Source organism: Seriola dumerili, unplaced genomic scaffold (genome assembly GCF_002260705.1).
Source record: "Seriola dumerili isolate Sdu_G_001 unplaced genomic scaffold, Sdu_1.0 BDQW01000050.1, whole genome shotgun sequence".
In the NCBI taxonomy this organism is placed as follows: domain Eukaryota; kingdom Metazoa; phylum Chordata; class Actinopteri; order Carangiformes; family Carangidae; genus Seriola; species Seriola dumerili.
This window is the reverse complement of record NW_019174305.1, coordinates 5,055,783-5,127,232: the sequence shown is the minus strand read 5'-3', so window position 1 is coordinate 5,127,232 and position 71,450 is coordinate 5,055,783. Positions and strand designations below refer to the sequence as shown.

At 42.4% G+C, this 71,450-nt stretch overlaps 4 protein-coding genes across 5 annotated transcripts in view; 1 reads left to right on the top strand and 3 right to left on the bottom strand.

Annotated features, from left to right (window-relative positions):
- The window catches only part of LOC111217903 (WD repeat-containing protein 17-like), a gene marked incomplete at its 3' end in the record, with an annotated part of 21,181 nt that extends 3,666 nt beyond the window's left edge, over positions 1-17,515 (bottom strand). Inside the window, exons 1-17 of the mRNA XM_022739926.1 lie at positions 17,393-17,515; positions 15,014-15,197; positions 14,694-14,924; positions 13,050-13,160; positions 12,755-12,895; positions 11,821-11,943; positions 11,455-11,642; positions 11,150-11,318; positions 7,973-8,064; positions 6,989-7,071; positions 6,818-6,904; positions 5,943-6,107; positions 3,660-3,775; positions 3,003-3,089; positions 2,424-2,573; positions 2,213-2,343; positions 1,007-1,132 (exon numbers count right to left, since the gene is read on the bottom strand). Of these exons, the coding sequence (XP_022595647.1) occupies positions 1,007-1,132; positions 2,213-2,343; positions 2,424-2,573; positions 3,003-3,089; positions 3,660-3,775; positions 5,943-6,107; positions 6,818-6,904; positions 6,989-7,071; positions 7,973-8,064; positions 11,150-11,318; positions 11,455-11,642; positions 11,821-11,943; positions 12,755-12,895; positions 13,050-13,160; positions 14,694-14,924; positions 15,014-15,197; positions 17,393-17,515 (2,307 nt within the window). The remainder of the gene's footprint in view (positions 1-1,006; positions 1,133-2,212; positions 2,344-2,423; positions 2,574-3,002; positions 3,090-3,659; positions 3,776-5,942; positions 6,108-6,817; positions 6,905-6,988; positions 7,072-7,972; positions 8,065-11,149; positions 11,319-11,454; positions 11,643-11,820; positions 11,944-12,754; positions 12,896-13,049; positions 13,161-14,693; positions 14,925-15,013; positions 15,198-17,392) is intronic.
- A 5,282-nt stretch (positions 17,516-22,797) lies between these two features.
- Positions 22,798-25,701, bottom strand: LOC111217910 (high mobility group protein B2-like). The gene is made up of 5 exons (XM_022739939.1): positions 25,595-25,701; positions 24,588-24,747; positions 24,077-24,225; positions 23,812-23,986; positions 22,798-23,495 (listed from the first exon to the last, which is right to left on the bottom strand). Exons 2-5 carry the CDS (start codon positions 24,732-24,734, stop codon positions 23,319-23,321), a joined length of 648 nt encoding a protein of 215 aa, XP_022595660.1. The 5' UTR covers positions 24,735-24,747; positions 25,595-25,701; the 3' UTR covers positions 22,798-23,318.
- A 3,713-nt stretch (positions 25,702-29,414) lies between these two features.
- On the top strand, positions 29,415-36,391 carry LOC111218004 (phosphomannomutase 2-like). Its single transcript, XM_022740089.1, has 8 exons — positions 29,415-29,642; positions 31,032-31,143; positions 31,231-31,307; positions 32,465-32,556; positions 32,684-32,783; positions 34,961-35,036; positions 35,190-35,305; positions 35,664-36,391. The coding sequence occupies exons 1-8, from the start codon at positions 29,568-29,570 to the stop codon at positions 35,766-35,768; spliced, it is 753 nt and encodes a 250-aa protein (XP_022595810.1). The 5' UTR covers positions 29,415-29,567; the 3' UTR covers positions 35,769-36,391.
- Positions 36,392-38,466: 2,075 nt separating this feature from the next.
- Positions 38,467-59,898, bottom strand: LOC111217920 (myotubularin-related protein 7-like). Of its 2 annotated transcripts, XM_022739955.1 has the most exons (15): positions 59,678-59,898; positions 58,734-58,859; positions 57,530-57,692; positions 57,113-57,270; positions 47,612-47,740; positions 47,384-47,518; positions 47,061-47,193; positions 46,795-46,904; positions 46,442-46,567; positions 46,139-46,188; positions 43,578-43,778; positions 41,890-42,024; positions 41,505-41,631; positions 39,648-40,026; positions 38,467-38,809 (listed from the first exon to the last, which is right to left on the bottom strand). In XM_022739955.1, the coding sequence occupies exons 1-14, from the start codon at positions 59,699-59,701 to the stop codon at positions 39,682-39,684; spliced, it is 1,962 nt and encodes a 653-aa protein (XP_022595676.1). In that variant the 5' UTR covers positions 59,702-59,898; the 3' UTR covers positions 38,467-38,809; positions 39,648-39,681. The 2 variants fall into 2 exon arrangements, with proteins under 2 accessions (XP_022595676.1, XP_022595675.1); XM_022739954.1 differs by having other exon boundaries at positions 38,467-40,026.
- Positions 59,899-71,450: the final 11,552 nt, after the last annotated feature.

The window sequence follows — 71,450 nt, the reverse complement described above, 5'->3', positions numbered from 1 at the left end:
GCTGCGCTGTGCGTCCTGCAGATTGCTTTGTGCTGCAAGCGATCACTTTATTAATTGATGCCTTTTTTGTTGACAAATATTGCGGCTTTCTAGTACCTTAGAAAGTCGCTTGTGAGGCAGAATAGGTCATGTATATTTGTATGACACGCTGCTGCTGTTTCAGAGAAGCACACTGAGTCCAGAGAAGTTTCGGAGGTTTTAATATTTCAATCGGATAATACAGCGGCTTTACACGCGCCCATTTGATGTTAAATGTGTACACTTGGCGTACGTGTATCCAAGCAAACGAAAGAACAAAAGCGATGGTAAAAGCGGTCAACAAAAATTACGGCTACCTAGACTCGCCTCACTCTCCCAGTGCAGGTGAAGCAGGTTATGATATAACCTACCGGCTGTCAACGACGGTGCTCACGTGACCCCAAACACTGCATATCCCCATGGCAACAAGACAAAACTAATCAAACACAAAATAAACGATCAGAACCAATATATGGCTCCTACATTAACATTGGTATTTCTCTCCACCTATGGAGACAGCAGCTGGTGAGTAAAGGACTGAAGTTTGATGGTGAACAGCTGTTAATGCTAACATTAGCTATGTAGCGGTTCGATGTATCCAATTGTTCAAGAGCTTTCTTGGATTAATGAAGTTTATCCAGATACATACAGTTTGAATGATAAAAGAAGATCTGGTGTCATGTAGGGAGAAACACAATTAACATTAAGATAATGGCTCTTTGTGATGGTGTCAGCTGTTCCTGTACCTGACTGTATAAACCATTAGCATTAGCATTAGCAGGCTACGCATTTTTCTTTTTTGCGGCTAACAGCATTGTTTCTAAGAATATTCAGAGGCAGAAACTGCTGTATGTGTTTACTTCTCCTTGAATTAAGTACACACCTCTGGGTCTGTCATCCAGCCATTTGATTGGCTGTTCTCATTTGGCAAAGGAGCTTGAAGACTTTTCTGTTGCTAATGGAGACTCTGGAAGTAAGAGGGACTTACTGTCTTAAACTTGAGCAGGTGCTTCATGTGCATCACTCCTTTGCTGTAGCTGGCTGGAAGCAGTGAGTCGTCCTGACCGTTAATGACTGACACCAGGTCCCACAGGTTACTGCTGCCTCCTGGAGGCTGGCACAGGACACAGGACAGCATGCTCACTCACAGAAAGAAAAAAATGTTCAGCCCTTTATGAATCAGTCTACAAAAATATGTGTTTGCAGGACCTGAAACAAAAGGTTGGACTGAATCTGAAAGGTGATACAGCTTGTTAAAAGCCGTTACATGCTTCTGTCAGTCTGATGTGTACATATATCATTACTACAAATGTGTTACTTGCATTTTTTCTGTGCTGTTGTTGTGGAGGCCGTGCTCCACATGCAGAGAGTGAAGAAAAACACTCTATATTTGAAGTGTTGATAAGATAGAAGATATATTTGTGGTCTTAAGAACCAAAAACCATCTCAATGTAGTTTCACATCTCCTCTCTCAAGGTTCTCTCTGGAGCTCTAGTAACAGATCTAGTTTTAAGGCTCAGTTTCTGAATACAGGCTGTGTGCATTTCTCTGTGGACTGATGCTTTGATACTTTCACAGTATTAATATAGAACCTCGACCTGCTTTATAATCAAACACATGGACATCTACCTTTATACTATGTGGACCTTTAAAATGTGTTTGTGTGTCAGTGTAACAGCACAGAGCTCTCCTCTCACTGACTTCAACCTCAACACAAATAAAAAGTGGAGCACTGTTCACATGAGAAGCTGCACTGAGGCCTTTTCTTGTCTAATCAGTGTTTGGTTTTCAGTCAGTACACATGAAGTGAAGGTGTGGAGCAGAGAGCTGTGGATGTTAGCTGGAACACACCTCTTCACTGTCCTGCAGCCTCTGATCCTTTTAATCAACTATAAATTTATATAAAACACATGTTGTCCCAGCAACAGTCAGAGACTTAACAAAGAAGAGTTTGAGTTTTATACTTTTGTAAACTGATTTCTTGATTTATAATCATGAATAATATGACACTGAACAGGACACATCAGCTGAGTAGTGACCATGGTAGATTTCCCTGCACCGGAGGAGGACGAGGAGATCTAGTCTGATCTTAAACTCAGAACTGTGACAGGCCAGTATAAAGTTATCACTGAATTAGGGGTCATGTTATGACACAACATCACCACTGGCCAATCAGCATTCAAAGTGTAGTTACCAAGAAGCACTCAGAGAACCAACGCAACTTCTTGGCCCTGATGTCTGAGCTCAGCTTGTCCAGCTCCTGTTTGACGTCTCGAGACACTTTACCACAGAGCAGTGGAGGAGAACCAGGAACCATAGCTGTGTCTGCAGACACACAACCACCACAGGTAGATTAGCACGTAGAACAACACACCGGAGAACAGAAGACATTAGTCTACTCTCACCTGTGTTTCCTATGATCTTCTCCCACGGCTGGTCGGTGAGGATGTTCAGCAGCAGGGGAGAGATGAGTGGAGTGAGAGACCACAGCCTCACCGTGCTGTCTCTGCTGCAGCTGGCCATGGTGAACGGACGATTGTGGTGACATGTCAAACCTGTAAACACACACACACACACACACACACACACAAGCATGTAGGACCTGAACATTTCGCACAGAGGGAGCAGCGGATAAGAGTATTTATTAATGCAGCCATGTGTTCATGCTCAACTGAATTCTGGGTAAAATATACAGAGATATATACAGTAGACTATATACAGTCTATATACTGTATACAGTAGAGTCAGCGGTGGTCTGAATGGCAGTTTCCATTAAGCTTGTGTTGTTCACAGTGACAAACCACATGTTCAGTGTAATGTCTGTCCTCTAAGCTAACTGATTGTGATCCAGTGTCTTTATGAGTTTACAGTGTGTATGTGATGTGAGTTGACATCATCTTTAATTCTCAGTGAAGAAGCTCTCTCTTCTCTCACTGTCCTCCACAGCATCATGTTTCTGCAGCAGGTCGTTCTGTGACTCTCACCATACACATCAGCTCCGTGGTCGTAGGCTGTGTCCAGACATGTGCCGTCTCTCGTGTCCCACACTCTGATTGTGTAATCCCAAGAACCTACAACATCACACAACATGTTACTTCAACACGACAACTGACAGCATCGTACACAGTCCAGTATATACATGTATTTGCCTCCTGTTGTGTGTGTGTGTGTATAAACTCTGCTTTAATCTGCAGTCTCAGGTCTTTTCTGAACAACTACATCAGCTGTAAATGATATAAAAATATAACTGACTGAGAGACACTGAGGGTTTCAGCGGAGACAAGTGTTTCCTGATGTTGTTGTAGTTTCTTACAGCTGCCACTAGATGCTCCTACAGAGCCATGTTTCATCATTTTCACCGTCAGCTGTCCCTGATGGCATCTGTAGGAGTCATGATGCTGTCATTTTACAATTCTCTGTCTAATTCATTTTACACAGATAACAGTCCCGAACTACACAGAGGTGTTTCACACCTGGACTCCTCATCAGCAGCGGATAGTGATGACGATCTCACTGACACTTCACATCCACCTGGTTCTCCTCCACACCTCCTCTGCTGTCTCTGCTTTGCAGCTTTGTAACAGACACTGACAACACACTGACCACGACACAGCTGATAGAAGGACAGTTTGTGGGCTTACCTGAGATGAGCAGGTAGGGAACCTCTGTGTTCCACATCAGGCCTCTGACCGGAGCTGTGTGACCACTCAGCACATTGATACATGCGTCCTGTGTGTAGTCCCATATACGAACAGTGCTGCAGACACAGAGATTCATTACAGTCCAGGCCTTGCAGGTATATTCACATGAAATAAATCATTATTATTGATGATCAACAGATGAGGGAATCTCTCTCTCTCTCTCTCTCTCTCTCTCTCTCTCTCTCTCTCTCTCTCTTGCTTTCTTGCTCACTCGCTCGATGAGTAGACGTGCGCGTGTGTGGGAAACCTAAAGGTAGCGGACAGACGGTTATGTGCGTACTATGAAATATAGCCCTGCCGGCAACACTGATGCAAACCAGGCTTGAACAAGCTTGCATTATTAGTGCACATGAACTATACAAGCAGACCAGAACAGTCGATTGTCGAAAAGAAAATCATGTCACAGAAAGAAGAGAAAACATGAGCCGTATTCTTCTCAGCAACGGAGCAAACCCTGTGCTATGCTTACCTTCCTCAGGTGGAATCATTATTACAGCGCTCCGGTAGCTCACCTGGCAGAGCGCATATGATCACTTTTTTCACTTAGGTTGTGCTTAACAGTGTGATTGATATAGATGGTTCAACCCTACAGCTGTTACGAAAGGAGTCATTAGATTTAGATTAGATTTGGGTCTTAAATACAAAAGGATAGAACTTTTTTTCCTCAGCTAGAAAAAAAAACACATTTTCTCTTTAAATGTGTAGCTGTATGTTTATGAGTCTTAACCCTCAGCTCCAAATCTAAGTGAATGGATGGAATATTAGCATGATCAATCTGCTGATTATTGCCTTGTTACCTACATTGGCTACTGTGTAATATAGGCTAATATAGACCATAATATAGGCTACAGTTGGCAATATACAATTAACTAAATCATTGCTTTTATTCTGATCTATTGCTCCAATCCACTTGTAGCTAAAACTGGTTGGGTTTTACTTGACATTACATTATTCACGCATCATACAGGACGCGTGGTAACCCTAATGCAGGATTTGCTCCGCTGCTGAGAAGAAGACGACTCTTGTTTTCCCTTCTTTCTGTGACATGATTTTCTTTTGACACTCGCCTGTCTGTTCTGCTCGTAAACTCCGTGTGCGCGCATAATGCAGCTTGTTCAAGACTGGTTTGCGTTAACGTTAACGACTAGACATGGCTAAATCCTGTTAATGGAACGGTTTGAGCTTAAGTGAAAGTCAGTGTTAATTCTAACAGGGCTTTTTCAAGTAAGCGCAAATTTCCTTCGCGACGTTGATGGAACACCCCCAGCCTGTCATCTTACTGATGGGAACAAACATTTAATCTGACATAACTCAATAATTTAGAGTTGATAGTTGTTTGGATCAACAGTCAATTCAAAGAGTGATCACAAGCTCTGATCCTGTCATTTCAATTTAGTTATTAGTAATCAGTAATTAGACACTTTGTTAATTAGATTATTATAACACATTATACAACAGTTGGTTGTAACCAAGACCAAGAAGTTAGCACCACAAAGATGAATGTATTTCCAAAAATAACGTTTGAATTAAATTATGTGTGGTCATCAGAAGAGGATGAAGGGAAGAAGCCTGGATACTTCTGAGGTACACCTGAGGTAACATGTAGACAAAGTAGCAAGCTAGTGTAGACCTGCCACCTCCTACCTGTGACCAAATCCCAGCCTTGCTGATATGCAGTACAACATCACTCCCTCTCATGTGATGTTGCTTAGATAAGACATTTTTTACATTACATTTACTCTGGGACTGAAACATTAATGTTAAAACAGTGTCATCTTATAATTCACACTCTTTAGACTAATTGTTTTAATTTGACTCATGTCTATGTTCTGAATCATTTGTTGCTGCAGTGAAACTGATTCATCTGACCCTCCTTGACTGTTTGTAGTGCTTCCTGTTTTATTTATTTATCTCTTTTCTGTTGTGTTGATAGTTGTTTTGCTTCTTGAACTCATGTGTTTTCCCTTTTTTATGTTCATCTCCCCCTCAGTAGAGTATTCAGTCTGTGTCTCTGTTCCTCCTCATGTCCCTCACTTTCTCCATGAGGTTCTACTACCTCAGTCTGGATCCCCTGTGTCTGGATCACCTTAGTCTGGTTCACCTGAGTCTCATTCACCTATGTCTGGTTCACCTGAGTCTGGGTCCCCTCTGAACTGTGTTGTCTGTGTGGGTGAACATTGTGAACAGTGTGTAGGACACTGAGGTCTGTGTGAAGGTCCTAACCCGTCGTCTGATCCAGAACACAGGATACCCTCTCTGAGTGGAGACCAGCGGACATGGAACACCTTAGCCAGGTGTCCGGTGAAGACCTTCAGTGGCTGGTCAGAGCTGGTAGCCAAGTAGTAGACCCGCACGTTTTTGTCCTCACAGCCTGTCGCTATCATGTCCCTACAGAGACAGGAGACAGGAGATAGGAGATGAGACAGGAACAACTCTCTTTGTCCTCCATGTGTCCTCACAGAGACAGATGTTAGACATAAACAAAAGACAGATGTTTTCTTGTGTCCTGCTTCACCTGAACCAGTCTCTATCTCTTTTAATGCTGCTTTATATAATTCTTTTTTAATCTGTGTATAAATGATCATTAATTAAAGCAGTAATTATGAGGTCCGTGACACAGCTGCAGTGTCAAGTGAGTGTGGTCAGATGACTGTGATCAGGTGAGTGTGGACAGGTGAGTGTTCAAGTGAGTGTGGTCAGATGACTGTGATCAGGTGACTGTGATCAGGTGACTGTGATCAGGTGAGTGTGGACAGGTGAGTGTGGTCAGGTGAGTGTGGACAGGTGAGTGTTCAGGTGAGTGTGGACAGGTGAGTGTGGACTGGTGAGTGTGGTCAGAGGACTGTGGACAGTTGAGTGTGGCCAAGGGACTGTGGTAAGGTGGCTGTGGTCGGGTGACTGGACAGGTGAGTGTGGTCAGATAACTGTGGAAAGGTGACTGTGATCAGGTGACTGGACAGGTGAGTGTGGTCAGATAACTGTGAACAGGTGACTGTGGTCAGATGAGTGTGGAGAGGTGACTGTGGTCAGGTGATTGTGGACGGGAGAGTGTGGACAGGAGTGTTTGGTCAGGTGACTGTGGATAGGTGAGATCTTACTTGTTGTTCTGGCTCCAGTCACAACCAAACACAGCAGCAGGATGTTTGTACTTGTGCAGGATTTTACCATCAATGGTCCGAATGATACTATGAAACAATAGAAAACAGGTAAGAGTGGCTGATAGGAACAAATTTGACAAGACTTTGATAAAAGAAGAAACTCCACCTCACCAGAACCCATCTCCACTACAGGTGGCAATCCTCTTCGAGTCTTTATGGCTCCAGGAAATACAGAAGATCCCATTCTTCCCGTGCTGAGGGAGGACAGAGAGGAGGCACTGAGACATCATCATACCATCCTGCAACTCTGTAAACAGCTGTTTACCAACAGGAGAGAATAATAATGATGATGAAGAGGAGACGGTTTTTGACAGCAGGGCCAACCCTATGATCTGCAATGTCCCTGACTGACTGATCATATTTCCATGTCACTGAGTTGGAGTTTCTGGATCAAACAGGTTCTTTTAGGGGGGTGTTTACAGCTGCAGTGTTGAAAACTTAGCTTACTGTCTCTAAATTAAGAGACTTTTTTTCAAACAGACTGGGTATAAACCTGGTTCATGTCTGGACTGTGTATAGATGCTGTGGAACTGCAGGGAAGAGGAGGAGCACTTCCAACACACTGAGCCTCGCCTCCATTACAGCAAATAAACTATTTTCATTACATGTATCATTATTACTAAAGGAGGAAGAGGAATAACTAAACATAAGACACACTGAGCAGAGAGAGCAGGAGAGAGGGAGGGAGAGAGAGAAGTCATTGGTAACGAGGCTTCATACTAACGACTATGACCAACTCTACATATCAAACAGAGGGAGTTAGACATAAAGACCAGCCTTTAATCAAAGTCCGTTACGTTCTGGAGTTGAAGTAAATAAAGACTAAACTATTGTGGCTCCCAGACGGAGGCTGTGAGCTGAGTGAGAGACACTGTGTCATCTAACTTTCTCTCTGAGTGATCATTGTACAATAAATACAGCTGAAATCACAGCTCAGTCTTTGTTTTTCATTTATGTGCTTGGTGATTTTGTCAGATGACGTCATGGTTATAAAATCAGGATTTGACCAGAGGTGGTCCAGACATATACAAGGTTTAGACACTGGTGATTCTCATAATGACTGATCCACAGCTTCAATCTAAACCCTTCAGTTACCTCATTGAAGCGAGTGATGATCTTTCCCTTCCTCACATCCCAGATGAACGCTCCGCTACGAGATGTAGCCCCGGCAATGCAGTTCAGGTCTCCTTCAAGAGAGACATACAGACACACACAGAGACATAAAGACACACACAGACAGAGACAGACACACAAAGACACACATACACACACAGAGACACACACAGAGACAGACACACACAGACACAGAGACACACACAGACACACATACACAAACAGAGACGCACACAGAGACACACACAGACACACAAACAGACAGAGACAGACATACGGAGACATACAGTCAGAGACAGACACACACACAGACAGACACAGAGACACACAGTCAGAGACAGACACACACATACAGAGAGACACACAGACACGCACAGAGACACACAGACACAGAGACAAACACAGAGATACACAAAGACACACAGAGACACACACAGAGACACAAAGACAAACACACAGATACACACAAACATACACAGACACAGAGACAAACACGCAGATACACAGAGACACACACAGACAGAGACACACACACAGACAGACACACAGAGACAGAGACACACAGTGACAGAAACACAGAGACACAAAGAAACACACAGAGACAGTGACACACAGTGACAGAAACACACAGAGACAGAAACACAGAGACACAAAGAAACACAGAGAGAGAAACACACACATACAGACACACACAGAGAGGTTAACAACCCACACATGAACAGATGACACACTTCATCTTGATAGGACTGTTGGTCCTTGATACCATTTACAGTGTTTTTCAATTGCTAACAAGCATCACTCAATACTGAAGCCCCCAGCATGCATTACCAACATGCATCTTGGCCAAACAGTTAATCTCACCTCCAAAACTGACTCAAACCACCAAAACACCTTATACATATCTCAAAATAAGCTCATTCAACCATAACATTGGCAACAATCCTCACTCAGAAAGCATCCACTGTCACTCATAACTCATTGACTTAAAAGCACTAGCAACAGGGAGCATCACATAAATTATTAACTTTCATCTTTGAAGTTTTAATCATTTTTCACATAAATCAGTATTTCATGTTGGGACTTACTATTCAAAATGGTAGACCACTTAAATAGCTAATTTTCCCACAATTCCTCACTGTTCACACCTGGGGACGACCCTCCCCCAGGGACCTTACTGACCAGTGAGTGTTGGTCAATGTGTGACATGTGACCCCACCAGGGTGTGACATGTGACCCCCCAGGGTGTCACCAGGCAAAACCCTCTGGGTTTCTCAGGGGTCAGGGCATTCCCAGACCCAGATCCCCAGGAACAGCACCTCTTCCCTCTTGGCTCTTCAAGTAGCCACAAGGCTCCCAGCCCAGACCAGCCCTGCTACCTAAAAAAACAGCTCTCTTGCCGCCCTACTCACAGCAGGCTAAACACTCTTCTCCTCAACAGCAGCGACCTGTTTAGGATTAACTGAGATTGAACCAAGTTTTATTTAGAATCAGCGGCTACAACACGATTTCCAAAGCAACAGGAGCCACAGCAGAGTTAGCAAGCAACAGCTAACTCTGTGAGAAGAACAAAGAGGAAACCAGCTAACCTCTCTGCAACACAAAAGTGACGCAGCCAGGCATGACTTCACTCCATCAGGAAGTAATAAAAACTCACTGGACTTTACTAGAACACTGAAAAGGACCCTCTCTTTGTTCCACTTCGACCACTTGACACAACATTGACTGACACTAACTCAACCTAGCACAGCAAAGCACTCCACAGCTAAGCACAGGACTCTTAATCTTTGTTAATGTACATGTACATGTTTGGTTAATGTATCCATTTAGTTTGATGATTGTAATGTTTGCTTAGGTTGTGGTTAGTCACACAGTTAATTTGGTACTTCAGACCACACGAACTAGGCTAACAAAGAAATTCACTCTCTCCCTCCCCCACTCACCGTGTGGTCTCAGTGGCCATTTTGAATAGTTTCTTTGTTTACCACCATCTTGTTTTTATGTTCAGGCCATGTGGTCACAGTGACCATTTTGAATCGGCCATATTGCCTTTGTCTCTGTCCCACACACACACACATACACACACACACACACACACACGCCTGTATATACTTTAGATTAGACATTGTGTGTTTATACTTTGTTACATTGTAAATAGATGTCTTTAAGTATAACTTCTGGTGTGTTTAATGTTGCACAAGTGTGAGTATTGCCAATCTCTTTGTTTATAGTTATTAAGTTAATTATCAATCAGTGTTCCAGATAACAGTTTTTTTTGACTGCTCACATGCATTGGACAAAACTGAAGTCACATTGTCAAAACCCTTCATTATTTTTGAAGTTATTTAATATTTTCAATATTCATATTTTCTTAATTTATAATAGAAACTGACGCCTCAACATAATGGTGCCCGCATATGAAGTTAAGTACCAAGGCCCAACATTCATTATAGAATAAGAATAACACCTTTTCACTTTATTGACTGTACTAAAGTATATGTAACAAGAATGAATCAGAAATATCCTTTTTTTTATGTATATAGAACTATATATGCATACAGTAATTTATTTTTCATTTTACAAAATGCATTCAAATTGAAATTGCAATCAGCTGTGTTTGGAATGATTATTATTTCATTTTATTGTAAATATTCAGGTAAGATTTTCTATATATTTCAATATGGTACCTGCAGAAATGCATGAAATTTGCCATCAACCTGTTCTGCATGTGTTTTTAACAATTTTGAAAACGGCGTGTTAGCATTTGAAAAATGCGCTGCAAATATAGTGTTTTGCTGGTGGTGGAGTATGAATGAGAAAAGAGTTCATGGATTTTGGAAAATGTGGTCACTGAATGCATTTTGTGTTACAGCAATGAAAAACGATTCACAGTTTGGTCGACATAGACTTTTAGAAGAGTTTTGACAATGTGACTTCAGTTTTGACAAATGCATGTTAGCAACTGAAAAAACTGTAACTGAGTATTGTGTGTGTGTGTGTGTGTGTGTGTGTGTGTGTGTGTGTGTGTGTGTGTGTGTGTGTGTCTGTGTGTGTGTAGCTGTCCTGTGTGTCTATGTTGTGTTCATGTCTCTGTGTGTTTGAGTAACCTACAGTGTGTGTTTATTGTCCACATCCTGGGAGAGTATGTATGTGTTATGGTACCTGGAGCCCAGGACAGGGAGTAGACCACCCCCTCGTTGCCAGGGGAGGTGTAAACAGCTGTGAGGGTGTTTGTGTCCCAGATCTTGATGGTTCCATCAAAACTTGCCGTGGCCAGAAGGTTAGGGTCATCTGGTTTAAACTTACAGTCAAAGATGGTCTCCACATGACCCTAGAACCGCAACAGAGACAGGTCATCAGGTCTGCAGTGGTCTTGTCTGGACCTGTGTCAGTGTGTGTGTGTGTGAGAGTGTGTGAGCAGGTTAGTGTGTGTGTTCAGACTGTTGAATCTACAAAGGATAAAATACCAAGTCCCGCAGGAAGTCCCACTTCTTGGCCCCCATGTCATAGAGCCCCACTCCTCCATCCATGAAGCAGCACACAGCGTGGCCGGGGGGCAGAGAGAAGGAGCGGTTCTGGGACAGGGTTGGGGGGGGTACTGCCTCACTGGTGGAACTGGTGTGCTGACTCTTACTGGGAGAACTGGAGCTGGGAGCTGTGGAGAGAGAGGAAGAACATCCTGACATCTCTGAACAAAGCTGCTGAGTCAGTCAGCTGAGAGAAGAGCTGCTGCTCAGCGTCTGATTGGCTGCTTCATCGCTGACACATGCAGCTGTCCTGAGCTCAGGTCTGACACAAACACAACACACACCACATCAGCTTGTGACGTTTACCCTTCTTGGAGAGAGGAGAGTTGAGGACATGTAAAGCATGAAATCCAGTCTTCTTCAGTTTGAAGCTGTCCAGAGGAGTAGACCGGGACACATTCCACACCCTCAACACCCCGACCTGAGAGTCTGACAGAGACAAACACAACCAGCTGGACTCACAAGTTCTGTCATAGAGAAGATGTGCTGAATGTTTGTGTCCTGAGCAGTACATCTACAGCAGTGGTCAGCAACTGGTGGCCCGCAACCCAAAACTGCCAGATATAATATCTGGCCCGCCAGATTATTTTGATATTATTTGAATATGATTTTGTTAAATAAAAAAAAAGAGCTCCTTTGCTAAAATAGATCTCTGTCTGAGCAGCAACATTTACCTGCAGAATCACTTCCTCTATAGTGATTTTGCCTAGAAAATAAAAGTGCGAGAATTTCCTTTTTTTATTTCAAGCTATTGTGAGCTTTATTCTGAAAAGTTCTCAAAGGAAGTTCCAAAGGTTCTTTTGCTTGCTTGACAAACCTCTGACGGAGCGGACATACAATGTGTGATATGAAAAAAGTAAATCAGTCAGTATAAAATGTGACTTCGGGTGGACGAGCTTACAAACGTTTGAAAAAAGCGTCAAAGCAGCGGAAAGATAGGAATCACAACTTCCAGTCAGGACTTTCACAATAAATCGATCGAATAAATAGATCGTGGATTGCGATTCTACCCTTATCTGTGACTGTGGCCACAATGCCACATATGTGAACAGCAACAAAGGACATTCCAGTTGCATTTTTATCAATATCTTAAATTAATGTAATTGATTATGTTCTGGCCCGCCGTCTAGCATGTGATACCCACCAACTGACTGACAAGTAAATCTGACCTGCAGTCATCAACACACTGAGGCAGAGGGGACCAGATCACACACACACACACACACACATACACATTTACCTCCAGTAATGAACATGCCCGGTGCAGAGGGGACCCAGGCCAGACACTGAACTGATGCAGCAGCTGAGGGGAAGCAGAAGGATGTAATGCAGTTCAAGGCCTCACTGTCCACCAGCCTGATCCCATTATGGAGGTTAGACACTGGGAGAGAGAGAACACGTCTACATATCAATATCTATATGTCAGTGTGTCAAACACTGGCAGTAACTGTATTCTAAACAGCTACATTGTTGTGTTTTTAAAATTCACATCTCTTAAGATAAGTCCTGGTCATGTGGTTAGTTTTGTGTCTGACCTAGTAAATAGTCAGTGGAGAGAGGATCCCACTCCAGAGCACTCACTGGGTCCTCTTCATCTGTCCCCTCCAGAGACTCTGGACGCAGCACATGCTTTTGGCTTTTACTCCCTGAACAGATGAGACAGAGGTTAATGAAGGTGTGTTTACAGGTACATGTTTACAGGTGTGTTTACAGGTACAGGGTTAAAGGTGTGTTTACAGGTACCGGACTCTGCTGAGGGAATGTGAGGAGGAGGTCGACAGGTTCAGCAGTTCCAGGAAATATTCAGACCCTTCACTTTATTCTGTTGTAGATTTAAATCTGAATGGATAAAACTGTAATTTTTCATCAGTCTTCACTCAATAATCCATCATGACATCATGATCCTTCAGAAACATTAGTTCTTTGTAGGACCCCCTTCAGCAGTAGTTCCAGCTTCAGTCTTGAGTTTCTACAGGCTCTGAACCTGGATCTGGTCAGTTTATCTCAGTCTTCCTGACTCAGACTCAGACTGGACAGGAAGTGTCTGTGAACAGTTCTCTTCAGGTCTCTTCACAGGTCTATGGGGTTCAGGTCTGGACTTTGGCTGGGACACTCAGGGACAGTCAGAGACTGGTCCTGAAGACTCTCCAGTGTTGTCTTGGCTGTGCTTCAGGTCACTGTGGAGCTGAGAGGTGAACCGTCACTCCAGTCTCAGGTCTCCTGGACTCTGGATCAGGTTTTCTTCAAGGACCTCTCTGCATTTGTCTCATTCAACCAGCATCAGGTCTGACCAGTCTCCCTGTCCCTGCTGCTGAGAAGCTCCCACAGCATGATGCTGTCCCCCATGCTTCACTGTAGGGATGGTGCTGTCCAGGTGCTGAGCAGGACCTGGTGTTTGGAGTCCAGGGAGTCTGGTTCCTCCTGGTCTCAGAGTCTTTAAGGTTTGCAGGTCAGACTGCAGCAGCTTCATATGTCTTTGACTCTCAGTGTCTGTCTCGTCTCTGTACCATAATAACCTGATTGATGCTCGTCTTTCCAGCAGCTTCTCCATCTCTGCAGGGACTTCTGAAGCTCCTCCCTGACCCAGGTCCCTCTGACCTGCTCCCTCAGTTTGTCTGAACACCAGCTCTAGAAGAGTCCTGGTTCCAGTTTTTGTTCCCACGGTTCTCCTGGGAACACTCAGACCTTTGTGTCCTGACCTCTGTCTCACCACAGTTTGATCACAGAGGTCTACAGAGACTTCACTGGACTTTATGGTCTCTGTCCTGACCTGCAGGTGAACTGTGGGACCTGATACACACAGGTGTGTGTCTTTCTGAACTCTGTCCAATCAGCTCAGTTCACCACAGGTGGACTTAAGTCCAGGTCTAGACTCATCTCAGTGATAACTAAAGTAAACAAGAAGCAGCTCATCACAATTTGGAGCTGCAGTGAAGAGTTTGAAGACTTTAGTTAATCAGAGATTCAGATTTTGACTTTTAATGAATTTCTAAATCATGTTTGTGTATTAGTGAGAGTAGACTGATGGACAAACATGTCACTTTTATCCATTTTAAATGAAATCTACATCTTAACAAAGTGAAGGGGTCTGAATACTTCCCATGTTACTATACATGTTATAGTTGGAGTGTGAGGTGATGACTGTGCTGTGGGTCACATTTGAGTGTGTCCATCTGTACCTGGCTGAAACACAGACAAACTTCCATCTGTGTGTCCAAACACCAGTTTGCCCTTCTTGGTGGGGTGCCATCTGAACAGACAGATGTCAGACAGGAAGGAGTGGGCTTCTTTGTGCACTGTGAGCCCAGGGTCAGGACCTCCATAGACCCAGATATACAACGGTCCACGCTGGGAGACAAACGCCACTCCGTCAGCTGAGTTCCAGCACCAGCTGACAGACGCAGGGACTCCTGGGAAAGCAGAGGAGACGCTGTGAAACCTCAGAGATGGGGGAACACTCCTCTGAGTCTGTATGACCTGGTGTAGATCATCCATCTACCTTTAGTGTTGTCCAGTCGTGCTACAGCCTTTTGTTCTGCTACATTCCACACGATGAGCAGGTTGTCAGCAGAGGCTGATGCAAACAGATCTGGGTTGTCAGGACACCAGCTGATGGCTGTTATGGTCTTCTTGTGCTCTGACATGATGGATCTCAGTTTAAATTCATTGTACTGCTGGTCCAACTACAACAAGAGAATGACAGACAATTAACAAAAAACAGCTCTGGCATTGTCCTGTAGTGTGTTCAAGGTCATAACATTTAGTAGAAATCAGACCTACGACTTCTATGGTCCAGAGGATTTCGTGTGGAGAACACAGAGCTGGACTTGTGGGTCAATTTCATGTCAATCACACTGACAGTGTGAGGGGTGTGACCTTTACAAAATTGTATGAAAGGACTGAGCCTCTCCAGAGGATCTTTAACTTAAGTCTACAAACAGGGAGGGTCCTGGTCCTGTGGAAAACATTATGTCTTGTTCCGGTACCTAAAGTAGGACGACCAGCTGAGATAAATGACTACAGACCGTTGGCCCTCACGTCACACATCATGAAGACCCTTCTCCACCTTCTGAGGCCACAGGTTGAATATGCACTAGACCCCCTACAGTTCACCTACAAAGAACATATTGGAGTGGATGATGCTGTCCTTTACATGCTCCACCGGCCAATTCCTACTTGGATGAGCCAGGTGGATACATGAGGATTATGTTCTTTGATTTCTCAAGTGCATTTAACGTCATCCGACCACCCATCCTTAAAGACAAGCTGGAAGGGATCCCTGCTTCACATCCTGGATTGTGGATTACCTGACAAGACGACCACAGTATGTCTGTAGTAGGGTAACTGTGTCTCAGGGACAGTGATGAGCAGCATTGGGGCTCCACAGGGAACTGTTCTGGCTCCGTTCCTGTTCACCCTGTATACGGCCGACTTTAAGTACAACTCTGAGTCCTGCCACATCCAGAAATACTCGGATGACACAGCTATTGTGGTGCGTAACAGGAACGGCAGGAAGAGGAGTACAGGGATCTGACGATGGCCTTCAGTGAATGGAGCAACAAGAACTGCCTCCTTCTGAACACCTCCAAGACCAAGGAGATGGTCATGGACTTTCAGAGGTCTAGGCCCACCCTTCAGCCAGTCAACATTTGAGGGAAGGATAGAGCTTTTCCTCAGGAAGCTCAGGTCCTTTGATGTCTGCAGTGAAATGCTGCACATGTTTTATCAGTCAGAAAGGAGATCCTTTGTTCCCACTGCCATCAGGCTATACAGCAACTCAGCCAAAGGAAGTGGACTAATTTATTAATTTTGTTTCTTTATTATCAACTCTTACTAATAATATTATTATTATTACCAATGAGCTACCGGAAACTTGAATTTCCCCTCGGGGATAAATAAAGTATCTATCTATCTAATCTATCTATCTATCTATCTATCTATCTATCTATCTATCTATCTATCTATCTATCTATCTATCTATCGTTAAGCAACATCGTAAGAACCATGAATAAGGTACTTAAAATGATATGAGAAGAAACGCTGATACCTGTCATCAACTTTGGTTATAGCCATGTCCAAAAGTGATGTCCAACAAGGTGAAATATAACAATATAATCACATGACTGGAATAAAAAAAAAATATTTCTATGTCTAAATATAATTTCTATTAAAGTCAGACTAAAGATATATTGTAAATAAGTGCATGAATTATCATTATGTTTCTTACTGAGTATTTTCGCTCTTCAGTCTGATGATGAACAAACTGTTATGAACATGTGATGCAGATAAAACAGTTAAAGTTAAAGTCAGACTGTTTCTGCTGCAGAGAGGAGAGAAAGAAAAGAGGAGAGGAGTAGTTGATGTCTGATGAGTCAGTCTGACTGAAATGTTTATATTTATAATCATGAAAATAATTAACACAGTGTGGCTAATTTTTCTACTAAAAGACATCAGAGGTTTGGTTTTTATTTCCAGTTGTGGTCACAGAGTCGGATCATGTTATTCTGAGCTGCAGTGATGAAGAAGAAGTAAGAGCTTCATCACTGTCAGTAATCCTGTCGGATTAAAGAATATTTGTTCAATTAAAATTAAGCTAAAATAGTTATTATACATTTATTCAGTGTGATAAACTCTCCGTAATGATCACTCCCCTCAGGATCCTGTAGGAATTATGACTCAGTTTTTCCAGAGATTTGATTGGTCAGTAGTTTGGCTGTTGACAGGTTTTGATCTGATCCTCTGAAATGAGCCTTCGATGGAGCAGGTTAGGAGTTCAGCATAAGTTACCATGGTGATTTACCCCCGTAATGAGTGAAGGGTGAAGGGAGGCCTCAGGTTCACCACCACTACTACACAAATGCTCACAAAGGTAATTTACCTGGTAGATGTATATAGCCAAAGTAGCACAGTAGGCAAAGCGGTCTCCACTAGCAGCACACACGTCTTTGTTCCAGGGCTGACAGCCTGCTGCCAGCAAGCCCACCTGCTTCACCTTGGCCATCCTTACCTGGAGACACAAACACAAACACACCTTTCACACCTTTCAGTTTTACTACATTCTGTTTAAATGTTAGTAAGTGGCTATGACATGTGACATAGTTTCCCTTTATACTCTACTGGGACGTGTTCTACACATGCTCAGTAGATCGTCATCTACAATAGACAAGCAAACACTGATCTCAGATTGACATGAATATGAAATTAATGGCAGAAATGGGAAATTTGCATTTTTACAAATGACTTACTAATTATCAGTATCTGTGATCACACATCTGTGATCACATCTGGCTCAAACATATCTCAAACAGTGTCTAAAGATTATCTGTCAGCTGTTTGTATTGTTCCCTCTGCCAAGGAGCTTATGTTTTCTCTTTGTTTGGATCAGTAAAAAGCAATGAACTGATCTGCACCAAACTTGGTGGAGGGACAGGACATGGACCAGGGAAGAACCCATTAAATACTGGGGCAGATACAGTTAGAAGGGCAGATCCAGAACATTTCCATCAGTTTCCACAACATTGCAAGACATTTTTAAACATTTTCATCAGTTTCTCAGGAAACAATCTTTGGATGTGGAACAACCCGCGACCCGGATCCGGATGAGCGTAGCGGGGCGACGACGACGACGACGACGACGACGACCACGACCACGACCACGACCACGATGACGACGACGACGGCGACGACGACCACAACCACGACCACGACCACGACCACGACCACAACCACGACAACTCAGACAAATGGTGTTGATTTGAGTTTGCTCAATTTGGTGCAGATCCAGACAATAACCCAGACATGTAGGATTGTTTGGCCATGGCGGAGGTATCCACTCATGTGCAGTCCATTATAACACCAAGCACACTACCTGAACATCACCTCTCTAACCAGTGTTTATTACAGAGCAGTTGTATTACACTTTATTAGTGTACAGTTGTACTACAACCAGGGTAACACTAGTAGCACTAATATACAGTAGATCCACAGGTTAGAGAGGATAAGGTGATTAAAGAGAGGATTGAATTAATCTGTGCTGTGATTGGCTGAGACTGGTGATTACCTACTGACTGATCACTGTTACTGTGAGGAAGTGACTGGAGCCCGAGCATGCAGCATGTCTGAGTGGTGTCCTCTCCCTGAAGCTCCCACTCATCCTCACACCAGGAGTCCTAAAGAGACCCTGAGGAAATGTCTTGTCTTTTATACTAGTTAGTTAGTTCTTACATTGTGCTGGTTAGTTAGTTCTAATCTTTTTACTGGTTAATTATCCTACTTTGTACTGGTTAGTGAGTTCTAATTTTGTACTAGTTAGTTAATTCTATGGTTTGTTTGTTCTTATTTTGTTCTGGTTAATTAGTTCTTACTTTGTACTGGTTAGTTCTTGTTTTGTGCTGGTTAATTCTTATTTTGTATTGGTTAGTTCTTATTTTGAATTAGTTCTTGTTTTGTACTGGTTAGTTCTTATTTTGTACTGGTTAGTTAGATTTTGTTTCATACTGGATAGTTAGTTCTTATCTTTTTGAACCAGAAACTCAGAATGATCTTCAGATAAGAATCATTAAATCAGTCCTGTGTATCTGCAGGGTGTTTCTGAAAAGTCTCTTCAGTAAAGATGCTGTGACAAATGATCATAGATTATATAGAGTATAGAGTAAACACAGCCATACAAACCTGAGAGCATATTAAGTCCATGAATCTGCAGAAAGTAGCTGTGTTTGAATCTTTTGGACTTTTATAATAAAGCATTTTTGAGGCATCATGAACAATTCTCTGTAAAGGTCCAGTTCACCTAAATCCCAGAGGAGATGGACCTGAAGGAGTGGACACAGGGACTGGGTTTCCTGTCAAAGGTAATCTTCAAACACCTGTTGATCAGTTACCCTGTCACCTCTTCCTGTAAGGTGCAAATTGGCTGATTTACATATAAATTTCTTTTTGATTACATAATGGTGAGATCGTGTGAACAGTAATGATGTGCAGCTGTCACAGTAATGACCAGCACTTTGATGGAGGAAGGTGTCATCCCATATTTACCTTTCATCTGTATTTGTTAATGAGTTCAAGTCTTTGAAACAAGATGAGGTTTGACATCTACGTGCTCTGAGGTTTCTTCTCTGCCAGAGAATTTATGATACCCAGATAAGGTTGATCTACTGACAGTGACAACACCAGCGCTAATACTGTTCCTGCTCATTACTTGACTTGAGGCTGAAGGGTAACGTGTGCATCAAACACTTTCGCTAGTATCTGTTACACATTTCTGTTACACAGTTGTACTTTGTGTTTAGAGCTAGTAAGCTAATGTTAGCATGCTAACATGTTAACCTAACCACAGTAAACAAAGTACTGGTGTGTTCACTGTTTCACAGCCACTAGCATGGCTGTAGACTCCTGTTAAAATACATACCAATATGTCTAACATATTCAAGTCTTAGACCCTAAACAGTAAAGAAATATTATTAAAAATCGTTATTAAATAAGATTTTTACTGAATGTACACAGTAAATTCAGTTTCAGGTGGTAGCTCAGCCTCAGCCTATCAGTTAAGGTGCCTCATAATGAATCCAGTAATGTGTCAATTACAGAGCCTGTTACACACACACACACACACACACAGCTGGTTGGCTCATTTAAGTTCACAGCAGATATCTTGACTTATCTTGGAAACACTAACATAAATGACAGCACCGTCCTGTGATCGAACATGTACAACACCCACCCTGCACCTTGCTCACCTGTGGCCTTCATCAATGCTGTGAATTACACCTGAGCATTTCCTGTTTTGACATGTCAATATTTCTGCCTATTTACACCTAATATAGTCCCAGGAGACCACACCAGACTTGTCAGCTTCCTCTAAGTAGGTTAGCTCACACTCTCCAGCAGGTAGAGTCATAACAGTGTCATTATACATTATGACAAGGTGTGAAAACTCGGTGTAAAGACAGTGTATGAGGACAGTTTCAAGAGAAGGCTGTACTGAATTAAAAAAAATCACCTCGCTGTGATGATTTTGTGATGTTCCTGTTTTCCAGATGTGTGTCTCGTCATCATCAGACTGACACAGGTCCTCTCCTCCTCAGGTGAATACACAGGATAGGTCGTTCTCATGTAAATGAGGAAATGTATTAATCTAAATTTGATGGGAAGGTTAAAGCTGCGTGGCCTGTCTGTTACCGTGGTCTCACCTGCATCTCTCTGATTTACCTGATCATAATACAGACGTGTTGTTCTATTGTAAACCCGCCAGAGAAACTAATGTAAACACAAAGGGTTGGTGTTTCACACATAACATTAATAAATAATAAACGATCAACCCTCCGTTAAATCAATAAGCTAACCGTGTTTATCACCTACTATCGCAGCAGTGAACCGGACCGGTCCTCCTTCTGTTTCCTATCGCAGATGTTCTACGGCTGAGCGGCACGCAGGTTCACTCTGCTTCATGTGTCATGGCTGTTGTTCTCTCTCTCTCACACACACACACACACACACACACACACACACACACACACACACACACACACACACACACACACACACACACACAGCTGATCTGTATCTGTGTTTTTTCTTACCGTCAGGTGTCAGCTGGCTCGTGCACGACGGACAGCTCCCAGGTGCTGAAATGCGCCCTGCTCACCGTCCTCCGCGTGAGGGTGCCCAAATCACATCGGTGATTGGTCCGTGGGAATGCTTATCGTGATCAGCCATTGGCTGCGCGGACTGTCAGACTGACAGGGATCTCACTGTAGATGGTTGGTGTTAGATCCCGAGGCTCAGGAAGAGGAGGCGGAGGAAGTCGAGTCTGTTTCTCCTCACCTCCACCTGAACCAAACCTCCACCTGAACCAAACCTCCACCTGAACCAAACTTCGACCTGACCCTAACCTTCTCCTGAACCAAATCTCCACCTGAACCTCACCTCCACCTGAACCTGACCCCACCAGTTATCTCTGCCTACATCTTTTTGCACAGTCCTGTGTGTCACTGTATACACATTACTGATCCACATGAGTTAATTAGATAGATTGGTCAATTACATAGATCAGCTCCATCTAATCACTAGGGAAAGTTGTACTGACATCCTGTCAGTCTGAGCCATAATACGAACACATTGCTTCTGGTAATTAGCAACTGTTCCACATTAAACTGATATTGTATTGTGACTAATAAAGGATAGACTTCAGTCAGGAGGCATGAGGGGAGGAGGTTTAAAGGTGGAGCCCCTGGTCACTATCATCACATGTAGCTTTCTACATACTCAACAAAGGCCCTGATACTGTGTCAGTGGTATTTCCAGTAGAACTAGGCAGTCATTGCCAGGATAGCTCCTCAGGTCACTAGACTTTAGGCTAGAAGTTTGAATCACCAGTTAAAGGTCAGACTGACTGCAAACACACCAGGTTTCACAGATGTAAATGTTTAATTAGATGATCACTGACATTCACAGTAAAATTTCTTTCATCCTGACCTCCTGATAATGGAAATCATAACTCAAGACTGCCATCATCCTTATTCTATTATTCTGCCGTACTGTTGGAACTACAAACACATCACATTCAAGTTAATAACCCTAACCAAACAACTGATCTCAATTAAAGTGGAAGGGAGCACGAGGTTCTACATGACTTCACAGTAACTGTTACAGCCTCAACCAATGACTTGACTGTTTACCCTCCAACAGCCTGCAGGCATGGACATATTATAAGATGGGCCCTTGTGACACCTTCAAGGCGAACATGTTACTTTTGGCCCTCAAATCTTCAACAAAGGATTTTAATGTCTCCTCAGAGGCTCTGGCTTTAGGGCCCGTGTTCAGTGATCCATTGATGCCTACAAGCCATAAATCCCCCACAAATCCCCCCTGGCATCAATATCTGAATGCTTTTCCAAGTCTAATGCATGACAGGACCTGATAAGAACTGTACAGTGAAATATATCAAATACTGTAAACATCACTTTTCTCACTGCTAGTGTTTCTAGTCTTCTGTCAGGATGCCTGCTAACCTTATTTATATTTAAAAAAAAAGAAAAAAAAAGAAAAAAAGGGAAAGCCATCATGAATAGAGCAGTCATCCTGGACAAGAAAATAAATCAGCTGATGCTTTATGAATAGTTTAGTCATTTGTTTTCTGAGGGTGGAGCAACAAGATGTTGAGCAGGAACCATCTGTTCCTACAGTTGAACACATTCATAGTTAACCTGAAACATGACTGTTTAATCATACTGGCCAAGCTCTGCTCAAGTTATATTACAAACACGTGAACAATACGGCCACACATCCATAATCAATATACAAAATTTTATTACAAAAAGAAAAATTCAATTCTACATGAAAGTTTTCATAGTTCCACATTAAAAATGGCTGCATTTAACATTTAAATCAAAACTAGATAGAACCCGGTAGTAAAATGACAGTGAAGAAACAGCACCACTAAACAGAACATATGCAGTGCTTCCAGGAACAATAACTTTAAAACTTTACTGATTTGCTGCTGTCCACTGCCTGTACAGGAGTCTCAGTCCATTATATTATCACAGGAAGTTTTTATCTGGCTGCTCGTTCTCATAGTAACGAGGACCTAACAATGTAACACACCCAAGTTCAGCAGGGGAAAAAAAAAATCATAATGGCGCTAAGTGAAAATATAAACTAAATCCCTGAATTAGAAAAGGAATACAGGTCTGGTATCCTACAGAGGCAGACCAACAGGGACAGCAGGCTATACTGATGGAATCATACACACAAAACAGTTAAGCTGAACAACGCATTGCAAACTTCACATCCTTAACATAAACTGCTTAGTCATCATCATCGTCATCATCATCGTCGTCTTCCTCCTCGTCCTCGTCATCATCATCATCATCATCATCGTCATCAGCTGGCTCTGCTTTCTTGGCAGCGGGCCTGCCCGGGCCACTCTTCTTACCAGCATCACTTTTCCCTGAACCTCCTCTGGCACGGTAGGCGGCAACATCCTGGAAACACAAGAAATCCTTAATGTCTCGCCACTCAGTATTCTCATGTAATAAAAATTGTGTTAGCACCTTTAAAGCAAAACTCTAATGGCACTGTAGTCTTTAGCAGATGATATGTATCATTAAGATTTATTAGATGCCGTTCCAGCCACATACTGGTGCCTTACTGAGCATTTACAATACCACATTTTGTCATTACGGGCAATTTGTCACTGGTTGGTGTCTTTGTTGAGTTTGTTTTCACAAAAACAAACTCCCAGCCTTTGTGGCTTTAACCTACTGGTAACTAAGCAAAGACTGCACAACAGGTGGATACCTTCTCATATTTTTCCTTCAGTTTGGCAGCCTTGGCCTCATAGGGAGCCTTGTCTTTGGAACTCTGTGTAGCCCACAACTCGCCAAGCTTCTTGGCAATATCACCAATGGAGATACCAGGGTTCTCCTCCTTGATCCTGGGGCGGTGGTCGGAGCAGAACACGAAGAAAGCAGAGCTGGGGAGAGAAAGGGATACAAGTGGGCACAGATTACATCCCTGCATATGGAAATAAATCCAGCACTGCATGGGGTAGTGTAGTACTTACGGTGGCCTCTTAGGGGCATTGGGGTCCTTCTTCTTCTTGCCCTTCTTGGCACCCTTAGGAGGAACGTACGATTTCATCTCTCGGTCATAGCGAACCTTGTCATTCTTCGCCAAATCCTCGAACTTCACCTTCTCCTTGGCAGACATGGTCTTTAAAAAAAAAAAAAAAAAAAAAAAAAAAAAAAGTCACAAAAATTGCAATTTGGAGTTCAGTCTCAAATGTCTAAATTTTTAAAGTTTATAAACTCCATGGACATATTAATGTTACGATTAATTATTAAATTACGATTTTCGTCTAAATTAAGGTCCTCCTGTGGAGTTGTCATTCCTTTCCCACTTTAGGGGTGGGGTTAATATGGGGGCAGGAACAGCAGCTGCACTAAAACAATATGGCTATTCAATAAACTCACTATTCACTTCACAACTCCATATACAAATAATCACGAGCCCACTCCTACGCTTCAAATGCAAATATTCTGATTTAAATCTTGTTAGAAACTGGCGTGACTTACCTTCCATCTTTCAGAGCATTTCTTGGAGAACTCTGCAAAGCTAACGCTGGTCCCTGGGTGTTTCTTTTTGTGTTCTTCACGGCAGGTCGCGACAAAGAAAGCATAGGAGGAGGTTTTTCCTCTAGGCTTGTTTGGGTCTTTTGTCATGGCTGCGTTTAATCTGTGAACAACCGCAGAAAACACCACATGAAACAGGCGCAACAAAACAACCTACTTAAGTGTCTGAGCGGGTAGTGTAATGTGAATTTACAGATCTGCTCGGGCTTATATCTGCACAAAACACATCCGTATATACGTTAATGCTAACTTTTAGTTTTGTCAATGTCGACTAAAGTAAATGTTCGCCCACTTCCCGTCTGTTGCAAATAACGTTACAATGGCACAAATGGGACAAACAGACGCCAAGGGCTGTTTTAAGGCTCTAATCGGATTTCTGCCTCTCTCGGACAAAAAGACGCGACTCCATTTTGTATCTTCCCGCCTAAACTAAACTGCGCCAAACAAAGTATTCAGCCTAACAAAGTATTCAGCCTGACAAAGTATTCAGCAACCACTTCACGGTCACACGGATGCTATTCTGTCTTTAACTGCCGAGCGACTGACCACAGAAGTAAGTCTGGACCCTAATTCAAACTTTAAATGGGGGAGCCGCCGTCATGTAGTAGGCTAAGCTACTAAACCAAATGGCGTTTGAACTGCATGCTGCGCACACAGCTACAGACTACACCGCCTATTTCAGTGTCGAAAAACACCCGAAACGTCACCGTTTTTCGTCTGAAATTACCGAATCCAACGATTTTGTTCACATGGAGAATACATGTATCGTTGTGATTAACGCCAACACACAAATCAGAAAAAAATAACTTATTTACTATTAGATTTTAGGCAGTAAACATCCTAAAAAACGAAACTCGGTCGACGTAGTCATAACACGAAATTACAAAAGAAATCGTGACTTTAAATAACAAAGGTAGCTAGACACAATTGTAGAAAACGGCGGATCTTACCGGTTTGCTGCAAGATAAGTTGTAAACGAGTGAATGAGGAAGAAAGCGCAACTGTTTTGTCACTGTCTGCGAGGCTCAACTAACTTGACCAGAACCACTTCAATAACTCCTCCCTGTCCTCAGCGGATTGGTCAGATTGGAGCATTTAAATTTGAACGTAGGACACAAGACACACCCGCCGTTGTGATTGGTTGTAGTGTGCGTGATTAAGAAATCAAGTTTGTGTGCGTCGACTGTACGCTGATTGGTTTAACTGGGCTTTTAAACATTCGGCGCGAAAACTCCTTTGTTAGCTTGGGGTCAGAGTGTCTGTTGATGTGTTGGTCCGTGTACGTTTCAACTGTTTGTTTCCTCTGTGTGAGACAAACAGCAGCATAAATAATTAAGGGCCCGTTTCTGTGGCGTCTCCTTCAACTCCTCGGTCGGTCAAAAACAAAACTGCTCACTTTGTTTTCAGGGCAGGTGACTGCTCAACTGGACAGAAAAGGAAAATTAGACTTCCGGATTTACCCCCCCTCCCCTTCACAAATATAAGTGACTGGTGTGGCGTTTGTGCTCTCTCCTCTAATAAACGAGTGGTCAAATTAACATTGTAAACTACTGAGGTGCATTGACCAAATATATATCTCAATATATATATATATATATTACTGGATGACTAATGTGTGTGCAGTCTTTGCAATATCAGATTGATGTGTATAGGTATATAAGATGTATGAAAACCCCCTTTATCAAACAACGGATAACTAAATCACAACAAAGTATGGAGGCAATGGGCACTTTGTTCTACATGGACCTACACAGGCGGGTGGTATATAATCTCCTTTTCTTCACGGGCAGGGAAATGCACAGTGTAAAAATAACAAAGGGAAGAGATTATTCATGTAGGCTTACACAACATCATGACAGCTCTTCATCAGTAAGATGCATAATGATATATCCATAATGTATAAACAATCCCAGGAGCAGGAAGTGTGTAAGTCGGGTAAAAACAAGTCACAAATGTCCAGACTTATTGTTCTTCCCAGTCCTCTGTCTTTGCTGCACACCATCAATCATCTCCAGAGTTTTAGGAGCTTGAGGTTTTCTTGTGTTTGTTTTGTTTTACACCTTGTAGATGATTAAATGAAGAGATCCTTGTTCATGGAGGAATTTCTCACTTCAGTTTATTCCTGGTGGTAAGCGATACTCGTATCTGTGCAGCTGAAAAGACTGCATCGGCAGTAAAATAAGCTCAATCTCATGTTAATGCCTTTAAAATATATTATTGTAAAGAACCACAGCTCACCAGTGAGGATGGAGGCGGAATGTAGACCTGTGCTGATCTACTTCTTGGATAAAATGTTTTGATATCACGGCAGTGATATTCTCTACAATCATCTGTTACATACATGCAGATATAGTTGCAGGACAATTTCAACTAAAATTACTAATAAAGAAAAGTAAATAGATGAACCGAGTGCATTATTCTGTCTCAGATCATCAGCTGGTCCACAGAAACGTCAAAGAAGAGTTTTAGAAGCAAAGATTAACTGGTCACAGGAACAGAAAGCAGAACAGATTGTGTTGATTGACTCCTTTGGGGTCTTCTCTAGAGCCTACAGGACCAGCTCCAAATCCCTGTTCATATGAAGCAACTGCACGGAGAGAGACGTGCACACATATTAATGCTACTACATGAAGACAAATGAGAAATGAAAACCCCAGTTTCCATAATAAGGGCACACAGTTGGAGTGCATGGAGGGTGATCAGACCTCAGACCCATTGTCTTCAAGTCAACCATGCATTAAATAGATGGGCTCTCTCTCTGAGGGCAGCCGGCAAATACATGTCAAAGGAAAACTTCAGCTAAATGTTCCTCCTTTTGTTGGACAAATGACTTGTTGAAAATCTACTCCCTGCTAAGTCTAACGACCTGAACAAAATAACAGTGGGCTGTCCTCATACAGCAACACGCTCTGTGGCTACCTTCACCTTTCTATAACATTTTTATTCCGGTTTTAATCCTACAGCATATACAGATAATATTGCTCCATTTTGCTTGGACTGGAGTGTTTCTAATATTTACATTTATAAACAAGAGGGTTTTAAATATTTGAGACAAATTTCAATATAATGTAGACCAGTACAACACCACCACTAACTAACACATCAGTAATAATTACATGTAATAAGCTTATAACTTCAGCAGTTGTTTTAGACTGCATCAGTTTATATAGGTGTACCTAATAAAATGGTGGGAGTTTCCTCTCAGTGATGTTCAGGTCAGACTGTGGGGCCTATGTTTGTTCAGGTAGATCATGGTGGATGTTGAGGTCTGCTTTGGATCATGGTCGTGTTGTCTACAATCCAGAAACTCTGTGTGTCAGTGTTTCCTGTGTCTAGCTGCCACACAACACAGACAGAAGTAAAAGAGTATTCACACCAACATGGTGAACAGTTACTTAGATGTGGTTTTCATTAAATGCTCCACAAACAGAGAGCTCAACTTCATCACAGCACTCTCCCAGATCTCATCTTGTCCCCCACAGTTCATCTTCACCACTGTTTCTGAATGACATGTCTTCCTGGAGCTTCCCCTGCTTTGTAGCATCAGTTAGCTTCATTTTCAGATCCTCAGTCAGCTGCTTAGAGGTGCTACGTGGTTGTTGAGTGTCACCACAAGGTTTGAATTTAACAGGTGAATGAAGTTTTGAGTGTTTTACAAGTGAAACTGTAACTACAGTTGATTTTTTTCTATTTTTAAGTTGAAATAAAAAGTAAGAGAACATTAATATTTGTTTAATGTCTGTTCATTTTCATACAGCTTTATAAATGTTATACACGCCATTGTATAATTTAACATTACTGATACTGTTAGAAATTATTAGATGTCACATTCAGGGTGTACACAGTGTTAGACAATGATAGGATAAAAATCCACAGACAAAATAATCAGATTCTGCTTTTAGTGTAAATGCAGTTAAAGACGCTTTATCTGCTATAATCACAGAGTATATCTGAACCAGGTGTTGTGTTGTCACACACAATAATGAAGTGCACAGTAAGTGGGAAATTATTATTTACTGGGTTAAAACAACAGAGCACGAACCCAGTCTAACCTGCAAGTTTCTTTACACTTTATACACACTGAATCTCTCTGTTCAGTCACAGAAGTGTTGAGTTCTGTTCCAGTGCTGATGTTTAATGTCTCTCAGCTCACAGCTCAGTCAGGTCCCTCTGTGAAACCATCTGTAAAAGGTTTGTCTGTCCTCCTCTGAAACCATGACAAAGCTGCAGAATGAACATGAGGGTGTTTCCTATTAGTGTCTGTATGACTTCAGCATGACAGGAGATACCTCCCTCCATTTATGTTGAGCGGAGAAAACATTGGCGACGGTTCTATCAGACTGGAGCTCAAACTGATGCATGATTCAGTTGTTTAAATACACTCTCACTGTTCTTAGCAGTGGTTTACACGCTGCTGAGCTGCGAGGAAGAGGCTTTAGGTTCATGTTGATCCTCCTGTTCACTAGGTGGCAGCATGCACCTTACTTTAGCGAGCCCTTAGTAAACACTACAGAGGAAGAAGCTGATCTCTTATACATGCAACTGTGTATGGGAATAATGTACAGGAAACAGTAGAACATGTTATGTATTGTCCTCAGTGCCAACAGGAAAGACAGGTTCTCAAATACAGATTGGAAAAAGATTAACTGAATTTAAAGTGAAAGAATTGCTGCAGTTAAACTCAGGTTTAGCACAGGAAGAAAATATAATCCATGTAATCCTGATCCACACTCCAAATCAGTAGGTGGCGGTAATGCACCTAAAAGCTGTTTGTCAGCCGCCTTTAAACATCAGAAGAAACAGAAGCTCCTCTCCGTGGCAGTAGTTTTAGTTTTACAGGTGGATCACAGCGTGGACAGGACCTCCACTGCAGCTCCACACTGAGCGTGTCCACAGCGAGACTGCAGCTCACCCGGACACAAGATGAGTGACGCCGCCGTGGACTCGAGCACGCTTTGCCTCTTCGATGTTGACGGAACGTTGACTGCCGCGAGACAAGTAAACAGAGAGAGAGAGAGAAAGAAAGAGAGAGAGAGTGTGTGTGTGTGTGTGTGTGTGTGTGTGTGTGTGTGTGTGTGTGTGTGTGTGTGTGTGTGTGTGTGTGTGTGTGTGTGCGCGCGCGCGCGCGCGAAGAGCTAATGTTTCACTCAGACATTTAACAGTAGGCTACATAATGTCATCGCAACTTCCGGTTCCACGTTGTTATTGTAGTTGGTCCGAGCGATAATTCGCTCCGTGTACATTGGATCATGGTTCCACTTTAACTCCAGCTGATATGTGTAACCAGCTGCATGTCTGCATCTGACAGACGTTATAATAATGATAAATGATAGTGAACTGTCAGGTGTACGTGTGTGTAACTAACGTTGCAAACCAATCATAGACCAGGAGACGTTGGAGACGCTTCCTGCAGCGAAAGTTTCTGACGGAGCGATAATCGTGAAGGACTTCACACATTTGACAGTTGGGCCCAATTCCAATCCGCCCCCCCCCAACAACTCACTCCGTTTGCGCTTTCATGTCAAGAGGCCGCCACATTGAGTGTCGTTCCAAACCTAATGATCCTTAAGTGGGAGTGGGTTATAAAGCCCTCCAACACCGAGTCCCACACTCCCAGACGAGCGCAGCATTGCTTGACGTTTTTGATTTGACAAGTGATGTTTTTCTTATTTGACAGTTGGTGTGAGTTCAAAGGAAACATTACAGGAAATATTAAAGCTGACGTGAAACTAATGACACTGCTCTTAGCTTCTACAATAAGGAACTCAAACGACGCAGTGTCCTGTTTCTGTGGGGCTGTTAAACCAGTTCATACAGTTTTCTTGTCAGACCTGTGGTAGTCACAGATCATTAAGCAACAAATTCAAGCTCCAACAATCCAGATCTGAGAGGGTTTTTTTTCCATTACTGGACTTAATAACGTTTCTCCTAGTTGAATGCTGCAGTTATAAAATGAATGTTGATGAGATGTGTACCCCTGTGGCCCTGTGTGCTCTCCTCCCTCCTGGATCTGACCAGTGTCTCACTGTATCTCATGATGCAGCACCATCAGTGTCTGGACAGGGATTGTGCAGAGTTAGGGACACTGTTGTCAGAGGGTTTAGCGCAACAGACAAAACAGGACTGAGTAGCAAAGTGACTCATGTATTTTCTCTCTGAAAGCACAACTGGAAATAATTCAGCGGTAAAACTTACAGAATGTATTTGAATAAAAAACGGTCTAAACTGTAGTAAGAAACTCATCATATAAACTGTTAAATCTGATCGATCTTTCTGTCTACAGCTCAGTGCTCTACCTAGGCTTCATTTTTTATTATTGTTTGATTATTATTTTTCTTTCGAAGCATCACTTGGATTAGGTCACTTAGATGCTGTCATTTGTTGCAGCGTGTCACTCCAGACATGGCAGAGTTCCTCGACAAGCTGAGGACTCGGGTTCGAGTCGGAGTGGTCGGAGGGTCAGACCTGATCAAGATCAAGGAGCAGCTGGGAGATGATGGTGAGACACACACACACCTGGACCTCTGCTGCAGACCAGTGATGTGTTTACTTCTTATGATGTTGTTCTGTTTGTCTCTGTGTGTAGTGATCCACAAAGTGGACTACGTGTTTGCCGAGAATGGTCTTGTGGCCTATAAGAACGGACAGTTACTCTCTGTCCAGGTAAGACTGATTTAAGTTGTCCATACCACACCTTTTGTTCTGATTAGGGGTCCAAGCCTGAGTGGGCTGGGGGGATTTTATGTTTTCATAATTATCCTGGAAACGGCTCACAGTCAGACCTCCTTCATTTTAATCTCAGTTCATCTTCATCTTGGCTCCAAAGGTCTTCTGCTGCAAAAATGTCTAATTTCGTGATCTTGTCTCCATTTTCTAAAAAAACTTCTGTCAACATCTCGTCAGTCACTTCCTGTTAGAGGAAATTTCAGTCTGGCAATCTGTTTTGATCTTACATCTCGACAATGTATTGTCTGATTCTCATGGAACTTAACATGTTGGGTCTTTACGACATCCTGTGGATGATCACAGTTTCGTACAAACCCACCACAAGAAGGCGCTACAACAAAAAACTGCTTGTTGTTGATAGAAACTGATGATAGAAAGTTTGATGCACTGACTCACAGTTACAGCTTCTAACTTTTGCTTTAATAACTTTGTTAATGATGCCTCCAGCAGTTTGTAAATCTACTGTGAACACCCAATCAGCATGAAAACTGGTACGTAGGTTTATGATGTCATGAAGACGGAGTGTACAAAACCATGGAGCAAACAGCTTCAAGGTGGTGCTGCAACAAAGGTGTTGCCTCTTACAATGCACAGTTTGCATCATTGATGAGACTTTTTGCAGGTTAATCTTCCTCCTCTTCTGCTCCTCTTCACTCGTCTGCAGCTGCTCAGGTTCTTCAGTAGAGAGTATCTACAGACCAAAAAACACTTATACAAAGTAGAGCTGCACAATTTATTGAAATATAATCGAAACCGCAAGATGGCCAACTGCAATATCCAAATCACAGGAGCTGCAGAGATGCTCCGAATCATATTCTCCAGATGTAAAGGAACATGTTTGTTTAATACGAGACCCAACAAAAATCAAATTTTCATATTTTTTCAGAGAAAATGAAATGCAAAATCCAACTGAAACCGCAATCGCAATATGTTTTTTTTTTTTTTTTTTTTTTTTGCATATCGTGCATGCAGCCCTAATACAAATACATGACGACAGCTCTGCTTGAAGTGAGACAATGAGCTTCTGTTCAGTTTAAAGATCGAAGCCGCTCCGCAGAAGGTCACCTCATGTGACAGGAGTTTTACTTTGTCAGTCCATCCAGGCTCATATGGGAGAAGAGCTGCTGCAGGACTTCATCAACTTCTGTCTCAACTACATGGCCACGATCAAACTGCCGAAGAAGAGGTACACACGTATCACAGTCATCAATATGAATTCGTTTTTTGATTTAACAGTTGTGTAACTGATGTGAACTGGGAGTCTGACAGGTTCTGGTCCAGCCTCATGGAGACTGATGTGGTTTATCTTACAGGGGGACGTTTATTGAATTCCGTAACGGCATGTTGAACGTGTCTCCTGTCGGACGCAGCTGTACGCAGGAGGAGAGGTTGGAGTTCTACGAGCTGGATCAGGTGACACGCACATTCACGCACTTTGAGCTAAACCAGTCAATATTTTTACATTAACAGAGGATCAGTTGTGACAGGGCTCTCTTGTAGTGATGAAGCCACAGAGAATTAACAGCTGACTCTGATCCTCAGGTTGGGGCATGTTGATCTTCTTTCAGCTCAGATTACTGCAGATCTACCTGTCACCTGTCATCAGTCAGTGGATGGGCAATCACATATCTTAAAATCTTATTTCTACACTGAAATAAGATTGTGCCCATTGCACCCATGGTGGTCAGTGTTGATACCATAGACTGTAAATAAAAATGGACGTAGGCTGCGGGGCTGAGAAGTGAAGCCAATGCGAAAGTGACTTTAAGTGCAATACCACTGAGGGCCGCTAGGGGCTGGCTCCAAAAAACTCTGGCTCCATTACACACCCATTCAAAAAACTCCCAACTTCTCAATTGAATTACTCAGTCAATACATCTTTTCCACAACTCATTACGGTGTCTAAATTCACACCTCTTGTTCAGTGTTCTGGTGGTCCATCTGAAAATAATCATCTAATTAATTAGATATTAAGTCTTAAAGATTGGTATTTTGGGGGCGTGCCTGTTTGATTGACATGCCTGGTCTGGTGCTGTGTGGGAAACAGTGTGAGATGTGTAAAATTATTTATGGTTCATTATGAAACTGGTGGGAATGATAAACTTCTACAGTGATGACTGTTTTTTTAACCTTTATTTATTCAGAGTAGTTTAACCAAGGCCCTGTTCACATCTGGTATTAACATCTGTCTCAGGTGACCTGATCACAAGTGCTCAGCTCTAAGTTCAGGTGTGAACGCACCCGAGACGCATTGAAGACACATTTAAGATCCGATCGCTCAGACCACATTCAGAGCTGGTCTGGGCCACATGCTTTTAGCAGCGTGAATGTCAATGTGTCCTGGGACTGACGAGCTCTGAAGGACCGCCCACTCTACTGACGTCCTCTGTCTCAGTCTGATTAGTCCCAACACAGTTTCACCATGGAACCAAAACATTTTACTATTTCAACTGGATAAAACCTGATTTCACTGTAAGAGCTGTGCACAGCGCATTAATTCGCTCAACCCCTCCATGGCCCGCTTGCTCTCGCTCTCTCTCACACACACACACACACACACACACACACACACACACAGACAACAGACCCTTCTGTCAGTTGCCTAAAAACAACAATACATACCTGTTCTATGCATACAAAGTGGGGAAGTGAGATCTGATCACACGTGGTCAATGGAGACACATGTGGAGATACATTTTAAATCCAGGTGTGAACTGACAAACTCAGAGCTGACCGCCTGTGATCAGATCACTGAAGACACATGTTAATACCAGCTCTGAATAGGGCCTGAGAGGAAGCCTCTCTTCTACAGGAGCACTCGGCCACATTCACACTTGGAAGTTGACTAGTACAACCACTCTGACCAGCTGGTTACTCAACTGGAGCAGCTGGTGTGAAGGGCCTTGCTCCAGGGCACTACAGTGCTGTTGATGATGGCTGCTGCTCTTTCACTTTACCCACCCAGATTTAATCCTTCCAGACTGGGAATCGAACAGGTGACCTTCCAGTCACAAGCTCTTTGTAGCCTGGTTCCTTCCACAGGAAGCCAGTGAGATTCTTCTACAGTCTGTGATACACAGCAGTTTACAGTGAGCTCTCTCATCAATAAGGTGCTGCTCAGCACAGTTGTACAGAGTAGTTATCTGAGTGACCGTAGCCTTTCTGTCAGCTCCAGCCAGTCTGTCCATTCTCCTCTGACCTCTGACCTCTCTCATCAACACAGAGCAGCTGCTCACTGGTTGTTTTTGTTGCTCCATTCTGAGTAAAAACTCTAGAGACTGCTGAGTATGAAATTCCAGGAGATCAGCAGTTTGACAAACACTCCGACCAGCGTCTGACACCAACAATCATGTCACAGAGTCACTGAGTCACATTTGTCCTCATTAACTGAAGCTCCTCACCTGGATCTGCTGCCATGTGATTGGTTAATTGGAATACTGAGGGTGTACAGATGTTCCTAATAAAGTGCTCAGTGAGTGTAGATGTAATGGACAATATATTCCTGTTTAACTGAAGCAGTGTCTGTATAGAGGTGAAATACTGACGCAGGAAGCAGCTGCAGGTCTGATCCTCTCTCTTTGTTCTCACAGCGGGAGAAGATCAGAGAGAAGTTTGTGTCCGTGTTACAGGAAGAGTTCAGAGGAAAAGGACTCTCATTCTCTATCGGTGAGTGAACGTCACGTCACATCATGAGGCAGAGACCATCATAGAAACATGTGTAGTGCTTGTGTTTTACCACAGTGCCATAAAACAGACTGACTCAGGTGACCTCAGGTGACCTTCTCTCAGTGTGGTGTGAATGTGTGACTCCCCTTGCAGGAGGCCAGATCAGCTTTGATGTGTTTCCTGACGGCTGGGATAAGAGGTATTGTCTGGGGATCGTTGAGAAGGACCACTTCTCCACCATGCACTTCTTTGGAGACAAGACCAAACCTGTGAGTAACACCTATTGACACACATGTTAATTTTTCAAAGACCAGTCAGACACACTGGGATCACTGGACCGGTGAGTGGGTTGTTGATCAGTCCCTCTAGAATGTTGCGATGTCGCGATCGCAATAATTAACACAAACTCAACCAATCCCAGTGAATTCTGTGCGACCTTGTATTTTTGTCCATTCTCCACAACGTTTCAGCAAATTTGATCAATCGTCATAGTTCCAGGGGGTTCCAGTGTGGGTGGAGAACAGCTGGTTTAGTGTGAGCTGCAGCTGATACAAAATCATTACCATTTAACACTCAGGCATGACATTACACCAGGTGTGTGTGTGTGTGTGTGTGTGTGTGTGTCAGGGAGGAAATGACTATGAGATCTACTGTGACCCTCGGACTGTCGGCCATGAGGTCTCGTGTCCAGAGGAAACTCGACAGCTGTGTGAACAGCTTTTCTTCTCCTGACAGCAGAGACTCTTTGATCATCATTCACCTGTCAGGACCTTCAGCTGAGCCCACGTCATCATGTCTGTGATGGTGAGGAGGAGGAGCCACACACGGCCGATATCTCTGGGTGTTTTTGGTTGGGTTTAGAATCAATAAAATAAAAAGACAACTTTTTTCCAATAAGATTCTGACTCGTTGGTAAAAACTGAACCCTGAGCAGCACAGGCAGTGCCGAGTTAAAGGAAGGGCATGAATGAAGGAGAAACAGGATGAGTCTCAATCCACAGGTCAGAGGTCACTGATGGAGTGTGTTTACTTTATCACTGTCTTTATCACTGACTGAAATGAAAACTGTAAATCTGTTTAAGGCCTGAAGTGACTGGGATTTGTGTTTGTGTACTGATGTCAACATCATCTGATCCTGAATCAGCTCCCATGTGACCACTGTGACTAACTGTGTCCACACTGATGGGTTTTCATCTTAAAACTAAATCGATCTCTGTACAGATGAGTGTTTTAGCTCCGTCCACACTGACACACCTAAAAAAAACACGTCACCTGATGTTCACATACACTGAGCATGTGCGAGTCGGTGTAAACAGGAAGCAGATTGTCTACTCTGCAGTTGGTTTGTTAAATTAAAGACAAATATAGCATTCAAATAGAGAATGTCTCTTATCAACAGCTGCTAGCAAAGACAACAAGGTCAGTAACACTGTAATTCATTATCATGTTGTATTCACCACTGGTAGTCCAGGCTGATGAGAGCCAATCAGGAGAGACCGTGGGTGTCTACATCATCGTTTCCCAGGGTCTCAGTTTCTGTCCAGACAACAACACAACCCTGGAGTTTTCAAAATAAAAAACAACCCCAGAGTTTTCAAAATAAAAAGGGTCCAGCAGCGTTCCTGATAGTCTGTGTTTTAGAGGCTGAAAACTGGTGTTATTGACCTTGTCTTTTCTAGCAGCTGTTGTTCAGTTAAATTCTGTATTTTAACACTACAACTCTTTGTTGTTCCTCATTCAGAGGATTTATTGTAACTAACCAACTGCAGATATATACATGAATGGTCATGTATGTATGTGTTTTTAAGTGTTAGTAAGGATGATTTAGTTTTAAAATGAAAACCTATCACTGTGCACACAGTCTGACAGTGTCAGGTGTGGTTGTGTAACAGCTTCAGCTAGTGGAAGTTTTGAGGAGAGCCCAGCTGATCACATCACTGTTAATGTCACAAACACATCTGACTGTTGATGTTGAATGATGTCTTTTGTTTTCTGAATTCGGCCTGAATTACAAAGCGAGTTCAACATACCCAGGATAGCTTTTAGTTATCTGGGTTAACTGAACCTAACATTGGCCGTGGAAAACCTGTACTACAAAGCTGGCACATCAACTGGCTCAGTTAACCCTGGGTTTACCTGCCGGTAATTTCGATTACAGCCATGTCTAAAAGTGATGTTTGACAAGGTGAAATGTAAATAATATGATCACATGACTGGAATAAAAAAAAAAATCTGTCTAAATATAATTTCTATTAAAGTCAAACTAAAAACATATTGTAAATAAGTGCATGAATTATCATTATGTTTCTTACTGAGTATTTTCGCTCTTCAGTCTGATGATGAACAAACTGTGATGAATGTGATGCAGATAAAACAGTTAAAGTTAAAGTCAGACTGTTTCTGCTGCAGAGAGGAGAGAAAGAAAAGAGGAGAGGAGTAGTTGATGTCTGATGAGTCAGTCTGACTGACTAACAGTGTGTGGATCATTGTTGGTTTAGTTTTTATTTCCAGTTGTGGTCTCAGAGTCTCCTCATGTTATTCTGAGCTGCAGTGATGAAGAAGACAGTAAAAGCATCGACACTGTCAGAAATCCTGGCAGATTAAAATATATTTGTTCAATTAAAATGAAGCTAAAATAGTTTTTTATAGTAGTATTTTTATAATTTTTTTAGAAGCTTTGTTTTAAAACCAGTCATTATTATTTATCACTTTATTTTAAACTCTTTTGTCCCTGTCAGGATCCTGTAGGAATTATGACTCAGTTTTGGCTGTTGACAGGTTTTGATCTGATCCTCTGAAGTTAACCTGCACCAGAGCAGGTTAGGATTTCAGCCTAAGTTACCATGGTGATTTACCCCGGTAACAAGTGAACCACCGTGATAGGGCTGAAACCCTAGTTAAACCTGAAGTTACCTCCATGACCTCAAATCCTGCTTCGTAGTACAGGCCTCAGGTTTCAGTCTGTTCAGACATGTTTACATCACGTTCTGAGCCACCTGATTTTTATTCTACATGTTAGTCAACAGTTTTCATGGTTGACAGAGAACAGTAAGAGGTTTGTGTCAATATGTCACCTGAAGGTGAGGCAACAGCTAAAAGTTAGAGAGTTAGAGAAGTTTTAAAGTGCACCAGTCACAGTGAGAGTCACAGCATCAGTGGACACAACAGAACCAAAGTCTCTGAGTGACCAGCTCCTTTTACTAAACACAGCAGTCATCTGGTCCCTGTGGATCTTTTACCTGACCAGTAAATCTGGATCTGACATATAATTTCCCAGAGCCAGCAGCAGTCTGAAGACCTGTGCAGGATGTTGAAGGAAACTTCAGACTCAGTATGTTACACTTCTTTTCCCTTTAACTGTGTTTTTATTGATCAATCTGTTACATCACTGAATACACAACACACACAAACATACACACACATACACACACACACACACACACACACACACACACCACAGGCTACGGGGACATGTACAAGAGGGAGAGGAGATCCAGAGACTCAGTCAGTGACGCTGGTTTTACACGGTCCCTCCTGTCAGAGTCGGTGAGAACCAGCTGATGAAGCACTCTGGCGTTTATCTCTTCTCTCTCTGCTGGGTGAAGGTCCAGTGAAGTCTTGTTTCCATGACACTGATCTGGACCACACAAAAACACCTGTGCTTCTCCAGTCCGACAGGTGACCCTTAGTCAGAGGTTCTTCTTGTGGCTGATTCAAATAAATATCAGTAAAACATGGTCTCCATGACAACAGCTAGAACATCATATGACGAGCTGCAGAGGGTAAATATCATCACATCATGTTACACACTGCTACAGGAACATTATGTATTTCACTGTTTCTCTTTGACTGTGAGTCCATCAGAGCTGAGGAACCACCACATGTCCTGATACAGGTCCTGCAGACCCTCAGAGGGGGGACTGGACTGAGGTGGTTTAGGTTTAAGTTCAAGGACGAAAGCTTCATCTGAGTCCCTGTCCAGGTTCCAGTGTTCAGACCTCATGTTTGTCTGTAGCAGCTGATCCAGGACCCAGAGCACACACATCTGCACAGTCCTGACCCCTGATCCAGGACCAAGACCACATACATCTACCCAGTCCTGACTCATGACACCCATCTGCTCTTCACATCAATAACACACCAATTATATGCATGTGACTCTAATTACATTACTACTGTACTGCTGAACTCTTGGCCCCTCACACCTGACTAGGTCCAGACTGGACCGGGATCATGATGCTGAGACATGATGTGAGTGACAGGAGATTATCAGTGAAGAAGAGTGAATCATCATGTTGAATTATGGTGATGAGGAGGGAAAGTGAAGCATGGCAACTACAGAGACACATTGCTCTTCGTCCCCCTGACCCCTGTGTGTCACAGTAACAGTTCATCCCTGAAACTAAATACAAACAACAATAAATAAACATAATAAACATCACGTATAAAAGCAGCCTCTCAAACTGAAACACAGGAAACTGATGTTTCTCTCTTTGATGAGAAAACAAAGGAGAAACTCATCTCCATCTTTAATCTTCCTCCCTCCTCTTCCTCTCCAGCTGTTTGAATAAATATTTTTAGGACACTTGTCATTTCCTCTGTCACCCTCACCCTGTTTTCCAGTCAGGCAGTAGCACAGGTCTCCTCATTCTAACTCCGGGTCCTTGGCGTAGTCCCCGCCGCTGGACGAGCGGCTGCTGAGGTCGGCCACGCCCGACTCCAGGTCGCTGCAGGTGGAGAGGTCATCAGGGTCGTGATTCTTGATCTGTGTGTGTGGCTCCATCTGCAGGGTGAGAGCTGGGTCCTTCTGATTGGCTGGTTGAGAGGAGACTGTATGACCGGTGTCCTGTGCAGGGCTGGTGATTGGGTCTGTGTAAGCGGTGGGCGGGTCCGGCCCACAGTGTCTCTGCGGCAGGTGGGTGGTCCTCCTCCTCCTTGGAACCTCAATCTTCTCCCACGTGATTGGCTGCCCTGTCAGGGCAGCTATCCTCTGCAGAGAGGAGACACACAGAGCATTCAGGAAGTGGTCACAGCCTCATGCCGTCACATGTAGCAGCCTCATGACATCATCATGCTTCACCGACATCATCACCTTCACCAATGAGCTCATGTTTTCACCTCTGTCTCTCTGACTGTCTCTCTGTTATTCTCTGTCTGACTGACTGTATCTCTGTCTGACTGTCTGTCTGTCTGCCTGTCTGACTGCCCCCTCTCTCTGTCTGACTGACTGTCTCTCTCTCTCTGTCTGACTTACTGTCTCTCTCTCTTTCTGTCTGTCCCTCTCTCTCCATCTCTCTGACTGACTGTCTCTCTCTCTGTCTGTCTCTGACTGACTGTCTCACTCTGTCTGTCTGTCTCTCTGTCTGTCTGTCTGTCTCTCTCTGTCTGTCCCTCTCTCTCCGTCTCTCTGACTGACTGTCTCTCTCTCTCTGTCTGTCTCTCTGACTGACTGTCTCTCTGTCTGTCTGTCTGTCTGTCTGTCTCTCTCTCTCTGTCTGTCTGTCTGTCTGTCTCTCGCTCTCTCTCTCTCTGTCTCTCTGACTGACTCATCATCTACTCAAAATTGTGACAGAACATTTCAGTTTCTCAAGAAATAATGTTTGATGTAAAATTCAGATTTAAGGTGTTGAGATCTGTGACCGGTTACTGTGCAGATCCAGATCTGCTCCTCCCTCACTGACAAATACAGAATGTCGTCATGGTGGGATGTTCTTACACACTCGTGTTAGTTAAAGTTAAGCTCAGAAATGTTTGTCTTTTGGAAGAATTCAACAGTTATAAGGACGTTTTACTTTAAAAGTGAAACAATAAAAAGAAAAATTTGATTTGAAAAAAAATCTCTAATCCTTCTCTCCTTCTCGACCAGTCTGAGATATCTTTGTGAAACCAGCCCCTAGGGTGATGTAGCTCTGGACTGATGTAGGCTTAGACTGATGTTGAGCTAGACTGCTGTAGATCTGGGGCGATGTTGATCTGGGGTGATGTTTATCTGGACTGATGTGGATCTGGACTGATGTAGATCTGGACTAATGTTGATCTGGGGTGATGCAGATCTGGACTGCTGTAGATCTGGACTGATACAGATCTGGGGTGATGTAGATCTGGACTGAGGTAGATCTGGGGTGATGTAGATCTGGACTAATGTTGATCCGGGCTAATGTTGATCTGGACTGATGTAGATCTGGACTGATGTTGATCTGGACTGATGTAGATCTGGGGTGATATAGATCTGGACTAATGCTGATGTGAACTGATATAGATCTGGACTGATGTAGATCTGGACTAATGTTGATGTGGACTGATATAGATCTGGACTGATGTAGATCCGGACTAATGTTGATCTGGACTGATATAGATCTGGACTGATGAAGATCTGGACCACAGTCTGGGTGATGGTGGTGTCTTTGTGTGCCGTATGCCTTGTCTGGAGCCCGGATGGTGGTGGTGGGCGGTTCCTCCTGGCGGTACCTCCTGGTGATTGGTCAGCTCCTCCTCCAGCTGCTGGGACTCCTCCCTCACGGCAGACAGGAAGTCGGCAGGTGACTGGTGAGGAGGCATCGATTTCTCCATGTGGTTGTAGAGACCTTTCCACATCCTGGAGACCAGGAGAGACAACAGATGATGTTTGACAGTATCACAAAAATTTACTTTTATATTCCAGGAGTGATGCTTGTCTGTCTTAGAATATACTGTATAATATAAAGTTATGTAGTATACTGTATTATCATGTCTTAATATAACAATAAATACACAGAACAACTGCATTTGATTTGTCTTTTCAACGGTAAGATCATTTACATCTCAGACTTACAACAGCAGGTGTGTCACGTGTGTGTTTGCTGCAGTGACTCACTTGAAGCAGTAGGGGGTGGTGTTGGGTCTCAGGACGCCCTGACTCTGGCTCAGCTCAGCCTTGTACAGAGGGTTGGTATAGTCAGCTCTATCCTTCCACAGGTGAGGCCACAGAGAGTGAGTCCGCTCACGAAGCCTGTATACACAAACACAACACACACACACACCTAATTTATGTCGCTGCACTGCGAAAAAAAAAAGAGTCTAGAGAGACAAGCACTGGTATGGTCTGGTCTGGTCTGGTTTCTTCTGGTCTTTTCTGGTCTGGTTTCCGTAGCAGTGGCTGCGTGAATCATTTAGCTGTCAAGCAGGAATCAGCAACATTGTCAGGTGTTCGTTGTTAAATAATCAGATGTCTTCTCAGTGCATCCATCCACCAGGATCAGGGAGCTAACAGACACTGAATCCAGATTTGAATCTGCCTCTGGATCTTCAAGAGGCAATAGGTTTATGTGCCTGAATCCCAGTTAAGGTCTGCACCCTGTTTGCTTCTCTTTATCCTATTTGGCAAAATGAAAGGCCTTCAGTACCCACAAAGCAGCTGGCAGACACCCAGACCAATGTGCCACAGATTCACAGAGGTAAGGACAAATGTGACGCCAATAAAATGAATCGATGTTATGGATGTAATTTTCCTGCGTCATAAATAAGGTCACTCAGTCCTGTTTAATGTGTGGATCCTTATTTAACTGCAGTGAAGGTGAAAAGTAACAGGTGTGAGATGTAGATGTGAGGCCTTTTGACTTTTTATGGTTGTGATCTCTGTCAAACTAAAACAGAGCTGATTAGTTAAACTAGTTTACAGAGACCAGACGTTCTGGTTTCAAGCCAGTTCTCACCACAATTAATATAATTATTATAATATTACACTTGTTTTCAGTTCTACATAGACATCATGTTCACTCACTATCACCAAACACAATATAAAAACAAACGATGTACCATGTGTCTGAATTCAAGACTGATTGGTCTGAATGTGCATCAATCAATCAGTGTGTCGTTGTCAAGGCTGTTGCTAGGCTATGAGTCATAGGCAGCTCTCTCTAACTGAACCTTGCTGTGTCTCACATCAGATACTTCAGTCAGTACACTCACATGTAGTACACTGTATACTCTAATACAGCACACTGTGTACTCAGTATACTCACAGAACACTGTGTACTCAGTATACTCACAGCATACTGTGTACTCAGTATACTCACAAGTAGTAAACTGTGTACTCAGTATACTCACATGTAGTACACTGTGTACGCGCCCCTCTTTTTTGCATATTTTTGTATTAGCCAGGAGTTTGGCAGAGTCAGGTACTGGCAAGATGGTGGCAGCATACGGCCCACTCTGAGCTTCAAAACCGCTCTTCAGAAACCTCTGGGTGTCACAGAGGCATCTTTATTTACAGTCTATGATGTGAATGCACTTATGCACTCAAAATAACAAGTGTGAGTATGGAAGTACGAGAATTGAGACACAGCACCAGACAGTATGCTAACTGTTAGCTGTAATGTTGAACAGACAGTATGCTAACTGTAAGGTCTCATGTTGAGCAGACAGTATGCTAACGAACGGTTAGCTGTCATGTTGAAGAGCAGCAGATTCAGCTAATTACTCTCTTTAGGTTCATCACTGTCACAGTGTTTTCAGATTGTTACTGTAAAACACTGATTATAGCTGTGTTAACGACCTTCTTACCTCATGTCCCTGCGTTCCCTCTGGCAGTTGCCCAGGAAGGTCCCATACTGACAGGAGTAGGCGTGTGTGTGTATGGCGATGAGGAAGCGCTCATTGAACTCAAAGGCGCATGGGAACTGTTCTGACAGCTGCCACACACACTCCAGGAACTGATCAATAACGGGGGACACCTCCTTAGGATCTCCATCCAGGTGGGCGCACCTACAGGGAAAGATCTCTCTCTTTACTGTCCATCCCCACACACACTCACAAAACATTCACTATGTTAACATGTTAAAAAAAAACAAGAATTGTTCAGATATTAATAAACAGTGGGGTCCAAAGGTCTTAGACCACTTTCCCATGACTTATATTAATATACTGTTTATGTATAATGAAAGTGAAATGGCTGCATTAATATAGAACCTTTCTACCTAAACAGATGAAGATCTTCACACTTCCACAGAAGAGCATGATGTCATGACATGAGTAATGAAATATTTAATGTTTATAATTTATCAATGTCTACTCTCATGAAGCCAAAGTGAAAACATGTTTTTAGATTTGCAAATGTATTCAAAATCAAAAACTAAAATCTCTTATTGAATAAACTCTTCAGACCTTTAGTCCAATTCTGTTGTAATTACTATATCATAAATAAGTGGATGAAGGCCTGTACTCTGAAGCAGGATTTGAGGTCATGGAGGTAACTTCAGGTTTAACTCTGGGTTTTCAGCCCTACCACGGTGGTTCACTTGTTACTGGGGTAGGCCTAAATCAGCATAGTAACTTATGCTGAACTCCTAACCTGCTCTGGCGCAGGTTAACTTCAGAGGATCAGATCAAAACCTTTCAACAGCCAAACTTCTGACCAATCAAATCACTGGAAAAACCGAGTCATAATTCCTACAGGATCCTGACAGGGACAAAAGAGTTTAAAATAAAGTGATAAATAATAACGACTGGTTTTAAAACAAAGCTTCTAAAGGAATGATAAAAATACTACTATAAAAAACTATTTTAGCTTCATTTTAATTGAACAAATATATTTTAATCTGCCAGGATTTCTGACAGTGTCGATGCTTTCACTGTCTTCTTCATCACTGCAGCTCAGAATAACATGAGGAGACTCTGAGACCACAACTGGAAATAAAAACTAAACCAACAATGATCCACACACTGTTTCACCTACATTTCACCTTGTTGAACAGGGTTAACTGAGCCAGTTGATAACCAGTTTTGTAGTACAGATTATCCAGGACGGCCAATGTTAGGTTCAGTTAACCCAGATAACTTAAAGCTATCCTGGGTATGTTGAACTCGCTTCATAGTACAGACCTAAGGTCTAGACTCATCTCAGTGATAATTACCAAGAGTAAACAGGAAGTATGCGATCACAGTTTGGAGCTATAGTGAAGAGTCTCAAGACTTTAATTAATCAGAGATTTTGATTTTGATTTTGTAATAATTTAGCAAAACTTTCTAAAACATGTTTTCACTTTTTATAGATCACTGAGTGAAGACTGATGATCTACTTAAATGAAACCTACAACACAACAAAGTGAATTCACCGTAACTGAAGTCAAAGAACACAAACAATAACACACTGACTTCAGAGGAGGGAGCTGTTTTGGATTAAATATTGTTCGGCTACTGGATCAGAAGAAAGTCTGACATGTGTTTGTTTGTTTTTGTTATGACTGTATATTGTCCAATAGAGTACTTTTCATAGACAGAAGTGAATCCTGACTTCACCTGCTTCCCAGGTAACACACACTCTTCACACAGGTTCACCTGTTTAAAACTCAGGACGCAGGTTTTTCACATTACAAGTCTTCCACTCTGTCCGTTATTGGCTTTTAATGTAAAGGCGGATGGGTGTAAATAAAACAGGCATTTCTGCTGCAGAAGGCTACAGGTCATTTTCTACATATCATTTCACCCTCATATGTTTTACTACCCTGTCTTTATCAGTGACTGGCCCTCACAGTTCATGTTGTGTCACCTTTACCAGGTCCTGCAGAGTCTGACTCTATCATCATCATCATCATCATCATCATCATCATCATCATCATCATCATCATCATCATCATCATCCCTCTCAGTTTGTTCTCTGTGCAGCTGCTCCTCATGTTACATGTGAAGGGAGACTTTTGCCAATCACAGGTGTTTCCAGAGAGAGTGTGTTCCTATTGGCTGATGTGTGTGCATGTCCCTTCAGATGGACATGCGTTCTTCACCTGGACAGATAACAGGCTGCTACCTTCATGTTCCTGTAGTATCTGAGTGTGTTGTATGTAGATTTAAATGTGTGTATGAAGTGTGTATCTGAGGAGAGAGCTGCAGGAGAGCGGCCTGCTCCAGCTTTAAATAAGAGGAACAGTCACTCTGTCTGCTCCTGTGTCCTCTGTGTCTCTGCTGTTGACCTACAGGACAGTCTGTGTCACATAAACCACTGACTCTCTAAATACAACCTGCAGAGGTCACATAAATCTCATGCTCTTACCCTGAAAGGACACGTCACTGTCTGACATCATGAAATCAAGTGTGTTGACCTGTCAAAATAAAATACAGTTACTGACCTGTGGGAAAACTTGTGTCCAAAGGAAACCCAGTCTCTCTCTATCAGCACCTACAAGAGAGGAGGAAGAGGAGGTGTGAAGAGGAGAAGTGAGGAGTGAAGAAGAGGAGCGAAGAAGAGGAGTGAAGAGGAGGAATTAGGAAGAGGAATGAGGAGGAGGAGTGAGGAGTGAAGAGGAGGGGTAAAAAGGAGTGAAGAGGAGGAATAAGAAGGAGTGAGGAGTGAGGAATGAAGAAGAGGAGTGAAAAGGATGAGTAAAGAGCATGTGTCTCTGTGTGTGAGTGTGTGTGTGTGTGCGTGTTACCATCAGTCCTGTGATGGTCCTGTAGTGGGGGTCCAGCAGTATACTGGCCACAGAGCAGGCCTGGGCGGTCCTGTCCCAGCCGTCTGAGCAGTGGACCAGGACACTAACTCCTTCATCAGCCACGGCCTGGAGAGAGAGAGGGTCAGGGCACAGGTGTAAACACACAGGTGAGGTGGGTGCGTGTCACTGCAGATACAGTAACATGGTGAAATTCACGATCCATGAGTCTGAAGATTCAGTTTTTACATGGATTCAATTATTATAACCAATCAGATAGTTGCAATATTGTATGTGTGTGTGTGTGTGTGTGTGTGTGTGTGTGTGTGTGTGCGTGAGTGTGTGTGTATACACACCCTGGCTATGAAGACTCCAGCATCCAGTATGGCTTTAATGTGTTTGAGCCAACCAGAGTTCTCCAGACCCCACAGGAAGTCCGTCATGGAGGGAGACCGCATCTCACCCACTGTAGGAGGAAGACAGGAAGACGTACAGTCAGAGGAAAACTGTGTGTTTACTAACAGCAGCTCTCTGAAGTAACTACAGAACCTCTACACTTACGCACACATACGCACGCACACACACACACACACACACACATACACACACACACCCTCCTCACCATCAATGATCTTCTGCTGGCTGCTCCTCATCACATGGATGTTCTCGATGCCGATGAACTGCAGCTTGATGTTGGTGTAGTGGTCCTCGTTCTCGTAGCCTTTACCTGCCGCTCGGTTGGCCACAGCGTTCAGCTGGAAACACACACACGCGCGCGCACACACACACACACACACACACACACACATGCACACACACAGACACACACACACACAGTGCCGTATATGTGAATATTGTTGCTCATAGTGCGTTAGTGTTTTTTACTGTGGCTGTATTGGTCTCTGTGTGTGTGTGTGTGTGTGTGTGTGTGTGTGTGTGTGTTACCTTGGGCCTGGTGTCCACCACATAAATGTAGTCACTGCCAGGGTTGGACTTCATCACAGCCTGAAGCATCATCTCATCCTCCTGACAGCGTCCACTGAATCCTGACAGAGGTTGGCTACACCGGCACACTGCAGCCTATAGAGCCATAAAGCATCATCATCATCATCATCATCATTGTAATCTGTGTGTGTGTGTGTGTGTGTGTGTGTGTGTGTATGTGTCACTGACCAGTGTGTCCTGGTGGAAGTAGGACAGAGCAGGAAATCGTCTTCGACTCCTGAACCTTGAGCTGCCATCGATGATAGTGGGTGTGGCCGACTTTGGAACAAACAGCTCTGAGGGGTAGGTGTCACACACCTGAGGGGGGAGGGAGGGGGGACATTATTATACAGATGATGAGAACCTGAAATAGATGAGCATTGTCGTCTTCAAATATCACTTAAACAGGAGTAAATTAACACATTTGTTGAGAACTATTTTCAGCAGCAGATTAATCCACATTTGGAGCTGTAGCGAGTATCTGCTGCAGCAGGACGGTGTGTGTGAGACTGGGAGACAAATTCAGATCTGGACTCATCCTAGGACCAGCCTGCACCACTGCACAAAACTTTATGGATGTTTTGACAGCCAAGTGGAACACTGCTGTGGTGGTCCACAGGGATTTGTCCTGGTAGTCCATATGACCAGTCCGACTGTCGTGGAGAGACCTCCAAGAGTTGAAAGGCATGACGACAGATGTAAAGGTTGTTCCATTTCTGTTTGACAGGTTCTAACATCAGCATCATTTTGTCTCATTAGCTAATGTTTGTGAAAGCTAACCCCAACTGGTTAGTTAGCAAACAGGTACAGGTGTCACATTTGTGTGTTTGGTAACATTAAATAACTTCCCCTCAGACTTCATTTTATAGTTTACTAAGATGTGATGTTGTTGTGATGTCAGCTGTAGTAGTCTTTAAGGAGCATGACTGCTGTTATGTTAACACCACAATTTAGAATGTGCTCTCATTGAAAGGGGGCACTGGTCCTGAGGGAGGACATTGAATTACTTCATTGAGTAATGTGATCAATCTCATATCAGAAGCTGTGACTTCTCGATTCAATGGATCTCCAGTCTCTACTTCAAAAGAACACAACAGGACAACGACTGAGTGTAAATAAAGAAGTTTATTAACTAGACTACTATCTACAGAGTAAATGCAATGTACAATAATCATAATGATGAAAATAATAATGAAATGAGCAGTGTGATGAGTTGGCAATGGTGGGAGAGAATATGTTATGGCTATACACTATGGCTATACAGCTAATGGTAGGTCTAGGTATTTTGATGACTAAATATTGCTATATTTCTGCTATACATGAGCAGAAAGTTAAGATCGGCCTACTGTGAGTTGTGCTATGCTGGGGACCCCTTGACTGGAACCCAGGTAGCTGAGGTTGCCGTGGTAACTCTGAAGACGGGGGATCTCAGCGGTTCTGTCTCAGGCACTCTTGATTTCTTCTAGGCTTCTCTGCAGGCGGTCGTTGGCAGGTTGTGTTATTTGTCTGCTGCTCTTGCGGGTTTATGCGAAATAAACTTTAATGCACTTAACTAGGGCTGGATAACTTTAGAGGAGACTGGCGTTGGCCAGATTACTCTAAACTGTCAAAAATCTTAAAAAAAAAGGAAACGTGATAGTAATTACAAGTGACAAAAATTACTCTGAGGCACTTCTGCTGTTTTGGTTCAGTTGGTTTTGACTTGGCTTATAAAAACAAAAGATTGCACGTGTAGACAAAGAAAAAGTTATTTGGAGCACGTGGCACAGAAAGAACAAAGAAGGCGGACAAAACAATTAAGTGCGAAAAGGCGAAAAAAGCAATGACTACTATATACTATTACACATCAGTTCTTTGACTATATTGATAATAATAAAGACATTGTGGGTGTCTGTGATGTCTGTTGTGTGAAAGATGCTGACAGTATGGTCACATGAAAGATATTGTCTTGAAACCTATATGTTATATTTCAGCCATTCTAGAGGATAGACTGGGAATTGACATTACATAGAAACATCACATAGGTTACAGAATAGTTAGATATATCGTTTAATATTCTTCTTGAGCATCTCTCTGACATGCTAGCAGCGCGTCTGTTTGTGAGAGAAGGGTCCTTTGTCTCTGTTTCCTATCAATTTGATAGTCTGATGGTGGGAACAGTAGGAAAGGGTCAATTTTGGGTCCATAACTCTGCATGTCCTTAAAGTTAACTTTTTTAATGACTTGTGACTGATGCCAGACCTGGTATGTCTGCTACATATCCCCCATGCAGTTCAATGGTTGCAATCCAGGGAGCATTGGACTGCTGAATTGAGGACATCAGTGGCATAAGGAACATGGAGCATAGCAACAGCTACCATGATCAGAGTTGATGTCTTTTAAAAACAGAACTGGGTAGCTTTTCTCAGCAAGGCTAAATAAGAGTTACCTTTGATATCGGCAGGTATGCTACTAGTTAAACAAGCAGGGCCTATGTTTAACTATTGGAAATAAACAAAAAATTACCCAAAAAAAAGAAAAAAAATGGAAACCTCTAAAGGTTTCCATATTGCTATAACTAATTGGACCCAGTCTACTCGGGGGTAAACTATTCATACAGGGTTACAGGGTTATCTAGCATTTATTACATTATTTACACCAACTCAGTCTGCTGTCATACTGACTAAGGTGTCTTGCACAGGGAAAGAAGGCCAAGGTATGTCTAGGTACACATGTCAAATGTTACAAAGGCTAGGCTGACAATTGAGGGACCAGTATCCCAAAGCATAGCAGGCATTAGCATGGTTACCAGTTGAGTGCAAGCATAGATATAGATAACCTAAAGTATCGATACCAGCATAGCAGTGTGTCCACTACACCTGTGGTCTTGACCGGGGTCTTATAAATGTATCTGTGACCTGTTGAATCACCCCCACTTGTACACAATTTACGCTAACACGGTCGTCAAGCATGGTCATGAAACGCGGTATGTTCAAATGGTAGGGAGGATTGTGAAAGGTGGATTTGACTGAAGACATGATACCTGGCTCTTAGGTGCTCTGTGACTTCTATCAACACAACCAATACTAAAAATTAACCATTTACACTCATACCTGGAACCTTAGGGTGTTTCAAATGTACACTGTAATTTATTTCCTGTCACAATATGTGTAGTGAGAACAGTTGTCACGACTCAACTACTGTTAATTGGCCCCTTGGGTGCTTACAGATGTTTATTATTTATGACCTGGTTGGGACAAGATTGCCTCCGATGAGATCCATGGGGGTTTCATGTGGTTTGCACTGTGTGCGGTTGAGCTATTTGGAAGTTGGCCCTTTCTGAGTTTTCCAAGCCTTGTTGTGGAAAGAGTTTGTCTAAGAACATGTAGGGACTTGAGCACTGGGGAAGAGATTCACAGGTAAGTCTTCCCATGCGTGAACTGGCTGTTCTAGTTGTTTGAGTGAGAGCGTGGTACAGTCATGTGTCCCCCACTTGGAGTTTGTCATTGGAAGCTTTTTGGTCATAATAGGTCTTTGCTATTGCCCAGATGTTTCTGGGCAAGGTCCGAGGTCATTTTGGTGTTTATGTGGCCTGCACATAGTGAGATGTGGGCTTGAATTGGCATTGTGGCACTGGTGGGGGCATACAGTTGCACCTCTTGGGAACAGGTTTGGAGTTTCAAGTCCTTCTTTGATCGGTACATTAACGTGCGCAGCTTACTGAATAGTGCTGATGACATCAAGGTGACATCTGCTGCCATGTTAAGGAGTGAGTTGTGTACAAGTGCTTCTTCAACTGTTATGTACAGGTGTGGTGTTCGCATAACACCTTTGTCATTAAAAGGAACTGTTGGAAGGGTGGTCCAAGTTGAACAGCTGACATGACCTTGTTAGAGGACTTGTCTTTTAAGTCCAGTTTTGCCACTGAGACTGCATTGGGAGAGATTGACTTCTCACCCCGCTGTTCTGATATATTTTGGATTTGAGGTCTGGCTTTGGGGCAGAGCAGACCCTTGTCCACTGTGGCCTTAGTGAAGTTCTTCAACCACCCCGGTTGGCTGGTTTGAGTGACTGTGTTGAGCTGTAGTTTTTGGTGCTACCAATGTGACTGGGACGAGATCAGCTTTTTGCTTTCCTCCTTAAGCCAGTCACTCAAAAGATGCTTGATAGTTTCTAGGTCTTCTTGGCTCAGATGTTTTAGTCTTACTTCTAGCTTTGTTGGTTTTCCTGCTGAAAGGATCATTTGCTTTTGTCTTTGTTCATGTTCTCATCAGATTGATGCTGATGGAATGGAGTTTGGTTTCACCTTTTCTGTCCCTTATACTCACTTATACTCACAAGCCTTACAGTTTTCCCATTGGTTAGGTGGGAACCTACTTCGGCGGGGATCTGAGGTGTAAAAGTTTGACTTTGTCAGGCCAATGTGGTCTGGAAGACTTATGGTCCCTATAAGTTGTTTCAGGCAGAAAATGTTTTTGCCATTTAGTAGGCCAATAACTTCTGGAAGGGTGTGTGGCTGAGCCATGCAGTTCACCGCCAGGAGCCCCTTCCAGCTCCATGGGCAAGGATTTTGTACTGAGGCTTCGAATGGTAGTGGGCTCTGCCTGCTTAGCATGCGACTGTATTTGTTTTGCAAATCCCAGGGAGGCAATATACACGATATATATCACAATATTGCAATAATTTGAAATCTACTCTATAGAACTTCATACATACATGATTTAACCCTTTGATGCATAAAGAGACACACTCTCATGCTTTGCTGCTGTTTTGTGTGATCTAGAGATTCAGCATCTCGTCTGTTTTTCACTCATGACGAGTGGTTCCCAGCAAAAATAGACAGGGAAACATTTGTTGATAGTCATACTGATATGATACCAGCAACATTATAAATAACTGACACCTTTCACTAGCCTATAGTTTAAATGTCTGGACTTTATATGAATGTAACAGACATAAAAAATATATAACTATAATATATATATAATATAACTACCTTTTTGACCAGCTTGTCCATTCTCTTTTTGTTCATGTGGGACAAGTTGCTGCCCCAGAAGACTGCAGCATAAAAGAATACACTGGCCACCACTGACTGATAAAACGGAGGAGAGAAACACCAAAGAGAACTTCATGCTGGCGTTTTAAAACAATTATGTGACAATTTATACTCGATGTTCGCAATATTGTCATTTTATACATCCTACGTGGAACAAGTGTTGAGTATATTTGCTATATCACCCACCTCTAATACGATAGTGTGAAGAGACATAAGGGTACATGTGAAATTTCAAATTCAAATACATTTGACATTTGATAAGAATTTGATAACGAGTCAAAATGGGGAGTTAGTAGGCTACAGGGATTTACACTGAAGGGGGGGAAACAACAATTGTAACTATTTGTCTAAAATAGTTTTCCTTAATGCTGTTACTAGTGTTAGCCTACTACATTCATAGAGCCACAAGCAGTCTTAAAGCAATTTGGCTTTAAATAAATGAGAACCTTAGGTTTAACAACTACAAGTGTGTTAGATTAATCACTTCAACTGTAGAATTGATAACTTTTAAGCACAACACTTATTAATTCAATAGTGTAATTAGCAGAAAGATTTTGACATAGCAAATTATGAATTGACGAAGTTGACAGCATTAGATCTCAATCTGTTGCATGCACACATTCATTGTTTGAATAATTCAATCCTCGAACTCAGTTAACCAAATCCACCACCAGATGACGCCAAATTTCTATCAGCTTGTTTTACAAGGAGAGGGAGGTGAGGTGTCGTCAGTAATAGCCCCTTAGTACCGCCCACTGATAGACCTGCGTTAGGCAGGTAGAAAGCGTTTCATTTCACTCAGAGCGCAGACAGAGAAACTTCTTTGCTAAGGCAAATAGCCTCTCAAACAATAGACGGCGAGGGGCAGCGGCCTCAAGCACGCTTAGCGAGTGGATGTTATTTTGAGTAAGTTCTCGGCATTTTCAATGCAAGTCCAGTCTGACACGTTCAGTAAAGCACTAGCACTTTTCATTCACAATTTGGACTGTATGAGTATTCACCGGGTTGGAGTTACGTTCAGTAATCAGAATGTTTTTAACACAAGTCCTTCCTGGGACTTCAAGTAAGCAAGCACTATTTTTCCTTTCACATTTTATACCACAGGGGTGTTCACCAAGCAACAATTACCTTTAGTAACCGCAATTTTTCAACACAAGTCCTCTGGGACTTGACAGCAAACAAACACAATTTTATTGCATTCTACTCAAACCGCAGGGTATTTACAAAAGCAAAGTGACGTTCAAAAACAGCTATTTTTCAACACCGATCTGCTTAAGGACTCCAAACAAGCAGTTCAAGCACTTTGTTCAACAACACAGGTATTTTCACTCTTTTCAGGACACAAGCGCTGTGTGTCTGATCACATGGGGCAGAAACAACTTCTTTACGGTAACGGCCACGCCAGCTACAGCTGCTAATGGGTCAGGTAGCTAATCTGACAGGTTAGCACAAAGGGTCTGAGGCGGTCTAAATTCACCAACATATGCGGACAAATCTAGCCACACTCAGGGCGGGTCAACAACTATTGGGACACGCAATAGCCTGTACCAGCCAACAGACCGTCTCTATGGGCGTTTCATCACGCTGTTGCATGTAATTTCTGACAAATAGCTTAAAGCTAATGGGCTGTAGCCTCAACACTTTGAACAGTGTTTTTAGCGGAGTTGCTTACAGCTACACTACAGCCACCACCAGTTTGGGGGAGTTAGTGTCGGCGCAGTAACCCGCTTCAAAAATATTTATAATTATCGTGCATCCATGTCTTTATAAATACAACTTAACAATCTGAAAGCTACGCTTAAATCATGAATTTACAGACAAGGCTGCAGGTTTAACCATTAAGTGCTCACGCACAACAAGCAACAGGCAGCCAAGCCAATATGCAGCTAAATCAAACGTTCTTTTGCAGTAAAGACGGTGATATTAAAAATTGGCCTCACGCTCGACACCAAAAATGTAGCGTGAACACCACAATTTAGTGATCAATCTCATATCAGAAGCCGTGACTTCTCGATTCAATGGATCTCCAGTCTCTACTTCAAAAGAACACAACAGGACAACAGCTGGGTGTAAATAAAGTTTATTAACTAAACTATTATCTACAGAGTAAATGCAATGTGTAATAATCATAAAGATGAAAATAATAATGGAATGAACTTAGTGGCAATGATGGGAGAGAATATGTTATGGCTATGGCTATACAGATAATGATAGGTCTAGGTCTACGAATGAGATTTGATGGTTAAATATTACTATATTTCGACATCAACCCAGTCATGAGCAGAGTGTTAAGACCGGCCTACTGTGAGTTGCGCTGTAGCTGAGGCCCCTTGGCTGGAACCCAGGTGGCTGTGGTTGCCGTGGTAACCCTGGCGACGCGGGATCTAGGTGGATTTTCCTGTAGGCCGTGTCCCGTTATCACGATGACAGATTCTGCCGGTGTCTCAGCGATTCATCTCTGGTGGAGTTTGCTAGGAGACTTTCTGTCACGGGCACTCTTGATTTCTTGTAGGCTTCTCTGCAGGCGGTCGCGGGCAGGTCGTGTTATCTGCCTGGTTGATGCGAAATAAACTCTAATCTTTGCTGGATAACTTTAGAGGAGACTGGCGTTGGCCAGATTAGTCTAAACTGTCAAAAATCTTCAAAAAGAAAAACATGATAGTAATTACAAGTTACAAAAATTACTCTGTTTAGGCTGTTTTGGTTGAGTTGGTTTTGACTTGGCTTATAAAAATAAAAGGTCGCGCATGTAGACAAAGAAAAAGTTGCTTGGAGCATGTGGCACAGAAAGAACAAAGAAGGCGGACAAAACAAATAAGTGCTAAATGGCAAAAAGCAATGAGTAAGAGCGGTTGCTAAGAGCCGGTTGCTAACAGTCAATAACTAAGAACAATGTGTGAAATCATCACAACTGTTTTATCCCCTTGGGGCTGGCGCACGTTTCCGGGGCGTGGCCCATCTTCTCCTTTGTTTCAACTTTGGAGAAGAGAAGTATTTTCCATGGTACTTCTGAATTATTTAATCTAGATCTTACCTATAAACTCACACAACCGTTTTCCACCATGACCATAAAACATTAAATGAAACAGCCTTTAAACCTAATGGAACTAATAATGACAGGAAGGAACAACACAAATGTAGATTTCATATTACATCCTTCAAAATCTGCAATTAATCATAATTCAAGTGGTTAACTGATCAAACAACAACATTTAAAGTAGTTACATACCTCAGTATCTAAGTATTTAAAGTAGTTACATACCTCAGTATTTAAGTATTTAAAGTTTTTTAAATACCCCAGTATTTAAGTATCTAAAGTAGTTTAAATACCTCAGAATTGAAATATTTAAAGTTGTTTAAATAGCTCAGTGTTTAAGTATTTTAAGTATTTTAAATGCCTTAGAATTTAAGTAAAGTAGTTTAATTGCCTCAGTATTTAAAGTAATTTAAATACCTCAGTAATTAAAGCAGTTTAAATGGCTCTGTACTGAAGCCTCAGAGTCTATTGTATATATTTAGTTCAATTAAGCTCATTTTGAGTAATATATATTTTCCCCTTGCCGCTGCCCTGTTAAGTTCCCTTTTTTCCTATTCGATTTGCTTCAGTTTATTATTTTCTATTCATTATTAAAACTGTTCTGTATAGTTTGGTTAATGCGGGACATGTTGAGTGTGCGCATGTTGTTTGTGGTTCTGGTGGTGCTGCTGTAGTCTGTCGGCGCACTGCGTCCTGATTGGTGCGCGATCCTGTGTGTGTGTGTGTGTGTGTGTGTGTGTGTGTGTGTGTGTGTGTGTGTGTGTGTGTGTGTGTGTGTGTGTGTGTGTGTGTGTGTGCGTGCGTGCAAGTTTGAGAAAAAGGAAAAGAAAGAGACTGCTTCGGCTAAAGTAGCCACACTTAGCTCCTAGCTCTCTTAGCTCTTAGGTTTGGTAGCCTAACGGACCTTTATGCCAATGTGAGACTCTACCTGAGGGATTTCGCCGACTGCGTCGGCTGGGAGTTGCTAGCCAGCGCGGCTAGTTTTGCTTCGTCAACCACGTTCCCAACAACGTGGATACCCATGACTCTGCAGCTGATAACCCCCCCTCGTCGCCTGCCTCCCCCCCCCCCTTTCCTTCTCCATCATCTGGGACGTTATCTCCACGTGAGCTCCAACCCCGGGCAACTTGGTACCATTAGTGTGGGAAATAGTTCAGTGATTTAACATATGTAAATCTAGTGTTTTACTCTGTTTACTCTGAGTGTGTTTATGTCTGTTTATTTAGTGTTGTAATAAATCTACACTGTTTATTTTCGTTATCCCTTTGCTCTTCCCAGTCATTTAGTGAGTGTCCACAGTATCTTCATGTCCATAGTGGGACGCCTGCGGTAGTGGCTAGCGGCCTACCTTTATTAGCTTAATTGTGCAGTTGGGTTTAGGTAGCTTAAGCGTGCTGCCATACATACAGTACAGGTTTGTAGCCCTCCGCTACAGGCTCAGTATTTATCAGTGGACATGCTGCTGTTTGCTCCACTAGAGGAGGTTCCTCCAGATAAGGACCTATCTTATCTATGACCCTATAAATGTCCTTGGTACAAGGCAGACAACTGCAGAGCAGACAGTGTGTACAGTAATGACTAGTAGAAGTTCTCTTGTTCTCTTAAAACAAAGACTGACCCTGTATTCACTGTTGGCTGCTGTTGTCACCCACAGGTTGTTAGGAACTCCCATCCTCTTGTAGTCTGACACAAGGTCGATGAAGTTCCATGACTCCTCCCTCTCCTCTTTGTTCACATTGGGATTGAAGGAGAGGCAGTACAGCTCAATGTACTTCTCTGAGAAGAGGAGGAGAGAGGAGGAGAGGAGAGAGGACAGTGGAGGAGAGGACAGGAAGATTAGGAGGAGAAGAGAGAGGAGGAGAGAGGAGAGGAGGAGGAAGGAGGAGAGAGGAGAGGAGGAGCGAGGAGAGGAGGAGGAGGAAGAGGAGGAGGAAGAAGAAAGAGGAGAGAATCATTGTAAATCATCTTAACAAGTTTAAAAGTAACACACCTGTTCATGACACAACAACCCACTTACACAAACACACAAACACACCTGGTCGTGACAACCTGACCAGTGAAGCATGGACGTCCACACAGTCTCTTTCCTGAGGGACCAGGATATAGAAGACCCGGAAGTCCTTACAGCGCAGGATCAGTTGGCTCCCCGCAGGACTGCTGGCCGGCCTCTCCACACTGCTCACCATGCTGTGCAACACCTGGAACACACACACACACACACACACACACACACTGTTCAGATCCTTCTGACTCTAATATCAGTCAGCATTATATAAAAACTAACTCACACCACATCACTGTGATCTGACATTCCAGAAAAGTGTCAACATCACTTTAAGCTTCTGGCCTTTTCTCACAGGAAGTAAAAGCCATGTGGTGAGGAAGAGGAGGAGTAAGAAGAGGAAGAAGCAGACATCTGCTGTTATTTTACAGCAGCTAACTGAAACCTGTCTTCTTTATTCCTGTAAGTTTACACAGTTGGTGCCTGTCGGGTGAAATCTGACCTCCCTGGATGCCTTCATTATTTAGTCCAGTCCAGAGGGACAGGTCAGACTCCTATTCTGCCTCCTGCAGGAGATCTGATTGTCCAACTCACAGTTCTTGACATAACACAGAGGAAGAGGAGGAGGAGGAGGAGGAGCTACAGACTGACATGTTGTAGCTGCACTACTTGAACTTCCTGTTTGTTTAAACTTGCGTAATAAACAAACATTTGGTGAGTTTGAATCTGAGCTGCACTGAGTTCTTCATCCAGCCTTAGAGAATGAATCTGAACAGGTCAGCTGTTATTGTTTCTGTAGCTAACGATGAAGCCTGAGTGTCACTGTCCAGTGCTTTTAACTGTCACACTAAACCTCCTCTGCAGATCATTTTTCATGTCTATCTCAAGCAACTGGTAACAATCTGTCTGCAGCCTCACAAACACAGGTGTGTCCACGCTACATCCCCCTACAGTTGCTGCAGCACTCTTTTCTCTCTACTGCCTCTGCTCTCCACAGTGAAATCAGAGCAGATCATCTGTTTCCCGGTGGTGGATGAAGGAGAGACATATGATCAGCCTGTCAGTCACACTTTAGGTGGGACATGAGGGATGTAACTTTAGGTGAAGCTTTCTGATCCTCCACTCAGGCAGAGACATGATTATGATAACAATGAAGAGATATACAGTTCATATTATCACGGACGTTACCGAGATGTTAAAGGAGTTTCCCATAGCCCCACCTCCTGTCTCAGCTTACCCACGTCTCCTTGCGTGTCTCAGGGTTGTTCTCGACAAAGATGGAGTGTGTAGCAGAAAGGTAGAGAGTCCCAATGCTGGCCTTCCTCTGGCCCGAGGACCGGTCAAGGAGACGCACATGTTCCACCTGACACGGACGGACATCAGAGACGGACAAATTCACACATTAAAAAGACACAGCACGCCTGTACACTCACATCATTACACTGTAATATCAGCTCAAACACTCAATTAAAGTAATCTGGTTCCTTTGGTAACTCACACACATACACAAACGTCATGTACTGACATGTACAAGTGGGATGTGTTAGTGTAATGTGTGTATCAGTATACAGATGTCTGCATAATGTACAATCCATACTAACTCATCTCAGCTCCATTACAACCACAGTCAGACTCTGATGATGATGATGATGATGATGATGAGGAGGAGGAGGAGGGAGGAGGAGGAGGAGGAGGAGGAGGAGCAGGAGGAGGAGGATAGGCCCACATGAATCAAACGTCTGTGGCAGCAGGAACTGACCTACAGTTACTGAGTCCATTATCGGACACGTAACGTCAGCTGCAGACAGGCTATGATGTCACTGTGATGTCACTGTGAACACGGTGGATGACTTATATTACTGAGCAGGTGAACACAGAGACACCAGCATCATGTCTCCTGTCACCACAGGACGGCTCCCTGCTACTGCTCACATACTTGTCTCATACTGGTCACATAGCGGTCAAATATTGGTCACATAATGGTCTGATACTGGTCATATACTGGCCTGATGCTGGTCTCATACTGGTCAGATACTGGTCAGTTACTGGTCAGATACTGCTCAGATACTGGTCAGTTTGTGGTCAGACACTAGGTCGTGTAATAAACATCTGACTCCTCCAGCAGAGGAGGACAAAGACAAAGAGCCGAGTCATCGGCGCTGAGATGCTGTGTGTCGGTACCTTGGGCGTCCGGATGTGCTCCATCACTGACAACCAAAATGGTGGAGATGAAGAAGAGCAGCAGTGTTGTGCGGTTTCTACCCTCAGCGGTCAAATTCGTAGTTTCACCTCATCAGACGAGCTGCGGTAACGTTTTCCATGGTTTCCTTCTAAATCCGGATTAACCTGGAGGAAACGGGATTCTGATCTGTAACGGTCCCGGACCTCCCTCTGTCTCCGACACTGACGCTGATGCCCGCTGCGTTCCGGCGTCCTGCTCCGCTGTCCCGTTAACGGCAATAAAACACCCAGCCTCCGGTTATACCTTTCAAAATAAAACAAAGTCTTTTCAGGTTTATTTACTTTATCCTCAGCAGGAGTCTCATACACATCCATCCCATAATCTGCTCTGTCAATGTATCTGTGCGAAACCGAAGTTTATTTTGAAGAACTGCACGTACTCACACCTTAGTAAAACATATTGTTTTGTTAGTGTTTGTATCTCTTGTTATTTTGTTATTATTTATTCTGCAGCTCTTCACTGATCCATGATGAAGAGTCTTAGTTGAGTCCTCATTTGATCATTTCGTCTCTACTGAATATCTGAAAGATAAAATACACATGCAACTTGCATTCTGTTGTGTCCTGTTTTTTCTTACTTTTAGTTTTTGTTGTTGTTTTACACTTTTACTTTTATCAGTGTGCCTCGAGACTGACGCCCTGACACTAGCTCTGACACTCTAACATCAACACTATTGTGTTTAGGTTTATTATTATTTATCATTAGAAATGATATCACGAATACAGCTTCAGTCTTCATAGTTGAGTCTGCAGGCTCTGAACACCTGGACAGATCTCAAAATGCTCCAAAAGCCTTCATTTCTTTTGTTTTAGATTAATCACTTGAAGTTTTTATCGTCACCTTTTTCACCACTGTAAGGTGTCAGTCTTCTTTTGGCCACTAGATGGTGGTGTTAGAGATGAAAACTAGGCAGGTGAGGTAAAGTTCATCTGCGGTACAAATTGGTACTCTGGAAGTTTAGCATCTAATTTTGAAATGAGAGAAAGTGACTAACATAAAACATCTCTTATTAACACTGTGTCAGGGTTGTTGACAACCAACACTTCCTTCAACATGCAGAGAGCTAGAGGTTAGGATTACTGTTTCCATAGTCTCACGTGTCTCAGGTGTGCGTGCGTGTGTGTGCGCGCACGCTCCTTCGTGACTCAGCCGATCAAACTGGAGGACTGCAGTTAACACCGATCACCATGCACCTCAGACATAAAACACATCTTTGATGGGATGTAGAGAAGCCTGGTGTAGGAGGTGTCGTCCCGTGGTCGGGGTGTATCCAGGTGAAAGTGGCGCGCAGCAGGTTGCCCTGGATAAATGTACACAGACCACGAACGGCGGTAAGTCAGAGTTATATATTTCTTTCAACGTTGTGCATGGATGACTTTACAGTGTGTGCTGCCTTAGCTCTCCTGATACATTTTCCACGAGTGGTTAACCAGGCTGACGCCAAACTCCACTTAAACTGTACCTATGTAATGTTGGCTCGACTATTGAGGAACGTAGGTAGCTCCTAAAAACGAACACTTCACCTGTAAATGTCCACATAGTCTTCTGGGTAATTCGGCATACACCTGATCCAAAAGCACCGCACGTTTCTAGGTAAATTATAACTTTGATTTATATTGCATGCGGTAGGAGTAGTGTGGTAAGGGGAAAAAAACCAACAAAGATTTAATCGCAGTAACTACTGATTTATAATGATTACATCATGAATGACTGATCTCTAATAATTCGCAGACTAGTTTGGATTTGTTGCTCTATCATACTATATTATCTCAGACACATCAGCATTAAAGTGACACATTTTTGAACGGAGTTTGGCGTCACCTTCTTCCCTGTGCAGAAAATTACCGTATTTCGAGGAAAGATGACGTAGCGTTTGTGTTTTACAGCTTCGGACCAGGTTGACTGAATCTGTCATGTGTTGCTAATAATAATAACCGATGTCTCAGGGAAATATTCTCTCATGACTGCATATGACAGTGTTTGTGTGAACACAGGTACATGTGTGTACAGGTGTGCAGACAGGAAGCCTATATATTGGCTCTGACTATAAAAGGTTTAATGATGCTTTGGTCACTGGTCAAGTCTATAACCTGTGATATTTCTAGATACATAATCATTGTCTGTGACTTTTCAAATATATAAATTATGATAAAAAAGAATAACATCTTTTGTAGGACACAGGGTTGTATATTTGTGTGTGTTTGTGTGTGGCTGATTAGGTCCAGCACACATGTACATGCTGTTGTATTTATGAATGGCACTGTGCAGTCCTCCAGGCTACTGCTTGTGCCATTGTGTGTTTGTGAGTGTGCATGCAGCAGTGTGTGCCAGTGTGTAATGGACATTTCTGCTGCAGCAGCATTCAGAGTGTTACATAACAGGTTGTCCTCTGCATCATCCTGCAGGGCTGCCCAGGATTAAAAGGCTCAGTCCTTCTCCTTGGTACAGCTGTTTGTGTGTGTGTGTGTGTGTGTGTGTGTGTGTGTGTGTGTGTGCTGTGAGGTTGTTATAATGGTAATAATGACAGTGATACTTATAGGCTTAATGATGTTATTAACAACAACAGAGAGGAGAAGCACAGACTACAGACGAGAGAAAATACAAGGTTAAATGACATGAAGAAGAGAGAGAGAGAGTGAGCTTTATCACAGTGGACAGTTTGAAGCCTGATCTTAAATGTAGAGAGGGTGTCTACCTCCTGAACCCAGACTGGGAGCTGGTTCTACAGGAGAGGAGCCTGATAGCTGAAGACTGTTGGAAACTCTAGGAATCACAGGTAGTGCAGTGTTCTCAGTGAGATCCGCTGCGGAACTGTACTGTATCCTACTGACGGGTGTTTCTATTATTCTGACCCTCCTCCGTTATCAATGAAGGTGCACCGGTGTACCCTCTATATAATATACACTGCTCAAAAAAATTAAGGGAACACTTAAATCACACATCGGATCTTGATGAACTTTCTGTGTGTAGATTGCAGCTTCATTTGCCACAAACCTTTGTAAACTTATTACTATACACTCTGACAGCAGCCCCCCCCCCTCAGCAGTGTTACCTGCAGCAGAGGGAGGAGGACGGAGGGGATGACCGATAGTGACCTTTGTTGCAGTTGTCAGCAAAACTGTACATGCACACTTCAATATTTGTTTATGTATCGCAAGTCACATCATCATCCCAGTATTGAACAGTGTCATCGCACATCGCAAATTTTCCTCATATCATGCCACTGTGAGTCAGTATTTGGTACAGTCCATTTGTGCAAAAATTAGTTAAAACTCCTGATTAAACCATTATTATTATTAATAATGTCATATAATATTCCTAACCTCAATTCATAGGTTGAATGGGGAATCGTTTCTTCCCTTGAAATGATGTAGGGTTTCCCCTCAGAAATTGATGAAGTGGTAGCCCCCAAATTTAAACGCCTTAAGATGTCCAAATTAGCCTGTTAACACGGCATTTTCTGTCGTCTTAAGACATGCAAATTTGACATCTTAACGTGGAAGTCAAAATCCGACCAATCCACATGCCATATGTAGAGGCTGTACACCTGCAGAGGCTGTACACCTGTACAGACTGTTCACCTGTACAGACTGTTCCCCTACAGAGGCTGTACACCTGTACAGACTGTTCACCTGTACAGACTGTTCACCTACAGAGGCTGTACACCTGTACAGACTGTTCACCTGTACAGACTGTTCACCTGTACAGACTGTTCACCTGCAGAGGCTGTACACCTGTCGCAGGGTACCTTCACTGGTCAGACTGTAAGTTTGTAATCAAATCAAAATCCATTCATCTCTCTTATTAAAATAAAACAACCAGACTCAGTGATCACATGACTGGGCACCAGGCCATTCAATGATATGACTACTTAAAGAATCAAACTTGATTAAAGAACAAAGTTATGTGTTAAACTGAATTAGGGTTTATATGTGAAAATCCAAGGAACAAAACCACTATAAAACTTCCACTACCACTATAAAAGACAACAACACAAAACCTGACAGAAAACAGTGAGTACATGTGTTGATGACATCTGCACTGATTATTATTAGTACTGAATTCCTTTAGTGAACAAAGCAGACACTTATTAGTCATAATAGCAGGATATGTTTTTATGGCCTGCACTCAGTCTATATTGACTTTATTCTGACGACAAATCAAGTTAGCCTAAATGATCATTTGTTCTTCAAACTGTTTCTTTTTTCCAGCTGCTCATTAGTGAAGAAGGAAACTGTTTACAGGTAAAAGTCTGACATCATTAAACTTGATAATGTTAGATCAAAATGACACACTGTATTTGTACAGAACATGTTACATGACTTGTTTTCTGGTTGTTGCTCTGGTGACACAGACAAACCTTTACTTGACAGACAGTGACGACAGACTGGGAAAGACGTGCAGCAAGTAGTCCAGCCCACCAGGAGTCCAACTAGGACTCACTGTGCATTTACACCCATGTGGTATGAGCCCTGACCACTGAACTATCAGGGAGCCCTAAAACTGTTTGTTGATTTACACCTATGACACTGGTGTGTATGTACATTTTCTTCAGCTGGCAGCAGAGCTAAATGTCACAGGAGCCAGGTTTCTGCAGGTCTCATCCAGCCACTGCTTGTTCCAGTGTGTGTCTGTTAGTGTGTGTCTGTTAGCATGTGTCTGTTGGCATGTCATGATTGGTATTTCTGTGTGTAAGAGTGTGTGTGTGTGTGAGTGTGTGAGGTAGTATACTCTCCTCTGCCCAGACTTGTCGTTTGGATGTTCATAGCAACCTGTTTTGATTGATGGAGCTGTTCTCCACAAGATGAAGAGCTGAACAACTCTGTGATGTTATTGACTCCTGTAACCCAGCCCCAGACCTCCTCATTAGTCATTAACGGTCATTAACCTGTGATTGTACCACAGCTCTGACTGTTTCCTGCCAATCACAGCGAAGCAGGCTGGTTCACACAAACAGTCACACATCAGGATGTGGGCTGCACTGTCAGCTGGACAGCACCTGGTGCTGAAATAGATACCTGGCGGCAAAAACAGTCTCCGTCATGGCAACAGTTACCCACGGATTCAGTTCCTCTTTAGCAATTTTGCCTACAAAATATATGAGCGAGAAACTTAATTTTTTGAAGCAGTGCTTTATTTTGAGCTAATTGGGAACTTTTATTCTGAAAACTTCCAATCAAAGTTCACAACATTATGTTGTTCACTTGACAAACAAGATTTATGCTTAGGCCTATGCTCCTGAAACGAGAGAGCACACAGTAGGCTGCATTAGGGATACAAATGAGATGAAATTCAGTAACTAGGCCTACATTCAAAATATAATTGGACTATTAAATACACAAAAAAACTGGCTTAGTACTCAGTGTAAAAACTGGCATGTCCCACTGGTGATATGGATGTCACTAATTCTCAGGCAGTTCTCAAGGTTTTTTATGCGTCAATCCACTCCTCTCGTGCGTCCTTATTGCATTCAGTGATTAGAAGGTCGACTCGCATGTATAGGTGGAGGGGAACATTGTCAGCATGTAAAGGAGAAGTCTCCACTTGGTCAGACTGCGAGAGGGTCACAGACAAAAGCGATGATGTCCTTTGGGATAGAATAGTCCTCAAACCGAGAAGTGAAGTTGGCCTGTAGCTGTTTGATGAAGTCCACCATAAGCTTTGTCTCTTGGCCTGGTGCCTGTGTTTTGAGTGTACTGAAGTGTAGGAGCCTGCCGGTTGATATGTCTGACTCTAACAACTCCAGCTTCCTCATGAGTGACTCCAGCTTTTCAAACATGTCCACTATGGTTTTGCCTCTCCCCTGTAGCTGCAGGTTAAGCTGGTTTAGGTGGCCAAATATATTATATTTGCTTAAAAATGCTACATTGGACATGAACTTTTTGTCTTCCAAAAGAGCAAGGTGGTCAGCTGCTGCTTTAATCTTGCTCAATCTAAGAAACGCCTTGACCTGATCCAGTGGTGCACAGAGGCGGTCCAACACTTTGCCTTTACTTAACCAGCGCACATCATCATGAAGCAGGAGGTCATTGTGGATGGCCACTTTCCCCACAATTTCCTTTAGCTGACCACTGAGCCTGGCGCAAAGGACACTCTGGTGGATGAGGCAATGCAGTCCATGCATTTGAGGGGGGAGCTCCTTCAAATTCGCTCACCAGACCTCTGTGCTTTCCCACCATAGCAGGAGCCTGGTCTATCATGATCAGGTTAACCTTCTCAAATGATAACAAATGCAGCCTGAATGCTTCAATTTATTGCTTTCGTGCCTCTGTATGGAGCGAAATTTTGAATGTGCCATGCTTCATCTCGTGGTACCGTCTAATATTATATTCTTTCCAAACAGCGACAGCTTCATTGCAGATAAGACACACTGGCTTTGCAGGTAGGATGAACACATAGTTGTCTTTCCATTCTTCTTTGTATGCTATATTTTCGCTGTCAACGTTCCTCTTGAGACTCTTAGATAGCTACATTTTCTCTAGCCTGCTAAGTTTAAATGTTTAGCTCACTCCACTTGCACATAATGTAATATGTACCCAAGGCACGCAAACAATTTTAAAAAAAAAAAGCTATGTTGCTATGTACATAAGGAGGGGGGTCACTGATGTGAGAGTAAAAGTATGTAAAAAAAATATTAGAATAAGTTGGTTCATAACAAAGAAGCTGTCAGTCATAAAAATTAAAATCATAACAATTTATCATTCACAATAAAAGGGGAAATAAAACAGAGTTTGTTCAGAACATTTTATGATCATGATATCAGGTTTACCAGGATGAGACAGATGACCTGAAGACATGAAGCCTCCAGCATTAACTAAACTCTTCAGACCTTTAGTCCAGTTCTTGGTGGGTTCTTTCAGTAGCAGTTATAGCTTCAGTCTTCTTGAGTCTCTACAGGCTCTGAACCTGGATCTGGACTCAGCCTTTCTGACAGATCCTCTTAGACTCTGTCACATTAATAAACAAACATTTTAAATTTTTTTTACAGTTTTCACTTTATTGATTATTCAGTGTAGACTGATAGGAAATAAATAATTTTAAAATTGTAGTTGTAATCTATGGCAGCATAAAGTGAAGGGGTCTCAGGGTCTTAAAACCTTAAACTTTAGCTCACATGACCATGTAAGCTCCAGCCAGTGGCGCATTAGAGGCCTTTTTAAGATCAGAAGTTAATCAGATTATCAGGCTGTTATTATAGAGCTCGTTCTCACCGCCACACTCTCTGAGGAAGTGTGGTGGAACTTTACATGTACTGGTGCTGGACTGGACAAAGTCACATGGTTCTGGACAGTGGAGACACAGAGTAAATCTTGTTCCACATGAACCAGTTTTTAAAAAGTTTGATCTTTTGTTTTGTGAAGATACAGCAGATGGATTAAAGCTCCATGTGTGTACATGTAGTTTCCCAGAGGAAAAGAAAATCTGAAAAGAGATCTCAAAAGTGTTTCATTTATTTCTCCTAGACAACTATGAGATCCGAGAGAAACCAAACTGAGACTATAGCTTATTTCTCTTGTCTTGTGTTTTCTCCAGGAGAAAAAGACTCACAAAATCTCAAATTTTGGCAAAAATGTAGTAAATATTTTCCATTGGGCACAATGCTTTTACTGTATGTAAGAATTAGTTTGTAACTTGTGCTTTCTTTTATTCTTGCATCTGATTTGTTTTAGCATTTGTAAGTTGTTTTTTTTATTTTTAATTTACATATATTTATTAGGTACACCTGGATAAAACTAGTGCAGTATAATGGAACAGGCCTGCAACACATCCTCCTCCATGTGGATTATAATGTTGGGTATTTACTGAATCTGTTTGAGAAGTGTTGGTTTATTTTAATGTTCATTGTGGAGGCTGTAATTGTAATCGTGGTAATGTTTTAGTGTACTGGGATATACTGAGAAGTGTTCCTAATATTTTGTCAAATCTAATTCATATTAATGGGATGGACAAAATATTAGTAACACCTCTGAGTATAGGGTTTGTTTATATACAGTGGTGTCCAATAGGCTGAGACCACTTTCCCATGTAGCCTCACATATTGCTCCATAGACGCTCTAGTATCGCTCAATTTCATTTACAAAGGAGAGTAAAAGCAGCCATTAAAAACACTGAATCCAGTTCAGCAGGGTATCTCCCTTAAAGGTGTAATGTGTAAGATCTGGCCATAATTTTTTTTTTAAATGTTCAAAAAATGAACTAACACTATCAATAGTATGTGAAAGAGCCATAGTGATGATGTCATGACCAAGACCTCCATGTATTGTATTTCAGAGATATCTACTGAAATGAGGATGGTAACCAACTAGCTGCGTCCCGGGCCGTGTTGTAATACCACTTTATGACACTAGATGCTGTGTGAGTCAGTGTAGCATCTAGTCTGCCCTCAGTCCTACGCAGAAGAGCTTCCTCCAGAGCTTGAAGTTATGCTACTGCTCCCAACAACAAAAAAAAAAGAAAATAAAAGCTCCCAACTAGCATCACAGAAACACATAGATGGCTGAATTGCCTAGAAAGCGATCTTTATCTCCATTCCAAAGGACCGCTCCGACAAGAAACCACATTCAACGGCAAAGAAAAGAAGTAAACAGTAAATCCTGGTGTGGCTTCCCACCACTGGAGAAAGTTCTAGGCGAGTAAAGAAATGCGGTTTGATGACTAGCTCACAACTTTTCTTTTAGACTGGTGAGTAACATCTAAAGTTGGTCTATAACAAACAAACAACATTTCAGACAAAATAGAAACTAAAGTGAGACGGAAATGAGAATTTAGAAGAGCAAGCTTTGAGCAGTAAAATTGTGTCTCGCTTAAGTCTCATGACTTGACTATGACTCCTATTGCTAGTTACCGTGTCTCATCTATTTCTCCTAGTGGATTTTATGAGAAACATATAAGAAACATATCAGACAAAATAGAAACTAAAATGAGGCTGAAATGAGAATCTCTCCTGAGCTATAGAAGAGCAAGCTTTGAGCAGTAAAATGTTCCTCTGGGTTCAGTCTGTACAGTCTCATGCACAGTAAAGTTGTTCAGTGTTTTCTGCACTAAGCTGTAACGTGCTGTAACATGACGGCTGGGATTTAACTCACTTCAACATTCAGTGCTCGTTCATGAGGCCACACAGTGTTTAACAGGTTCACTGCCACATCTCAGGCAGTGAACTTCCTTATTGTGGTGCTCGTGTTACACCCCTGTAAGGGGGGAAATAGAAAGGAATAGAGACACGACAATAAAAATAGAGACAGGGCTTCTAGTCCAAACTGTAATGAACGAGCAAATAAAATTTTTATTGATTTGCTCGTCTGAGTAAAAAGATAAAGATCTATCTAAATCTTTATCTTTTTTTTTTTTTTTTATTCTTATGTTTCTTCTGTCCCGTGTTTGGCACTTAACTAGTCCTACAGTTTTTGTGCTACAGAATCCTTTCAAGTATCAAAACATGCAGCTTTTTCAGGAGATGGCTGCTATTATTTTTCTTATTTGTATTATTAATAATTTTTTGAAATGTTAAGCTTTTAATATTTTTTTGCCATTCAAATGAATTTAGTTGAATGTTCAAATGTTCAAAACTTCAGCCTCTTTGAACTTGAACTACTTAAGCAGACTTTCAGCTACAGACTTAATTCAAATTTTAAACTGTTCACAAGACATTTGGCTATTATTCAACTTTTTAATATCCTCAACCGTTTCTGACTCATCACAGTTTTAGTTTTATGCTTTTTTTTCTTAGATTTTTGGCATTTATAATGGGCGTGTATTGTGCTTAACAAGCAGAGACTAGAGTGGATGACATCACAGCTAGAGTGGGAGAAGCTCTAGAACTCATCTGAAAAAATTTTGTGTAACTCGTCCTTCTGGCCGCATATATCATGATGTCTTCACACATCATTTCTTCCTATGTAGTAGACAAATTTGTGCTATTTCATAGAAAGTGTCTACATAAGCGCAGAAACTCACAGAATTTGAACAGTGAGCCTCAAAGTGATGGCAGTACCCTCCACCTCTCCCATTGACTGCAATACAAATTCAGGAGCTGATTTCCTGAGAGAAGCAGAACTGACCCTTTTTTTGTAACTCGCTCCTGTTTTCACATTCAGACTGGACAGTACAACAGTAAATACAGCAACAGACATATTGAAGTTAAGAGAGCCATGTTAACTTTCTTTCCGTGACTGTAATTTTTGGCTGAGTTCTGGTTTTTTAGGGATACAGTAATTAAATTAGACAATCTCTTCAACTGCTTTTGTACTATCTGAGATAATAGTTTCAATATTGAAGCCATTTCTATCATGGTAACCAATTTCATTATTGTGGGCATAATGTATATGATGATGAATAAGATGCTCAGGCAATGGGTTTCTTACCAGACTACAAAGAGGAGCATGTCGATGTGTTGTTGTAGAGTCGTCTTGTCATAAGAGTAATAGATGTTCCCGAATGTTATTTGCCAATACTGTGGTACCGTTACGACTTTGGTGAAGACCATCCCTTTTGAACAATGCAGGCCTCCCCCAAAAACATTCCCAGTTGTCAATAAGGTCTACGAAATTTGCAAGGCACCAGTTTTTTAGCCAATCATTTAGAGAAAGCAGGCGACTGAAAGTTTTACAGCCACGGTTGTATACAGGGGGTGGGCCAGATATGAATCTGTGGACAGAAGATTTTACCATGCTGTGTAGCGAGATAAAATCTCTTTTGAGGATCTCTGATCTTCTAAACCTGATGTCATTTATCCCGGCATGAATAATAACAGTAGCAGTGTTGTCTGTGTTTATAGACAGGATTACGTGTGCTATATCAGAGACAATGTTTGAATTAAAGGGAGGAACACTTGAATTAAGAGCCAATTGTGACAGCCTAACTAGATAGCATTGAATATGTGGTATTCAAATGCCGAACTGAGGTTCTTACACTTCCTACAGGATAAGTTACACTGGAATGATTAGCAACAACAGCAAGCTCTTAATGTAAGGCTTAAGTGGTATTAATAACTGGAGGATGTCTAAAATTGCTTCAGATAAATTTGATAAAACCAATTCTCACCACAGTGTGCTTGTTTGTAAGTACACCTGGACGTATACTCCTGTGATGGACTAAAGTTTTAATTATGAATATTTGCCAACACTACTTAGCCTCAGACAGGGCACAAATGTGTTGGGCCTTGGTTGTTAATCAATTTATTGGCTATCATAAAGTAAGAAAATATATTAAATAATACATTTAAAATGAATTAAAGTTCTCAGGGCATCATCCTAAAATAGGCAAGAATAGCCAATATCGAATCAGTCTCAAGTTATTACTATTAAACTCTGATAAATAATTAACTTAATAACAATAACCAAAATTACCAATATCAACTTTTACTTGCTGTTAAAAGTTGAAGGATCAAAGTTCTACTGAGTAGAGGTTGGCAATATTCACGCTAGTGCAACATTAAACACACCAGTAGTTATACTTACAGACGTAGTTTCAATGTAACAAGGTAAAACATACAATGTCTACTCTAAAGTATATACAGGCGTGTGTGGTTGTGTGTCTGTGGGGATGCAGACAAAGACAATATGGCCGATTCAAAAATGGTTGCTCTGACCACATGGCATGAACATGAAAGACTAAAGAAGATGGTGGTAAACAAAGAAACTACTCATAATGGCTGCTGACACCACATGGTGTGTGGTGGTGGAAAGGTGTGAATTTCTTTGTTAGCCTAGATTA

Bases quoted from the DNA above. Each gene is read 5' to 3' on its own strand.
- LOC111217910 (XM_022739939.1), bottom strand. From the start codon at position 24,734: ATGACAAAAGACCCAAACAAGCCTAGAGGAAAAACCTCCTCCTATGCT. The intron at 24,226-24,587 runs GTAAGTCACGCC...TTTTTTTTAAAG, and splicing joins AATGCTCTGAAAGATGGAAG to ACCATGTCTGCCAAGGAGAA. The intron at 23,496-23,811 runs GTATCCACCTGT...TTGTGTTTCCAG, and splicing joins TGAAGGAAAAATATGAGAAG to GATGTTGCCGCCTACCGTGC.
- LOC111218004 (XM_022740089.1), top strand. From the start codon at position 29,568: ATGAGTGACGCCGCCGTGGACTCGAGCACGCTTTGCCTCTTCGATGTT. The intron at 31,144-31,230 runs GTGAGACACACA...CTCTGTGTGTAG, and splicing joins GGAGCAGCTGGGAGATGATG to TGATCCACAAAGTGGACTAC. The intron at 35,306-35,663 runs GTGAGTAACACC...TGTGTGTGTCAG, and splicing joins TTGGAGACAAGACCAAACCT to GGAGGAAATGACTATGAGAT.
- LOC111217920 (XM_022739954.1), bottom strand. From the start codon at position 59,701: ATGGAGCACATCCGGACGCCCAAG. The intron at 57,693-58,733 runs GTAAGCTGAGAC...TGTGTGTTCCAG, and splicing joins AGACACGCAAGGAGACGTGG to GTGTTGCACAGCATGGTGAG. The intron at 46,189-46,441 runs GTAACACGCACA...CCTCTCTTGTAG, and splicing joins GGACCATCACAGGACTGATG to GTGCTGATAGAGAGAGACTG.